Source organism: Schistocerca gregaria, chromosome 5 (genome assembly GCF_023897955.1).
Source record: "Schistocerca gregaria isolate iqSchGreg1 chromosome 5, iqSchGreg1.2, whole genome shotgun sequence".
Classification (NCBI taxonomy): Eukaryota; Metazoa; Arthropoda; class Insecta; order Orthoptera; family Acrididae; genus Schistocerca; species Schistocerca gregaria.
Genome location: NC_064924.1, coordinates 354070273 through 354142361, shown reverse-complemented (window position 1 = coordinate 354142361; position 72089 = coordinate 354070273). Strand labels below are relative to the sequence as shown.

The 72089-nt window shown below is 39.4% G+C and overlaps 1 protein-coding gene across 1 annotated transcript; it reads left to right on the top strand.

The window, feature by feature from the left end:
- The first annotated feature begins 22497 nt into the window (after nt 1-22497).
- Nucleotides 22498-61334, top strand: LOC126272142 (ufm1-specific protease 1-like). The gene is made up of 4 exons (XM_049974756.1): nt 22498-23326; nt 23999-24178; nt 33551-33766; nt 60993-61334. Exons 1-4 carry the CDS (start codon nt 23162-23164, stop codon nt 61140-61142), a joined length of 711 nt encoding a protein of 236 aa, XP_049830713.1. The 5' UTR covers nt 22498-23161; the 3' UTR covers nt 61143-61334.
- The last annotated feature ends 10755 nt before the right edge of the window (nt 61335-72089 follow it).

The window sequence follows — 72089 nt, the reverse complement described above, 5'->3', positions numbered from 1 at the left end:
TATTGCACAAAGATGGCCGATTTCAGCAGTCTTACACTGCCATAATCTGACCTTATGGAACTTGCTATAAACCTGCCATGTTACATTACATAAAGTCAAGCAAAGCTTATGAGAATCATTTTCGCTACCAGCAAGCATTGACGAATATGACGCTGCGTGTATTTTATCAACTGGATTTTAATCAAACCATGTGTATGTGGGGAGTGACTTTTATGCTTTGACTTCATGTAACTTAACATGGTAATTTTATAGCAAGTTCCTTAATATCAGATGATGGCAGCATAAGACTGTTGAAACTGCAAGCAACAAAAGTGTCTTTACTGCGATTGTGGTGTATGGTGTGTGTTCATTTTGAGCCATACCGATCGTCCCACATTACAGCATGTGTACCTTAATAGCGTATGATCAAAAGCTGTACTACTTTTGTTTAATATTACTAGTGTTTCCCGCCTTAATAATGTCTTTAAATGTGTTTTCAAGACTGTAAGGGAGAGTGCGAAATGAAGTTGGGTGTTATTAATATGGTGATGCTATTGACCGGTCACCATTTTTTCAGCCTCAAATGCGCATTAAACGGTCAATAAAAGAACCTGTGTTTATTCAAAATTCGTTTGTACACAGTCCAGTCTTTATAAAATATTGACATTGAAATACTCGCGTTTCTTTCCAGGTCCAGGCATCACTCTGTTAGTAACGGACCAACAATCGTTATCATGCCGATTTCTAACACTACTCCCATCATTAAGATAATTCCACCTTCACTTCTTGCTAATCACATAAAACAAATAATATTTAATTATTCACTAAAGAGAAGGGAAAACTATAATGGTGAGACAACATGACGACTTGTAAAAATATTAAATTGTTTGTTTTATGTTTCATGTTTCATATCCGGAGTTGTGAAAAATGTTATGATAGAAATGGAAGGAAATCTAGACGGGGTGGAAATTAAATAAAACTAGAAGGATTTGCACGAAAAATATTTAACGGGATATGTTATTGAGATTTGCAAGACGTCACTTCTTAAGGTAAATTCAACAGAGTTATTTTGTTTATCTTTAAAGCGTGTACAGCTTTTGACACTAAGATCTTTGTCAGTCACAAGTAAAAATTTTTAACTATGTTAGGATAAATATTATCTTCCATTTAGTCTTTTGGTCACAATATGGTCTCTATGGTGACATACTGCATGCAATACCGAAGTCATGCCATATTGCTATATTCATAATGCTTCATTACTAATTTTGATAAAGTGAAGGTTAACATGTTAACCGGCAGACAATTTTGCAAATAGTAGGTCATTCAAAATTCTGTCAAACATTTTTGTTTGAATTTTTTTTGGTAAAAATAGAAAAGAACACTAAAATTGCTACTTGAGAAAACTGCATCATGTTACTAGATGGTCTAGGCGTAGCGTCCTTGGTCCCAGGTTCAACCCCAGCCTCTTCAGCGCTGTGGTGACATGTTGGTGTTTCCCTCCATTTTTACTGGTGTGTCGGCCGGGGTGACCGAGCGGCTCTAGGCGCTACAGTCTGGAACCGTGCGACCGCTAAGGTCGCAGGTTCGAACCCTGCCTCGGGCATGGATATGTGTAATGTCCTTAGGTTAGTTAGGTTTAAGTAGTTCTTAGTTTTAGGGGATTGATGACCTCAAAAGTTAAGTCCCAGAGCCATTTTACTGGTGTCCTTGCAGGTCCTCATGATCGTACTCAAACAACTTTTTAAAGCTGTCCTGAATATATTTTCACACATAACCTAATACGCAATACGTTCACAAGGTTAATATATATCAGTGTGCATACATTTTTATACAAGTCATCACATGCATCTGGTCTCTTTAGATCTCATTACAGACAGAGAGCTACTAATTAATTAGTGTATGCTTCACTGCCTATTAATAATCATTTCTGGCCTCGCTATTTTTATTGTTGTCACAGGTGTTATTACTAATTAGTAGCCACAAAGCTTGTGCCTTAATTAGCTTAAAAATTACTGCCATGTCTGCCCCCTAATGTGTGATGTATAGAAAGATATTTTGCACACAGAACTTACAGATAGTTTATTATTGCCTTTACATAAAGATTTTGCTTATCACAGAAATTTTATGTACACAAATATAAAAGTGGGGGCATTGTGTCATTATTAGTAAGGCCATATTGGCAGAGCCCTAATTTTTCAGTCTTTTGCAATCTTACTCTTTTCTCTGGGAACATACAGTGACGTTCAATTAATTATCTACATCTACATGGATGCTCTGCAAATCACATTCAAGTGCCTGACAGAGGGATCATCGAACCACCTTCGCAATTCTCTATTATTAAATCTCATATATCGCGCAGAAAGAATGAACACCTATATCTTTCCGTACGAGCTATGATTTCCCTTATTTTATTGCGGCGATCGTTCCTCCATACGTAGGTCGGTGTCAACAAAATATTTTCGCATTTGGAGGAGAAAGTTGGTGAATGGAATTTCGTGAGAAGATTCCATCACAACAAAAAACGCCTTTCGTTTAATGATTTCCAGCCCAAAGCCTGTATCATTTCTGTGACACTCTCTCCCATATTTCGCGATAATACAAAATGTGCTGCCTCTCTTTGAACATTTTCGATGTACTCCGTTAGTCCTATCTGGTAAGAATCCCACACCACGCAGCAATATTCTAAAAGAGAACGGACAAGCGTAGTGTACGCAGTTTCCTTAGTAGATCTGTTACATTTTCTAAGTGTCCTGGCAATAAAACACAGTCTTTGGCTAGCCTTCTCCACAACATTTTCTGTGTGTTCCTTCCAATTTAAGTTGTCTGTAATTGTAATACCTAGGTATTTAGCTGAATTTGCTGCTTTTAGATTAGACTGATTTATCGAGTAACCGAAGTTTAACGACTTCCTTTTATCACTCATTTGGATGACCTCACACTTTTCGTTATTTAGGGTCAACTGCCACTTTTCGTACCATTCAGATATCTTTTCTAAATCGTTTCGCAGTTTGTTTTGATCTTCTGATGACCTTATTAGTCGATAAACGACAGCGTCATCTCCAAACAACCGAAGACAGCTGCTCAGATTGTCTCCCAAATCGTTTATATAGATAAGGAACAGCAAAGAGCCTTGGGGAACACCAGAAATCACTTCTGTTGTACTCGATGACTTTCCGTCAATTACTATGAACTGTGACCCCTCTGACAGGAAAGCACAAATCCAGTCACGTAACTGAGACGATATTCCATAAGCATGCAATTTCAGTACGAGCCTCTTGTGTGATACAGTGTCAAAAACTATGATGGGAACCTCTTTCACCATTACTTAACTTTAAATACTGTTTTGTATTATTATGACAAAAATAAACAAAAGAGAAACAGGTATTAATTACATAAATAGGTTATCCTAATCTTGTGTAAGTGTGATACTTCTTTACAGTTTTTCACTCCAGCTTTCACAAATATGAAAAAATATCCTAATATTACAGTACATAGAAATATGTATACATGCAAAATTTTCACTTCCCCTTTCTTGGCCCAATACATAAGTAAAAGCGGCGAAGTCATTTTTTTTGTTTTTCGTTCTTCCTTAATACGTTTTGCAAACTTTGCAGTTAATATTGTGGGCTTACACGAGGTCCTTATTGAATGCAGGGAAAGGAAAAATTTGTTTTTGTTGGCGCCGCTGGTTGGGTACATTTCTGGATTTCACAGCCACTGGCAGTATTACTGGCAATGGCCAGCTATTGTTCATTGTTTGAGTAGTCATGGCGTTGCCTTTACTCGTACATGGTACCTTGCGATCTCACACACGAACTACTCTTGTAACCCTGTCGAGTCACAGACCAGTTCTTCTTAAGTTTGTCTGCATGATACACAGACTCCAACAACACGAATGTGCATCGCCTTAAGAACCCACTGGAACATCAACAAATGACGAAATAATCTCAGTACACGAGGTGACCTTGGCTTCGTTATAAAACGGTTTCCTTCTCCTGGTTTGCAGGTAAAGTTTGTGCACTTAAAGGCCGTACTTTTACCGATGTGCAGCACATTAATTTTTCACTGGATGGATTGGTTTGAGGTATGTATCACTTTCATTACATTGTAATTTAACAGTTTTTCATAACATCTTTGGGACACTTAATTCACTACATCATGTTTTTATCTGATTCACACGTTTTTCATCAGACATGTTTGCACTTCCATGTATAAAATTTGCATGCAAGCAGTAGGGCAAAGAGAACACCATCCCACTCTGCATCATTGCCAAATTTATTCAAGATGGCGGATCCAAGATGGCGGACATAGATATTCCAATGTAGCATTGACATCATGGCTGGAAATTCAAATTTTGGCGGGAAAATAGGTCAGATGGACTACCTCCACTAAACAAATTCCACACCCAACCCTGCAACCTCCTCACACCTTCCCCTTCCCTCCTCCATCTGGAACGTAGCAGGAAAAGTCAGTACTGGGTTACCAGGTAGGATCGATGTAAGTCTTCGTTATGTATGCATTGCAGTACAATGTTTACTTAAACAACTTGATTTGTCATTGATTGAGCACTAGACGGTAGCTCCATACAGTGTGTTCACCTAGAGGTCTGCACCCCAACTGACCTATTTCACAACACCCACCAAGGGCACTGTTGGCACTGCCCCCCCTCCCCCAGCCTCCTGTGACGTAATCGAAGATGGTGGGCAAAGAAAAATTGGCGGGAAATATGCTCAGTCTGATTCCAGATGCTGGGTTAGAATTACCTCACAGGAGTAGACTAATACAGCATGTGCAGGGCACTGTTCAAACAATTTGTTTAGGAATATTGAGTATTAATTTCTGAAATCACAATACACCTCAAAACTGACACTTGGTTTAAACAATTTAGGTGATGTTAAACAATAGCTGTACATTGTTTTTATTCCGATAGTGAAAAGATCAATGTAGTTACGTATCGTCACAGATCAGACTGAATATACCTGGAAAACTTCCTCCACCAGCTTTTAACATCCCAGCTTCCTCAACCAAATTATAACGTCCCAGGACTTTCTGCACCAAATTATAACATTTCAGCTCCTCAACACCAAATTAAAACGTTGCGTTAGGAGGTGTCTGCTTCGTGCAAAAGGTCTTGAGTTCATATTGACGACAACAAGTAATTCTTCATTACAGACGTTTATTTACAAACAGAACTGACGGACTTCACAGACTCAACAACTGACTCTCCGAGCTAACCGCACTGCATATCCAAACTGGCCACTGACAACTCCTAGGTGTATTAATATCTTTCCAAACAATGAGAGTCTTTGACAATGTTTTGTTTACAATACGATAGCAATTCACAACTTAAAACTAAATTAGACATTACATAATTTTAGTACAGATTAAAGTAAGTAAAAGGATCAGTACATATAAATTCTTACAAGCATAATTTCCAAATAGATTTTAAAACATTTTTCTACCAGCTTCTGGATAACCTTCACCAGATTTGTACCGATGTTTCCAGAAATATCTTGACATTTGATTCTGGATATTTCTTGAGTGATTTAGAACAACTATTAATATGTAAAATGATTTAAATCGTGTTTCAAAACGTAAATAAATCTTTTTAGCAATATTTCTTGATACAAATCGTCTTTCGAAATTAGGTTATGAAACAGTTTTCACAAGTTTTCGCATTTTTGTGATCATAATATAGAATTTCTCCACAGAAAGTTCCAGAAGTGTGCATTAAAAGTTCATTTACAGATTTTCTCCTTAGCTGGTGAGTTTTTAAAAGTATCTTGTCCATATTATACGAAATAATTTAGCTCAAAACTGATAATTTATACAATTAATCAGAGCTACAGCAAACAGTGAGTCTTTCTTTTACAAAATGAAATATAATTAGAAAATTGAATGAAAATAGGTTACTAACACTAATATATATTTACATTAATTCTATTTTTGTTCTTTCTGTGCAAAATGTCCTAATATTGACACAGTACAATATTTAAACATCACCAAAGTTTCCCTTTAAATTTTGCATATCTGTATCGACATCCCCTAAAAGTCTACAGTATCAAATACTTCAATATGTCCCAATATGTCCTGTAATGTTACACAACCCCCCCCATCAGCACTTCTACGTAAAACACGGAAGGGTTGATGTCCTTACATTACAAAACAGAAAAGTTTTACACATATCTTTGGTGTCTTCTTTCTTGAAGACCGGTGATCTTCTTTCTTGAAGGTCAGTGATCTTCTTCCTTGAAGGTCGGTATACTTCAATGCCACACACTGTATTTCAGTCTCATCTTCACAGACCGTATGGTTTCCATATACACTGCAGGCTATCACAGGCTGCTATAGCACAGTCCACTATGAATATACAGCATACAGTGGTCAAACCCAGTTAAAAATTAGCAAAAGCATTTAATAGTCGGTGGACCGGTTTTTAAGGACACAGAAATTTGAATTCTCTAAAGTCTAATTACTGAAGAAAATTTACTCTAAATAATTTCTTAAAGCTAAGAGAGGATAGACTGACAGATGGAGAAAATTGATTATACAGGATCACAGAATAAGTGTAAGATGCAATGCCAGAATACGAAAATGAAATATGACAATTGCATAGCTAGGGGACCTAGTGCTCGCCAAACACTTAGCACACAAAGAATGTATGCTGCCCTGAGGAATCAGATAAATACAACATAACAAAGTATACAAAAATATCCTGGTAAGATTACATATAAAAGTCTATAAACATCTATTATCTAAAATACTTTTTTACATTTTTTTATACAATTTCAGTTCGGTCACTTTTCGTAGGCCAAACAGTCTGCCAGAATTTGGGTAGATTAGACGGTAAGCATTCGGATGAGGATTGTCCTGAATCTTGAAAGGTCCAATGTATATGTCAAAACTTTTTTAATTCACCACTGATGGCTTTAGACTTCTCTTGTGTTTTAACAAGGACCAAGTCCTCAATTTTAAATTGAGTAGGCTTCAGTCTTTTGTCATGTCTACATTTCCTCTTATCACCTTGAGGTTTCATGGTCTTTCTCACTATTTCCTCTCTCTCTTGAGTACTTAATGGTTTGCAGACTGGAAAATCAATGAAATCACTAATTGGATGTGGTGGTTTGCTATTATACTGTATTTCATAAGGCGAAAACCCTGTTGAGGAATGCTGTAGGCTGTTCACAACATCTTCGAATTTCTCAACATAGTCAATCCAGCTAGCATGATCAGTATTGCAGTAGGTTCTAAAGAATCGCCCAATTCCCCTCATGTATATCTCCAAAGGGTTTCCTGACGGATGATAAGCTGAAATAAGAATGTGACTTATATTTTCATCTTCAACAAAAGCTTTCCATACTCCAGAAGTAAATTGAGTCCCATTGTCTGATAAGATTTTCTGAGGTTTTCCAACCCTGCCGAAATAGTCTCCTCTGATTTTTGAAATAATGCTCTTACTGTTTGCCTTGCGAAGAGGGTATAACTTAATGAATTTTGAAAAAACATCAACCATAACAAAAATGTAGCAATAGCCTCCTCTGGTCTTCGGTAATGGTCCATATAAGTCGACAGCGACTAACTCGTGTTGTTCTTTTGGTAAGATGTTTTGCATCAATCCTCGACAAGTTTGGTTGGATACTTTTACTCTTTGGCACCTGTCACAACCCGTCAAACTTTTTCTAACCCTCCTGGCTATGTTGTTAAAGTACACATTTTCTTGGATTTTCTGGATACGCTTTTGAATCCCACAATGACCAAAACTTTCATGAATGTACTTGATGAGTACATTGATGTACTGTTCAGGCCAACATAATTTCCATACATCGCTATCTACACTGTTTCTTCCTTTCTTCCTGTTCTTCATACAAAAGATCTTCTGCTATCTCATCATACCTCTGTTCCATATTTAGGTTTTCTTTATTAGGCAATACTTTCTTCAAACTTCTAGGTCTACTGGAATTTACTGGAATGTCTGGATTATTATTTACCTCACACACATCCTGACTAGTGCCCCGTTTGATGATTTCATTAGGCTTAAAAGCAGAAACTGGTTCACAAATTTCCCTTAATTTGATCTTAACATCATTGTCATCACTGTAATCTTTAAATTTGTCCCAAGCTGATTTCAAAATAATCTCAGATGCATCAGCACAATCAACCCCCCTGTCTCCTGATGTATTACTAAGCTGAACTGGCACAATCTGATTCTCATGTGGAATGTAGTTAGAGTTCCTGGCACAACTATTCTCAACACTATTGCTTATAACATCCTCCTTAACTTCAACATAAACTATTCCATCCAATTCACCATCAAAATCTTCTAGTACATAATCACCATTAGCCTTAACATCAACATTATCATCATCATTGCCTGAGCTTACACTACAAACACTACTAGTATCACCAACATTACTCACAACACCATCTTCACCAACCACATCCACATGAATATCAGACTTTCCAGAAACTTCAGTACAAACATCATTATGACAACTTACATCTAAAACATCACCACACATAAGTTTTTACAATGCAAAATTATCAAAGTTATCCTTACCTTTCATTTCAGCATTAGTTGCTTCTTCTTGATTATATAAATTTGCAATTATATCATCTTCTAAGCCTACTTCATCAAAGGTAGCCTGGTTCCTATTACAGTTGTTTCTAGTATTTTCTCTGATGACATTCCAAAATTTCCTGTCAAATTTAAGTTTTTCATTACCTCTATCTACAGATCGATCATAAGCATACTGTCTATACTGGTTAGGTCTCTGATTATAGTGCTGTCTGTTCCGGGTGAAATTAGCCTGATTTTGAAAATTCCTTGCCCCAAACTGACAGACTCCCAGTGGAGCATTTAGTCGTTTAAAGGCCTATGTCTGTCGTTTCCCTGCCTCGGGTTACCTTCTCTCATGTCATTACCCCAGGACCTGTTTCGATTTTCCCATTCTCTGTTTGAATTAAAGTGCTGATCATTCCTACCAAAATTTCTTCTGTCATTGCTATTATAATTATCCCTGTTGTTGTTAAAGTTTCTTCGTTCACTATTATTGTTATTATTTCCACGGTTTGGTTCCCACCCTCTGTGTGATGAACCTACAAAGTCGTTAAATCTGTTGTTTTGTTCAAAGGCTCTATCAAGTTTGTCCACATATTTCAAGAATTGTTCTATGGACTCGTCTGGACCATATACTAAACCCCATTGTACTCTTTTCGGAAGTCTCCATTTTAGTGCATCAATTTGAGTTAGCTCATCCAATGGCTTATCCAGATGCACTAATTTTTGCAACTGTTTCTCACAATAGGCTTTCATTGACCCATCAGATTCTCTGTAACTAGGACCATTCAAGAATTCACTTTTGATTCGAGCTTGCTCAGTTTCAGACCAAAATTTGGTTAGAAAACATTTTTCGAAATCTTCAAAGGACATTTCCGCGGAACAATTCTGATTGGCCCACGAAAGTGCCTCACCATAAAGTAATTTCTTTACAAATTTTATCTTAACACTATCTGTCATTATGGACGTGAACTGCTCCTTGCAGAATTGCATGAAGTCCTTTGGGTGTATATTCTTGTCACCGGGATAAGTTTTAATGGGAAAGTTTCCCCATACCCCATTACAACTATTACTAAAACCTTTTTGCAACATAGTTTCTTGTATTTCTACAAATTTTCTGTCTACAGTTTTTTCGACATTACCTACTCTACTACAAATTTCTGTGACCTTTTTGTCAGAATCAGATTTGAAAGATTCAATTTCGCTTTCAAAAAATCGTTTTGTCTGGTCAAATTCATTTCTCAATTGAGAATTTTCCTCATTTACAAAATCAACAACTTTTTTAAGTTTTGACTGGTTATTTGAAATTTCGTTACTTAAATCAGTTTCAAGGACTAATTTTGCTCTCAACCGTGTCCACACGACAACTAAGTTCTTTTTGGTTTGACTCAAAAGTAATTCGCCATTCTTCGAGAACCTGATTAGTGTGAGCAATCTGTTCTGTATTTGAATTTATTTCTGATTTTAAATCACACACAGCCTTCGAAATCGACCTGTCCATCTGTTGTTGTGTCTGTTCAATTTGCTGACGTAATTCGGCACGAGAATCGTCCATCTTCGAGTTTAACTCTGAAAACATTTGTTTTAACATTTCCAACATTCCTACACTGTCAGAAGCACTTTCCCTAATAGGTGTACTTGCTACACCGCTGTCAATACTGAAATCTGCGTCTTTTTCCATTATTTTAGAAAGCAGGTACTTATCTTAGTGTCCGTCGGCGGTCGTTGGTGTCCATGTTTTGCGAAATTTCTTCAATTCCAGGATGGTTTCGCTCGGTTGATTCACTCCTCTTCTTGTGACCCCAGAATCGACGTATTTACTTCTGAAGAATGACTGGTCCGTCGTATATCCTCTTCTTGTGGTCCCAAAACAGACGTATTTTCTTCTTGTGATCCCAGAAGAGACGTATTTTATTTTGAAGAATCACTGGGTGGTCGTCAAATCCTCTGCTTCCTCCACCAAATTACAACATCCCAGCTTCCTCAACCAAATTATAACGTCCCAGGACTTTCTGCACCAAATTATAACATTTCAGCTCCTCAACATCAAATTAAAACGTTGCATTAGGAGGTGTCTGCTTCATGCAAAAGGTCTTGGGTTCATATTGACGACAACAAGTAATTCTTCATTACAGACGTTTATTTACAAACAGAACTGACGGACTTCACAGACTCAACAACTGACTCTCCGAGCTAACCGCACTGCATATCCAAACTGGCCACTGACAACTCCTAGGTGTATTAATATCTTTCCAAACAATGAGAGTCTTTGACAATGTTTTGTTTACAATACGATAGCAATTCACAACTTAAAACTAAATTAGACATTACATAATTTTAGTACAGATTAAAGTAAGTAAAAGGATCAGTATATATAAATTCTTACAAGCATAATTTCCAAATAGATTTTAAAACATTTTTCTACCAGCTTCTGGATAACCTTCACCAGATTTGTACCGATGTTTCCAGAAATATCTTGACATTTGATTCTGGATATTTCTTGAGTGATTTAGAACAACTATTAATATGTAAAATGATTTAAATCGTGTTTCAAAACGTAAATAAATCTTTTTAGCAATATTTCTTGATACAAATCGTCTTTCGAAATTAGGTTATGAAACAGTTTTCACAAGTTTTCGCATTTTTGTGATCATAATATAGAATTTCTCCATAGAAAGTTCCAGAAGTGTGCATTAAAATGTCATTTACAGATTTTCTCCTTAGCTGGTGAGTTTTTAAAAGTATCTTGTCCATATTATACGAAATAATTTAGCTCAAAACTGATAATTTATACAATTAATCATAGCTACAGCAAACAGTGAGTCTTTCTTTTACAAAATGAAATATAATTAGAAAATTGAATGAAAATAGGTTACTAACATTAATATATATTTACATTAATTCTATTTTTGTTCTTTCTGTGCAAAATGTCCTAATATTGACACAGTACAATATTTAAACATCACCAAAGTTTCCCTTTACATTTTGCATATCTGTATCGACATCCCCTAAAAGTCTACAGTATCGAATACTTCAATATGTCCCAATATGTCCTGTAATGTTACAAGCTCCTTGCACCAAAGTCGCGTCCCCTGGAAGTAGTCATGTGCCGGGATGCAGCACCGGCCACTAGCCACTAGCAACCACAGGGCAGCGCACTAAGCACTTCCTGTTGCGCTGGGAATACCCGCAGCCTTCCTTCTATTCATCCCTGGCGCATTTTCATTATTCATGGAAAAGGGATACCTCTTGTTGAATACGAACTGCTTCAGAATTCTTAAATCTTGTGTTTAATCAATGTGTACAATATTGTGACATACATATTCTGGAGATATCACAGGAACTAATATACCATTGCACAAAAAGAGACAGGGAGAAGGAGAGAGTGAGAGAGCTGGACAGATGACACAAGAATATTTAAACAATTTGCGAAGTACTTACACGTTTTATTCCGAGGAATACCGCTACAGTTGACCATGTACTCTAAAAAGATCGCAGTGGGTTCTGCCACACATTTGTGAAACCTCCCAGGCCTTATCCAGCCTTCCTCTCTGAGATATTTCGCTCGATTTTGTGGGAAATAGATCCCGAAACCTATATCAGCTGCAACGTCCTATTATACGCGCCAAGACGACGTTATCTGGAAGTCGAAATACACTTCTCTGTAACTCTGAACAAGACGCCCACCAGTTTTCGAGTTTTAACTGCTTGTTTGAAGGCACTGCCAGAGAGAGAAAGAAATTACTGATTCATACAGCTGCTGTGGTGTTTATCACTTTCCTGAAACGCTGAGTCGTATTAGTTTATACTTGATGCTGGAGCCAGGGACGTTTACGCTCTTATTTTCTATTTTCCTCATTTTTCGAAGCACAAATGTTCAATTGTGTGTGAAATCTTATGAGACTTAACTGCTAAGGTCAACAGTCCCTAAGCTTACACATTACTTAACCTAAATTATCCTAAGGACAAACACACCAACCCATGCCTGAGGGAGGACTCAAACCCCCGCCGGGACCAGCAGCACAGTCCACGACTGCAGCGCCTTAGACGACCCGGCTAATTCCGCGTGGCTATGAAGCACATTAGTGTCTAAGCACAGATGGGAAAATCAGAACAATTACATTTCTAAAAGTTCATGACATATTTCCAAACCCACAGCACATCATGAAAAAAAAAGCACAAAGACAATTTGAAGCACTGCTGGAATTTTCGGCTAATTTTCGATTTCCTGCATCTGCTGGTCTGTAGATGCTCTAAAGCCACATAGGCAGTTGGGGACAGCGTCCCCCCTGTCCAAGCCAGAGGCGGATGGTCTGTTTGGCCTTTTCTCTGAACACTCGAACAAAGATGACATCACATGAGTCAGATGTCACGGAACTTCCCATACATACCTTACCCTTGTCTCGTTAGAACTGGTCTGTAGACGCTCCTATGCCCTGGGCAAAGGATGTCTTGTGATTCTCTGATGTCGTGGAACTTCTGGTGAATGGAGCATTCTGTTTGGTTCTTACTGAATTTACCTGATATATTGCGCTGAGGACTCTATATCTGGTTTGTATGTGGCTCATAGACCCAGCAGGACTACGGGTAGTGCAGACATCCAAGATGTTCCATGGCGCATTAGCGCAGCCTTCAGTGTTCGATGCCAACGTCCAAGCATGCCTTTGCTGGCCGGGTGATAACTGGTATTTTTGTGATGGATGTAGCCACAGAACTTCTCCAACTGTGTGAACAAATCTGGCTAGAACTGTCAGCCTCTGTTGGTGGCGATATGGAGCAGACAGCCGAATCTCGCCAGCCAGGTTGATGTGAAAGCGGTGGCTAGTGTTTCTGTGGAGATGTTGTCCGTAGGTAGTGATTCAGGCTATCGCTTATATCTGTCAGTCATTGTGAATATGTACCGCTGACCATCTGATGGAGGAAGTGGTCCTACAACATCAAGATGAACATGGGCGAAGCATGAAGAAGTGTCTGGGGACTCTTCTATTGGGGAATGATGTGGAGAGTGATTTTGCAAAGTTGGCAATGCTGGCATGTTCTCGTACATTCACAGCAGTCTTTTTCTATCCCTGGTCACAAGAGCCACTAAGACACTAGCTTGAATGTTGACCGCACTCCTGGATCGAAAAGATTATGTAAGGACTTCAACACTGGCCTGCGAAATGCAGTGGGAGCAAAAGGGCGTGATCTCTCGTGTGACACTTCACAGTAGAATTTCATGTTCTCGCGACGAATGTCGACTTGCTGTAACTTAAGTGCTGCAGGTCCTCATGCAATATGGTGTGTAGCTCGTAATCTTCTTGTTGCGCCATGGCAAGAGCCATCATGTCCACAGGCTGTGAGACACTGGCCACTCTAGAGAGGCAGTCCACAACAACATTAGTGATGCCTGATATATGACGGATGCCTGTACTAAACTGGCTAATAAATTCCAATTGGCTGTACTGCCATGGAGAGTAAGTGTTGCTGTTTTTCTTGAAGGCATATGTTAAAGGCTTGTGGTCGGTGTATATCATAAACTCTCATGCCTCAACCTGTGGTCAAAAGTACTTGATTGCTTTATATATGACTAAGAGTTCCTAATCATATGTGCTCAATCTTTGTTATGCAGATGACAGCTTGTGCGAGAAATAAGCCAGTGGCTGTCAGGCATCGTCCACCCATTGCTGGAGGGCTGCACCAATCGCTAACTGACTGGCATCCACCACTAATGCCAGTGGAGCTTCGAGCTTGGGGTGTGCCAGCAGGGCCACTTGTGCTAGGCTCTTTTTGGTTACTTTGAAAGCCCCATTCATGTCCTTGGTCCACTGCACAGGAGAACTGCTCTTAACCTTGGGACCAGCCAGTACTGCATTCAACGGCGCCTGTTGTTCGACAGTGCGCGGTAAATGACAGCGGTGAAAACTGAGCATTCCTAAGTATCTGCGTAGCTCTTTTATTGTAGATGACTTGGGTAATTTCAATATGGATTCAACCTTCCCAATGAGTGGCAATGAGGCTGATGAAGATATTGTATGACCCAGGAAATCGAATTGATGTTGGCCAAACACACATTTAGCTGTGTTTAACACAAACCGTACTTCTCGAAACGCTCAAAAAATTCTCTGTGGCAATATTGTTCCTTGGACGATGAGTACACTAACACATCGTCCAGATAGCCAAAACAAAAATTCAACACACGCAAAACAGAATCGATGAACCTCTGCCAGGTTTGAGGGGCGTTACGCAGGCCGTAGGACGTAAACTTGCTTTCATACAACCCAAATGGCGTAATAACAGCGGTCTTTGGAATGTCCTCTGTTGCCACGGGAATCTGTGTATACGCTTTTGCGCAGTCTGTAATACTGAATACAGTGGCTCCATGCAGTGCGTGGCTATAGTCTTTTAGTAGTGGCACTGGGTAGCGATCAGGCATAGTCCGTGAGTTGAACGCTCTGTAATCGCCACACGGGCGCCAGGCTCCTCCCTTTTTGGGTACTAAATGCAGTACAGATGACCATGGACTACTTATGGGTTGGATGATACCTTCTCGTAACATCGTGTCGAATTCTGTTTTAGCAATGGCGAGGCGTCCTAGAGCCAATCGTCTCGGCCGGCAAGACACAGCCAGCCCGTCCGTAGTTTTTATGTGGTGGACCGTATCGTGCAAAACTTGCTGTGACAAACCAGAAGGCCTCGTTAACGTCGAGAACTCATGCAGCAGCGAGCGATACTCCTGGTCTGCAACATGTATAACCTTGATGTTGTATGTTCTGGCATCACAATGGTACCCAGTGGTTTAAGTCCGGTAACATTGTCTATTAGGCGGGAATTCGCTACATCCGGTAGGAGCTGATAGTGAGCTAATAAATCGGCACCAAATATTGCTTCGCCCACGTCTGCTGCAGTAAAGTCCCAGGTGAAATGACGGCGGATCCTCAAATTCAATTCTTCACACCACGTGCCATACGTTGCAATCGCTGAATTATTAGCGGCAGACAAGCTAAATGCAGTGGGTGGCCTGCAACAGCGCAGTGACGCTCTGGGCAGGATACTAAGGTCGGACCCTGTGTCTGTTAAATACTTCCGGCCTGATACCCTGTCAGTAATGAATAGGCGCCGGGATGTAGTTGAGTGGTTGGTGGCGAGTACGTCCAACCGCCGTCTGCATTTGGGTAGGCGCAGGGGCTAGTGCACTTTTTAACCTGCTCACCAAATCTTCTGTAATACCAAGAAGTGATCGACCAGCATGTGATACAGACTGAGTGCAGGAACGGCTCCTAGATCGTTTGCGGCTACGTCCTCTGTAGCGACTAGGACTTCCTTGTGACAACAGTGTGCCAATCTGTGTGCTCAGTGCATCGACTTCGGGAGACAGAGCATCGTAATCTGAGCGTGAAACGGAAAGAGCCACGGACGCGACGATACCAGACATTGTTACAGCACCAACCTGTTGGTCCGGAGCGATGGCATCTTGGATGCGGTCGGCCAATTCCGCAACAGTGTCCAGGGATATCTCTGTCTGCAATGCGACGCTCGCCTTTACTTGCGGCGGCAGACGGCTGCTCCATAGCGTATGGAGAAGATTGTCGGGCACTGTTCTGATGTCCACCTTGCTGCAGAGGTGACGCAGGTACTGAGACGGTTTTCTGTCGCCTATATCTTCCTGAGTCAGCACTTGTCTGATACGGTCTTCCTGCGATGCTACAACTCTACGAATAAGTTCAGTCTTTAATGTTTCGTATGCATTCTCGGTCGGTGGTGCCATGATTATATCTTGAACTTCGAAATTGCATTGCTCGATCTGACTCACTATTAATGCAAACTTAGTTGCATCCGCTGTAATTCCGGCATAGCAAAAGCTGGCCTCAACCTGAGCGAACCATAGAACTGGATTATGTGGCCAAAACAGTGGGAGGCGAACAGCCGGTCTCGATACCGAACGCGATTCCATTCTGTAATCAATTTTGTCACGAGACGGGTTTTCTCATCCCGAATCACGTCAGGGTCACCACTGGCAGATATATTTTCGTCGCGTAGAGCTACCCATACTTAATAAGTATTCAAATATGCACTGATAATACACTTGAACGGTTTATTACTTGATATTACAGAAAAACAAGCACAAATGCTATAGGTAACTTGTGAACAACAAAAACAGTAACCAAGGAACAGAATAAATATAAAAGCAGAAGTTATAACTCCAAAGATCAGGCAACAACATTATTCAGCGCTCCAAGTGGTGGATTCAAAATCGGCGGTTTGCGCCATTCATTTGTTGTCGTTCAGTCACTGAAATCGCGACAGCACTGTATCTATGGATGGCACGAACGGAACTAACGTGTGCCGACACAGCAGTTGATGTGAGTAGCGGTCGCTACACGTTCAAGCTGCCAGTAAGAGCTGCACATACTTCAGGAACAATGTTTGATATCACTTTCTTGGAGACTTTAAATAAAAAGCTGAGGCTGGTGTAGGGATGGCCAGTTGCGAGGTATCTGGGCGTAAGTGCCAAAAGCTCACTAACTGGTATGGCTTTCCTAAATTTGCTGTCAGCCTTCGATATTTTCGGTCCAGCCAAATATATCAGATATTCAAAATCTGATGCGGATGTACGGCAAAATATCTTGAAATATATACTCCTGGAAATTGAAATAAGAACACCGTGAATTCATTGTCCCAGGAAGGGGAAACTTTATTGACACATTCCTGGGGTCAGATACATCACATGATCACACTGACAGAACCACAGGCACATAGACACAGGCAACAGAGCATGCACAATGTCGGCACTAGTACAGTGTATATCCACCTTTCGCAGCAATGCAGGCTGCTATTCTCCCATGGAGACGATCGTAGAGATGCTGGATGTAGTCCTGTGGAACGGCTTGCCATGCCATTTCCACCTGGCGCCTCAGTTGGACCAGCGTTCGTGCTGGACGTGCAGAGCGCGTGAGACGACGCTTCATCCAGTCCCAAACATGCTCAATGGGGGACAGATCCGGAGATCTTGCTGGCCAGGGTAGTTGACTTACACCTTCTAGAGCACGTTGGGTGGCACGGGATACATGCGGACGTGCATTGTCCTGTCGGAACAGCAAGTTCCCTTGCCGGTCTAGGAATGGTAGAACGATGGGTTCGATGACGGTTTGGATGTACCGTACACTATTCAGTGTCCCCTCGACGATCACCAGAGGTGTACGGCCAGTGTAGGAGATCGCTCCCCACACCATGATGCCGGGTGTTGGCTCTGTGTGCCTCGGTCATATGCAGTCCTGATTGTGGCGCTCACCTGCACGGCGCCAAACACGCATACGACCATCATTGGCACCAAGGCAGAAGCGACTCTCATCGCTGAAGACGACACGTCTCCGTTCGTCCCTCCATTCACGCCTGTCGCGACACCACTGGAGGCGGGCTGCACGATGTTGGGGCGTGAGCGGAAGACGGTCTAACTGTGTGCGGGACCGTAGCCCAGCTTCAAGGAGACGGTTGCGAATGGTCCTCGCCGATACCCCAGGAGCAACAGTGTCCCTAATTTGCTGGGAAGTGGCGGTGCGGTCCCCTACGGCACTGTGTAGGATCCTACGGTCTTGGCGTGCATCCGTGCGTCGCTGCGGTCCGGTCCCAGGTCGACGGGAACGTGCATCTTCCGCCGACCACTGGCGACAACATCGATGTACTGTGGAGACCTCACGCCCCACGTGTTGAGCTATTCGGCGGTACGTCCACCCAGCCTCCCGCATGCCCACTATACGCCCTCGCGCAAAGTCCGTCAGCTGCACATACGGTTCACGTCCACGCTGTCGCGGCATGCTACCAGTGTTAAAGACTGCGATGGAGCTCCGTATGCCACGGCAAACTGGCTGACACTGACGGCGGCGGTGCACAAATGCTGCGCAGCTAGCGCCATTCGACGGCCAACACCGCGGTGCCTGGTGTGTCCGCTGTGCCGTGCTTGTGATCATTGCTTGTACAGCCCTCTCGCAGTGTCCGGAGCAATTATGGTGGGTCTGACACACCGGTGTCAATGCGTTCTTTTTTCCATTTCCAGGAGTGTATGTTTTCAACATTCAAGTCATCCATCAAAACACTCACACTATATCTTTTTCTGCTTCTGAAAACTGTGGTCGCCCACCACCTGTATTTTCTTGGGTCTTTGTAGCGTCCTCTTCTACGTTCTTCCTCAGCTGAAAATGTGCATCACAAGGAAGCTGGCACTTGCTATAACCACTTCGTCTATTTTTAAATTAGGAAACTGGCACTGGTCACGACTGTGAGTACGGTGCGGCTCCTCATGAGCTAAAGCCTGGCAAGCAACTGGATTAGTGTGGACGAAGACAGAAGCTACACGAGCGCAAGTCAGACAAGTTTGACAAGTCAGACAAGCTTGACAAGTCTCCTGACAGACGAGCATGTCGAGCACAAGTCTGGCGACCATGAGTAGCGTGGACGCGCCTTAAAAGTGGCCCTTATCGTAAGCATGTCGTGTTTGTGATAAATCTTCAACGCCCCTTCACCTTGAAAAGGTATGCTGCAAATCGTAACACAGAACATCGAAATATGTGTAAGTAAATATGGTGCTGCATCTAGTCACTACCGTTTGGAACAAATACATGTTTTAGTTTTAACGTCTTCGGTATCCACTGCCTACTAAAAAGCATAATTCCGCTTAAATTGCACATTTGTAAGTCTGGATTCACACTGAGGTACCTGGTATTAAGCTTTTCGTTGTGGTTTTCAGGCTGTTAATTTGCTTGAGAGTATTCTCACATACTTGGTTCTTTATCATGCCTTAATATGTGATCTATTAATGCTATAAGAACGAAGATATGAAAATGTGCCGATGAAACTGAGCGAACAGTTAAAACTTGACAACAGTATGAAATGAAATACAGTGTGTGTCAAATCAATTGACTGCCTCAGTGCAAAAGAATAGTTCATTCTAGTAAACCGACAAAAATAATTTCATTGTTCTGCAAGACGATTAATGCTGCTAATAACGTGGAAATAAATCAGAAAACTGAAACTAATAACATATTACTTTAGTCTTCCGCTATTACCTTAATGTATTTTAATTCATTTGATAGCTTTCAGCCATGGAAATCCGTTTTGCTTCAATTTAACGTGAGAGCTGCACTAAAACACCAAATTAATGAAAAGTAAACACAAGTCATGTGGAATGGAATCTACCCCCACTCCAAGCCAGATAGCTCTACATATGCGTGAAACTGGCATCTTGGGAGCGCCAATTTTTTTTTTCCTTATGGCATCTGTTTACTTGTTGCTCACTACTCAAACAGTAAACAGCGATACTTGGAGTAGTCAGCAGTGGGAGAAAACACTGCTCAAACGCGGCTGCCGCATGCACTTAAGCCCATTGGCATCTGCTCATCGTGACTTGATGTGATGGTTCGTTGATGGCCAGTGTTAATGCCACATATAAAATGAGAAGTGGAATGTTTTGACGTGACTTGATGGACAGTTTGAGTTGGCTCTGTCCTTCATAAAAATTATATATTAATTTTAAAACGAATCACTAAATTTTTAGGTAAATGCAGATGTACTCTGTAAAATTCCAAAACACTAAGAGACGCCTGTTGGAATACAGAGTAAAAGTCGCCTTAAATAGACAACAATAATACCACAGTATAACATAACAGTCGCGACACTTCGCCTCGATTTTGTTGCCTACCACGCCAGCAGCGCCCCAAGCGGCCAGTGGATTAAACTGTGAGTTCGGCGCGATAGTGAAAGCGCATAGTGTTTGTTTATTTTGATTTCTACAATGGTTTTTACAAGCGGGAAGAACGGGAAGAAGACACCACAACCGTGTTTTTTTAGGTTTCCTAAGGATCCTGAAAGGTACATACCATAGTTTTAACAAACTGTATCGTCACGATTTGCTTACAAACTACATGTGTATTAATGATTAACGTTTCGTTGTAGGAGCAGAAAATGGCTAGTTAATAGCAGCGAGAAGACCTTATGAAAAAGGACCCAGCTTACTTGCACAGTAATATTAGGTTTTGTTCGCTACATTTCGAACAAAACCAATTCATGAACGCAGACAATAATAGACTCATGTGGAATGCAGTACCCACACTATTTGACATCCCAAGTAAGCCACCTTAACTGTCGATGAAAAGGAAACTGCCACAAAGATTCGACAATCCATCAAAAGTTGTAAAACAATCCTATGACACGGAAGCAGTCAGCTCAACTCTCCGTGTGTCGGTGCCAGATTTGTGTGAATTGTCAACACAGCCCTGCTTTGACGATGAAATGATTAGATTAAGTGCAGTTATTCGTGCCTTACAAAAGCGTGTGAGCTGTCAGAATGTGCAGATCCCTAGATTGTATCAGAAGGATCAAGTGAACAAGGACAAACGAATGCTGAATACTATAGGATCCCGATATTTATTGGTATCACGTCATAGTTTCTAACAACAAGAAAACAAATAAGAAACTGAAGAAGTTGGCTCATTTGGGCTGCTCATTTCTCTGGTATGTATTTCATTCACTTCTGTTGTTAAGCACAGGCAACAAAAGTATCGCCACTGCTAATGGCGAACTGCAGTTGCTTTGTAGTTGCTTGTGTGAACTCCTAGTTTCCGGTGGCGCCATTTAAGAAGCTCTACTTTTCTCAAGCCACAAAAAGTTGAACTTGGTTCTAATTTGTTGCGCCATTTTGCCTTCTCCACAATCGAATAACGTCATTCGATTGCTACCTCGCGGCTGGATTCAAACCTTTCTAGTGCGTATTCGTTTGCAGATAGTGCTTTTGCTATTAATATGTCGAAAAAGTGGTCAACAGCGACAATTATGAGATTCTTGGAGGTGTATCAAGAACGAGAATGACTTTGGAACCACAATAGCTAATCATACAAAGACAGAAATTTGAGAGATGCTGCATTAATTGAAATAGTAAACAGTATGCGTGAATATGTACATGGAATTGATGTAGCTACAACAAAATTAAAAATTCGAAGCATTCGAAATGCTTACATGAATGAACATAAAAAAGTACTGAAATCGCTTAAGAGTGTGTGTCTACAGACGGTATTTACAAACCCAGCCTTGCTTGGTCTGAAGCTGCAGACCGGTTCTTAAAACATATAGTCGAGACAAGAGACGAGAAACACTTTGGTAAGTAATATTTTACATTTATTATGTTTCCAAAACATCTTATTCAGTAATATGTACAGCCATTTAATCACCTGAGATAGGTGACGCCGTTTTGCAAACTGCGCAATGACGAAGAATTTGTGGCGTCCTGTGTGAACGGTAGCTTACACCGCCACTCCAGAATGACTTGACTTGTGGCGATACTTTCGTTGCGTGTGTGAACCCGGCTTTAGTCATTTAATTTTCCTTGCTTCCTTCCTGCGATGACATTTTTTTAGCACCTCATCACTGACAGATTGTTTGAAAATTATTCAAATATTTGGTTTTGCGGGAAATGTAATGTAATCAGCTCAATGTTTTCAACATATTTCTCCCCTATTTGGCAATTGCTTATCCCACTTAGAGTAACATAAAGCAACAGGCGACAATGACAAACACAGTAGGCCTACAGATCGGTAAATGAGCTGCCGATCGCTTTTGTATGTAGAGGTACAGGTCTGTGCTTCTTACGTGTGAATCTGTGTATTTATATTCTTTTTATATCAACGTGGTAAGCTGCAATTCTATCCAACGCCACAAGTGTTTCTTCACGAATGTGTTGTAGCTTGCCACTCGATCCATGGTTTTTGTCCATACTTGCGCTTATTTTAGAATCATTTTTATACACGTATATGCCTCCTGATACTACACAAACCCTTGGAGCAAGAAAATAACTCCAATATTTCGTAAATTACGTAGGAAATGGATGCAAAACAAACATTATGCTTACGACGCGTCTGACGTTCACCTTCCTTGCCGCTTGGACCGCTAGTGTTGTGTGAGTATCGCGACTGTTATGATATGGAATCTACTCCAACTCAAAGCCAGACAGCTCTACGCATGCGTGAAACTGATATCTTGGACGCGCCAGAAAAATTGTTCCGGATGGCATCTGTTTGCTTGTTGCTCACTGCTCAAACAGTAAACAGCGATACTTGGAGTAGTCAGCAGTGGGAGAAGACGCTGCTCGACGCGGCTGCCGCATGCACTTAAGCCCGTTGGCGCCTGCTCATCGTGACTTGACGTGATACTGCGCTGACGGCCAGTGTTAATTTCACTTATGAAATGCGTTGTGGAATGTTTTGGCGTGATTTGACGGCCAGTTTGAGTTGGCTCTGCCCTTCATAAAAATTATATATTAATTTTAAAACTAATCACTAAATTTTTAGGTAAATGCAGCTGTACTCTGTGAAATTCCAAAACACTGAGAGCCGCCTGATGGAATACAGAGTAAAAGTGCCTCAAATAAACAACAATAATACTCTATGGCCAAATACATAGGAAAAAACCTCCTTGGGAAGAACAAATGAAGGCCTGTGATCTGACTGTGTAGAGGTCACTGATAAAGACACTCTTAGAATATCTTTGATATACGAAACATAGCAAGTAAACAAAGTACCACCGCTTACGATTTGATGTTCTGTGAACCCGAACATGAATCAATTTGAAGGACAGAATATAGTTAACGCCCATTAATGGATGTCAAGCGTCTTATCTAGGAAGATGCCTCCAAAAGACTATCGCGACAGTCTGCTTAGTGATGTACACGTGGGTTTGAAAGACGTTACAGATTGTGGGACCGTCAATTATGTTAAAGGAACATACGACTATTACCATTACGGATGTGATGGATTTTCAGATAAGGTACAATATTTATACGTGGTGGTAGATACGGCCTGTAATAGACAAACTAAACACAGTAAAAAAACACACAGCCCTGAAAACGGTTAGGTATGTGAAGTTTGAACATTTTAAGGGAAAAAAAGTATTGTTTACTAACAATAACTGGTTCCTGCGCTTTCGTTGTAATGTGTATTCTGGAAATCACATAAGCTGTAAATAGTGGGTCGAGTGTGGTAAAGAGCAGTCCCCCGTCCATGAAAATATATGTACTGTATATTCTCCATGAAAAACATTAGAAGCCCCTTCGTACATAACTCTTGCTAAAACAGATATGCATCTTTAGTTTATTAAGGAATTGTTACACCACCTTAAATGTTCAAAGCATTGTTCCTAGATGGTTTTTGTGATGGACTGCTTAAAATTGTTAAACAAAGAATTTCATGTGCCATGAACCAAGCAGTAGGCCTATGTACTGAGACGCACTTTTGGTTGCAAAATACAGAGGCGAAACGTCATGTTTATGGTCTTGGTAACTAAGTAGCTGACCAATATTTATCGAAGAATGAATTACATTTGTTGACAGGTTCAACGGATGTTGAAAATCAGTTCTCACTGTAAACTTTCAAATCATGCTATAATGTATCTCTGCAAACTTATTGAGTGTTTATTATATGTGTTTAATGATTTTTGTAGGGTTGGGGCTGTGGATACAGAACTCTCCAGACATTATGCTCCTGGGTGAAGGAAAGTCTGAAAGGAAAGGGCTCACCACCACCAGTACCACATATTCGAGAAATACAGAGAGTCCTTGTTAGTATAGAGGACAAACCTACACATTTCATAGGATCGAGGGACTGGATTGGGTGCTTTGAAGTAAGTTGTTATTTGTGACTGTAGGTAAGAAGTTAATGTTACACACATTTATATGAAGCCACAGATGCAAGTGAAAGAAAGCAAGCTACCTTGTAGGCAGTAGTGTGGTTGTAGTGAAACTGTTTTTAAAGCAAATCAGAGATTTTCAACCTTTTTTTACTGCCACCCTCATTTGTATCTCTGTTAGTAATAAAATTTTATACCCTACCACTGGTTCCACAGTAATGATTTAGGCAGTTAGGAAAGTGACTTTACTTTATAAACTGTAAAAAGCAGAGTTCCAGAAAGTTAAAGCATGTAACAAAAGATACCCGCCAAATGCTATACCAAAATTTTAAGAAAACCTAATGAAAAATTTATTAAAACCCACTACTGCTTACCGCCCACCAAGGAAACTGGAAGGCCAATAGTGGGTAGTAGGGACCAGATTGACTACCTATATTGCAAATTACACTACTTGTGGTGTAGCCCGGAATCTAGGTTAGATTGAGAGGCTTTAATCTGATTGAGAATTGCTGAAGCCAATGTGTTTGTCCTGACACTAATCAGTTTTTGTTATACAGTGTCCATTCCATAATTATATTTGTCGTCATTGGAGACATATTTTCAGACTGTAGTCTGATGTTTTCAAATATTTGGTATGTTTAGTTGCATTAATATTAGAATCAAAATCCCACCCCATTCCCGTGGATTTTGAGATACTTTTGATTATTTAATGTTGTTGTCAGCCTAGTAGTTACGTAATGTTGACTAATAGTTGCCACCTAGATTGCATCACTGATAAAAGCATTAGATTTATTCATTGCATTGTGCATATTTGTTCACTGCTTTACAAAATACAAACACCTAGTTATCAGTTTTCTTTGTGCCCCTAAAATATGGCTTTAAATTGGATTTACATGTGTTGTGAAGCTTGCACAAGTTCAGGAATGGTAGGAGTTTTGCCATGCCCCATATTAGGAATGCCAAGAGAGAGGAGAGGTGAAATGAAGGCAATGCTGATTCCTTGCCACAGTGCCCTTGTGTTGTGCTTATACGAAATCAGTCGTGACACATGCAGAAATATTGCAGCACTTGGATATGAATGAGTTTATTCCATCTAGTGGCAGTTTTCTCCGCTACTGGCAGCACCACTGAAATTTACCAATTTGATGTGACCAAACAGTGTGTGACTATTCTACATCTAAATCTACACTCTACAAACCACTGTGAAGTGCATGGTAGCTGGTACATCGTGTTGTACTAGTTATTTAAGGATGTTTCCTGTTCCATTAATATATGGAGCGTGGAAAGAGTGGTTGCTTAAATGCCTCAGTACAAGCTGTAATTGGTCTAATCTTGTCTTAGCGGTCGCTTCAGGTGAATAATTAGGGGGTTGTAATATATTCTAAGAGTCATCACTTAAAGTTGGTGCCATATAGTTTCTAAGTAGCCCTTCATGGAATGGTTTGTGTCCGTCTCCCAAGTGCCTGGGTCCAGTTTCTTCAGTATCCTTTTGAAACTCTCCTATGGCTGAAACGTCACCACTCATGCTCTTTCGTGCCAACTTTTCACTATCCCCTGTTACTCCTGTTTGGTACAGGTTCCACACTTCATCAGTATCCTAGAATGCAGTCTCCTTTGTAGACAATGCATTTGTGTAGTATTCTACCAGTGAATCACTGCCTGCCATCTGCTTTACATATTACTGTCGATATGATTGTTCCATTTCATATCACTATATAAATTGTTACGTCCAGGTTACTGGAATGAGTTGACTGATTCCAACTGTGTAGGGGTTTGTTAGTTATTGGGAGCTCCAATGTTGGGCAGGTCATGGAGCCCCTCAGGAACATAGCGGCAAGGTGGGGAAGAAGTCCAACGTTAACTCGGTATGCTTGTCAGGGAGCCTTGTTCGGGATGTGGAAGAGGCTCTCCTGGTGGCTATCGAGCGTGCAGGGTGCAGCCAGCTGCAGATTGTAGCACATGTTGGCACCAACAATGTCTGTCATCGGGGTTCCAAGGAAATCCTTGGGTTCTTTCGACGGCTGGCTAAATTGGCCTCCATCTCTCGAGGAGAGATAATAAAAACAAGATGAGATAAATAGGTAAGGCAGCAGGTCAGTGTTCCCGGGGCTCTGCAGGTGATGGGAGCCAACCCAAGGCCATAAAGAGCACCCACTGTTCAATAGAGTGTAACACCTAGAATAAAAAATAGGGTGTAGCAGAAAGAGAAGCAAGCTGCATCTAAAAGAGTGGTAAAGGAGGCATCTGGAAGAGAAGATAGGGTCAAGGGTCCCCCACATCCAACATCCAATCGGCGATGCCCCAACCCACCAACCACTGCACCTTATGCATGCGAATACAAACCACTCCCACCCAGGGTCCTCTGGTTTGGAGTCGAGTGGAGAATCTAAACCAGAAGCAGCATCGGCTGTCACAAAAGTGGTTGTAGATACCTCGACCTACGCTATGGGGTGGAAGGTTGTAGGATGCCCCTCGATAGATCAGGAGTGCACTATATACAGGAAGCTACTACATGGGTAGCACAGTACTTGTGGCATGCGCATGAGGGTTTCTTAGATTAGGTTCCTCTCCACGGGAAACAAACCGTTGGCCTGAAAAATTACCAGTTCATGACACTGATGTGGGTATGCTAACTGCAAAAATTGTTAATTCACATAAATAGGTCATTCCAAAGGATTTAAATATGCTAAACCTCATGTTAGTAAATTTTCGAAGTGCCTTAGCAAGATCCCCGAGTTACTCTCCGAAATAAACAGTAGCAATGCCAAAATCCTATTAGGTAGCGAAAGCTGGTTGAAACCAGACATAAATAGCAATGAAATTTTGAACTTGGATTGAACAATGTTTAGGAAGGATAGGACTGCTAGTATGGGAGGTGGTGTGTTCATTGCAGTTAAAAGCTGTTTAAACGCAGTTGAGATCGATACTGGGTCGGACTGTGAAATAGTCTGGATCAAGCTGTCAATCAGACAAAGATTGACCATTGTATTAGGATGTTTTTATAGACCACCAGCATCTGCAACAAACATCACAGAACGTTTCAGGGAAAGTCTTGAGTACATTGGAAATAAATATGCAAATTATCTGTTAGTTATAGGTGGAGACTTTAATCTGGCATCCATTGACTAGGAAAATTACATGTTTATTACAGGGGGCAGAAGGAAAGACTCTTGTGAAGTTATTCTAGAAGTGTTCTCAACATACAACCTTGAACAATTGGTTAGAAAACCAACTCCAGATGGGAACATATTAGATATCTTGGCGACAAACAAACCTGATCTTTTTGAGGAAGTTACTCTAGAAGAAAGTATTAGCAACCACAACATTGTTGTAGCTTCTATGTCAGTGGAAGTTGCAAAAAAACCAAAGAAACAGCATAGAGTTTTCTTGTTTGGTAAATCAAATAAAAGTGTCATAAATGAATATCTTCATAGTCAGATCCAAGCATTCACTGCGGAATACAAAGATATTAAGTATCTTTGGTTGGACTTTGAAGGTATTGTCCACCACGTGCTAGAGAAGTATGTGCCTAGCAAAAATATAGTGGAGGGAAAGGATCCATTGTGGTACAACAAACATTAGGAAGTTGCTGAGAAAGCAGAGAATTTTGCAGTCTTTTTAAAGGCAGTCACTGCCCTGCTGACAAACAGAAATTATGCAGAATGAAAGCAGCTGTCAAAAGGTCAGTGACAAATTCTTTTAATGAATTTGAAAGCAATATTTTATCTGTAGATTCTAAAAATAACCCCAAAAAATTTTTGTCATACATAAAATCTGTGACCACAAAAAATAATTCAATACCTTCTCTTGCCAGTACAGGTAATGTAACGGATGATGATAAACATAGTGCCGAAATTCTAAGGCTAGTTTTCAAATACTTGTTTACGGTAGAAGACTGCAGCACCATTCCCCCTTTCAATTATCGAACAAACACAAGGATGGCTGTCATAGTGTTTAGTGTATCTGGGATTGTAAAACAGTTAAGATCCTTAGACACCAGGAAGGCATGTGGCCCAGATATTATCCCCGTAAGATTATATGTTGACTATGCTACAAATATAGCACCATTCTTATCCATCATCTATCAGAGATCTTTGGAACAGTGGAAAGTTCCACGGGACTAGAAGAAGGCACAGGTCATAGCAATCAATAAAAAGGGCAGAAAATTGGATGCACATAATTACCGGCCAATTTTACTGACATCAATTTGTTGTAGAATCATGGAACATATTTTGTGTTAAGACATAATGATCTTTCTAGACTCTGAGAAGCTCATCTGCAGAAACCAGCATGGTTTTAGGAAACAGCAGTCATGCGAGACACAGCTGGCCCTCTTTGTGCATGATATCCAACAGGCTGTAGATACCGGCTCCCAGGCTGATGCCATATTTCTCGACTTCCGAAAGGTGTTCAACTCAGTTCCACACTACTGCTTGCTCCAAAAAGTGCGCACTTATGGTCTATCCGATGATGTATGTGGTTGGATAGAAAGTTTTTTGACAGACAGAGAGCAGTATGTCATCCTGAATGGGGTGACTTCAACAGAAACAAGCATAACTTCAGGTGTGCCCCAAGGCAGCATAATAGGTCCACTGCTTTTTACGATTTACATAAACGGTCTGGTTGATGGTGTTGACAGCGGCATTAGACTGTTTGCCGATGATGCTGTAGTCTACAGGAATGGAGTATCACACGAAAGTTGTGAAGAAATCAATGAAGATTTGCAGAAAATGAATGCATGGTGTAATAACTGGCAGTTATCTCTCAATAATATTAAGTGTAACCTACTGTGTATAACAAGGCGAAAATCCCCATTAATGTATTAGTACAAAATAAATGCCCAGTCTTTGGAAGCAGTAACATCCGTCAAGTATCTGGGTGGGACTATTTGAAATGACCTCAAATGGAATGATCAGATTACACAAGTAACGGGCAAAGTGAACTCTAGATTGCGGTTTATTGATAAAATCCTGAAGCGATGCAGTTCTTCAACAAAGGAAATTGCTTACAGTATGTTAGTTCATCCAGTATTAGAGTACTGTTCATCTGTATGGGACCCTTACTATTTGGGTCTGATTCAAGAGATTGAGAAGGTCCAAAGAACAGTGGCAAGATTTGTGACTGGTATATTTAGCCATCATGAGAGTGTTACAAACCTCATAGAAAGTTTGAAGTGGAACACACTTGCAGATAGGTGATGCGCTAAACGGAAGGGGCTGCTCACTAAATTCTGAAATCTGATCTTCACCGAGGATGTAGAGCATATATTAGTACCACCAACTTTCAAATAGCGCAATGATCACCATTCAAAGATAAGGGAATTAGAGCTCGTACTGAGGCGTTCAGACAATTGTTTTTTCCCTTGCGCAATCTGCAAGTGAAACAGTGGGGGGGGATATGACTTTGGCGCAAATTCTGCCCTCCGCCACACACCGCTTGATGGCTGGCGGAGTATATATATATGTAGATGTAGACTCAGTGACAATATAATCATAGAATACAACTTTTTTTTATGAAATGTACAACTGTATGCTTATGAACATTTAAAGCAAGTTGCCATTCTTTGCATTTCTGTTAAATCTTATTGATACCTGACTGCAGTTTCTTTCGACAGTACTTCATTATAGATAACTAAATCCTTTGCAAAAAGCTTAAGATTACTGTGTCTGCAGAATCATTAATATACACCACGGATAGCAAGGGGCCAAACACACTTCCCTGAGGCACACCTGAAGTTGGTTCTACACTGTTGATGGCTCTCCAACAGAGATAACTTGCTGTGTTCTAACTACCAAAAAATCCTCAAAGTGGCCACAAATTTGATTTGATATCTCATACAGTCATGCTTAGTTTTACACCTTTCGTGCATTAGTCTATGTTTCTGTAGAATTTTTTTATAGTAACTGTACACCTTTTAGGGTTCCTCCCATCATACTTGATATGTATGTGTGCAATGCTTGAGCTGCAGTTCCTCTACAATGTCTATTTGCTGAGCTAAAAATTTAAAGTTTGTTGGCGAGACGTGACACTACTGCTTCTTCATGTAGTTTACTGAATAAATAAATCTTTCTGTATGTTTTATATGTCATTTGTTCTTTGATAATCATTGTCTCCGCAGCTGCCTCATGTTCACTGATGATGATTTTGATGTGGATGTCATGAAAGCTAGGTCAGACATACTTGTTGCCATTGGAAGTAATACATTTCCATTGTGAGTGGGGTTCCGATCTATCTGTTATAGCTAGTTTTCAGAGAAGACATGTACTAATATATCAGAGGATGTCTTTGTCACAGTTATCACTAACATAACTGTAATTACAACAATTGATTGTTGAATGATTAAAAGTCTCATATTATATAAACTGAACTCCGCAATGTCCACAGACAAACATAACGTCAGTGCCCGTGACAGACAGTTTTCGATTCAAGTCTCAGCCTGGCAAATAGTGTTACTTTGCCAAGAAGTTTTATGAAGAAAGGAAAAAAGAAAAGCTCACACAACACACACAGAGAGGGAGATCTGAACATACAGATAGTATACTCTTAACTTCAATTAACCTACATTCATCACAAAATCTCAAAGGCTGTCAATTAAGCCCACATCTTTCATAAACACTAACATTGGAAGAAGCCAAGACTTGCACAAAATAAAAACAAATAACATACTGTCATAGAATATGCAAACCAAACAACACAATTCGTGAATACAATAAAATTAAATAATAAAATTAAATACATACTCTAAAGACACCTCATGACAGAATAAAAACTATTCTACAACCACTTTCTCACTAATTTGTCTCGTGTGGACAGACCCAAACAGGACGATGATAGGTCAACTGAACAACATTGTGTATGACAGCTCACATACTCTCCAAACTGACCCAAATAAATGGTCTTCCTAATAATGCCACATAAATCTTTTGCTGCTACAGGTTGTAGAACTTTTTACCATTTTTATAGTTTCCCCACATATGACATATTTAACATAATTGTCCAAGGCATCAAACTTTGGCAGAAATGACAAGGTGCATAACATTTCTCACACTCTCTCATTCAACATCCAGCTCTATTTCATTTTGTAGTAGAATCCATGGCAGTTACACACCAGACACACACAATAACTCCTAGGTACAATTTATAAATAGCACACCAAACAGTTTTTCAGACACAAAATTTACGACAATAGAATGTCGCATAAAACTATGCTCTCTACTCACATCCCAACTCTCAAATGTACCACCATATAGGACATCGCACATCACTTCACCGTAAATCATGAGTCCAAGCCATGCCTGATAACAAACACTTTTATTGATCCAAACAGTGCATCACTGCCACAGAGTGACTTCAGATGAGAATAAACTAATAAAGCAATTTCAAATTTTGGGTCTTTCTTTAAAAAGCTTTGTGTTGTTTGAATAATGTAATGTTGTTACCTGTCTTACTGTGACATTCGCCTGCTTTATTTCTTCATTGATAGTACTCGGTGTCAACATATTGTGATGTTGTACTGACTTAAAAATGGGGGGGGGGGGAGTGGAAGTTGAACACTGACTACTGAAATTGATGTAGTTGACAGTTGCACAGTTAATTTTCAGTTATTTACTTTCACAGTATTACACAGTTATATGGCTAGTTCACTATGGGTTAACTTTTGATAAGCCTCATTAATAGTTTGCAGGCAAACGTCAGCATACTGCTACAATAGTTTGCTGTTGAATATCTATGAGCAGTAAATACCTAATCACAGAGTATGTCCTATATCTCAAACAGATTGAACAGACACTGTCATTGTTCTAACAGATGGCCTATTTGTGTTACACTTATTACATGGTTAAGTTGATGCATTGTCGTTGATCTAACCAATATAGATTTCTCGTCTGAAAATTTATCGTGGAATGACTGTCTCAGGATCAAAAATTGGGCCTTTATATATCCTCACAATAGTAGGTACTGATACTATACATTGTTCGGTGTTTAAGTTACAGAAATTACAATTAAAACATGTTATTCAATTAACTGAATATATTGAAAAATTCCTCCTTTTCAACAGTTCCTTCTACCACAAAGGTTAGGCTGAATTACTTGTTTAAATAATGAAATTAACAGATATAGTTATGCAAACAATGCTTTTGATGAACCTGGTAATTATTTTGGGGTTAATTAAGGGCTGGCTTTGCTAATATGTCTTCGATTAGAGCCAAATAAATACTTTAAGGATCCTAGTACTACTGCTCCCAAATGTTTATAATTAGTACAGAATTTATATTTGTTTATAAGTCAACAATAAAATCTAAGTCACAAAACAATTACTGATTTTACTCTACAACAAAATAAATTAACTAGAAATAGTCAAAATAAATTAGGAAATAGTACAATCACAAAACTAAGCACATAATTGGATCTGGTGCTATATTCTTTTAAGACTGAGGGCCAACCGTTCCTTTTGAATAATGCAGATTATACTCGTGTATGTTAATAGTAATTAGTCAAAAATGAATATGAGGAGGCAGATGGCAAAACAAGAGAGGAAGTAAAGAGACCCCAACTTATTTTGTCACAATATGTCGTTTCCGGGTCTTTTGACTTAAGTCATGACATCAGATCAGTGTAATGACAAACATTTGTTCCAACACAGTGAAACATGTTGTTTGTGTAGGCAAGAGAATTAAAACTTGCATATGCCAATTTCTTATGCTCACATGTTAAAAGCCATGCTGTTTCTTTACAAATATGCAGTTACTTTCTTTTCATTATTTACTTTTAATAAATGATAAGTGTTAGAAGTGGGAAAATTTTGAAGATTTATATAAAATAAGTAATATTCTAACCCTAGTTCATTCTAACTTCTCTGATGTGGCAGTCTGTCCACATTAATCTTCTTTGTGTGTAATGTTTTCTTCCGTTAAAGGTCAAACACCAACTCAGATGAAGCAATGGTTAAAGCACTAAACTTGCATTTGGAAAAATGGAACTGAAATCCCTATCTGGCCATCCAGAATTAGGTCATGTGGTCTCCCTAAATGGCTAATTTTCTACCCCATCCTTGTATAATCCAAGCTTGTATTCCATCTATAACCTTGTTTTTGATGGAATTATATTCTTACTTCCTTCCCTTTAAGGGCGAAAACTAATAAGTGTAATTTAACAAAGGGCAAGCCAGTGTATGTCAGCGGAAGCGTGAAACCCTACAAATAGAACTTCTGTGTCCTGACGTTCTGGATTTTCCATTACTGTAATAAAATTGTGATTACATTAGATTGTACCAGTGGTTAAGATCTCTATTTTTACATGTTTGCTATGTGTGCGAATCTGTTTATAATATCATGTGATTGTTAAGGATTTTGAATGATATTCATACAGGCCTGCCTTGTCCTAGATGTACTCTACAGAGTATCCTGCAAAGTGATACACATCCCAAGTGGTAAACAACTGTGCAAGCATATTCCTGAGCTAGTGGAACACTTCTCTCAACTAGGGTCACCAGTGATGATGGGTGGTGACAAAGATTGCTCCGCAAAGTGTATTGTTGGAGTACATACAGATGTTGAAAGAAATGAAGCGTCGCTTCTAGTAGTGGTAAGATGAGTTTATTTTACAACAGTGAATGATTTCAAAAGAGGTTTCTTGATATAACTTCACACTTCACAGTCGTGACAATGTTCTTTGCTGTCAGTAGATTATTAAAATTTAGAAACTTTGGCAATGGAGACAAGTGTTTGTTAGTGTGTCTGCTAGATATTAAACTGCTTTTAACAGTGGAAGGATAGAGGGGCAGTAGAAGTGGTTATACCATATATTAAAGTGTTTCAGACACAAGCTGGGCAAATACATCGTTGACTTATTGTTGTTACACATTATATCAACTTTTAATCTTCATTTGTACATCTGCCTATATGCTGTAACCATCTGCATTTCAGTTTTCACTGTTTCTATGATATTTATTACTTAACCATGTACTTGTCATTCTCTCTTTTCTTATTAAGCTGCATGTGTAATGCACAGGGAATGTGTGCTTCCACAACATGTTTGCACTTTGTTTTGTCTTACATTCAGCCGACATTTGTTCGATGATTTTTCTGACATTTTGCCAACATGAGTGGCTGGCATTGTCAAAGTTTCATGCTCCATTTGACAATGCAAGCCACTTGTGCTGGCGAAACATCAGAAAAATCATCAAACAAACATTGGCCAAAGAACCTGTGGTCTTACAATATGTCAGTCTTCTGCAACAGATCCCATGGAGAGTGGTCTCTAAGATGTGGAAAGAAGCCAGTGCTGTACATTTAATTTAAGTGTAGTACAGTGAAATGACTTGAGACGACAAATCACGGTAGTATTATAATTGTTATTGTAGTTATAAAATAACCTAAAATGTTGAACTTAAGTTATTGTCAGTGTACACTTCAGTGGAGTAGCAGAAGTTGCTGAACAGCAAATTCTTTAATCTTGTCTTAAAACACCATCACATTATTTACCTGACATTTAATGTGCTCTGGCAGTGTGTTTAATAGATGAGTACCCATGTGTATTATATTCATGTCTCTAGTACTTTCTAGAATTCTAATTTGGGAGTGATAAAAGATATATATCCTTCCTGGTGGTGTTTGTGTATGTGTGTAGCAACATCAGAAAGGATAACAAAATTTTACGTGTTGACCATAAAGAGTGTAGTAGGAACAATAATGTTTAAATGTGTAGGTGACTTGTTACAATACATGATATGAAATTTAGTAGAGATAGCTGCCACCTCTGACAGCATACTGTCTCTGTTGCAGCTTGCCATAGTCAACTGAGTTAGCTCGACAGAAATGGGTGCATCATTTGTGGTGCTTTAACTGCTGTCTTAGTCACTAGCAACTGAGGCATGCCAGTGTCTTGGCAACCCATGACTGAGATGTTTTCAGTGGGTGAGGGATCTAGAGAATGTGCTGACCAGAACAATAGTCAAACTCGCTCTGTATCAAGTTAGATTGGGACAGTACAGGTAACATGTGGTCTTGTAGTACTATTAGCATGATAGTAGTGGAATCTTCACCAGTGTGAGGAGCAGTACCCCAGAACCATAAACTGCAGCCTCAGTAGGCCACAATCATGCTGTATTCATAGTTGGCATGTGCTGATGAACATTGTTCCTAATGGTATGAGGTGAAACATGCTCTTTTCACAAGCAACTGACATTCAGTTCAATTTCAGAGTGAGAATCTTTTATCGACATCATTTCCTTACCACTTCCACTCTCAAATGGAGTGACAGAAAAAACGACTGTCTGTATGCCTTAGTTGTTGTTGTTGTTGTTATTGTTGTTGTTGTGGTGGTCTTCAGTCCTGAGACTGGTTTGATGAGCTCTCTATGCTACTCTATCCTGCGCAAGCTTCTTCATCTCCCAGTACTTGCTGCAACCTACATCCTTCTGAATCTGCTTAGTGTATTCATCTCTTGGTCTCCCTCTACAACTTTTAGCCCCCACACTGCCCTCCAGTGCTAAATTTGTGATCCCTTGATGCCTCAGAACGTCCTACTAACCAGTCCCTTCTTCTTGTCAAGTTGTGCCACAAACTCCTCTTCTCCCCAATTCTATTCAGTACCTCCTCATTAATTATGTGATCTACCCATCTAATCTTCAGCATTCTTCTGTAGCACCACATTTTGAAAGCTTCTATTCTCTTCTTGTCCAAACTATTTATCATCTATGTTTCACTTCCATACATGGCTACACTCCAAACAAATACTTTCAGAAACGACTTCCTGACACTTAAATATATATTCGATGTTAACAAATGTCTCTTCTTCAGAAACGCTTTCCTTGCCATTGCCAGTCTACGTTTTGTATCCTCTCTACTTTGATCATCATCAGTTACTTTGCTCCCCCCCAAATAGCAAAACTCCTTTACTAATTTAAGTGTATTTTTTGCTAATCTAATTCCCTCAGCTTCACTCGACTTAATTCAACTACAGTCCATTATCGTAGTTTTCCTTTTGTTGATGTTCATCTGGTATCCTCCTTTCAAGACACTGTCCATTCCGTTCAACTGCTCTTCCAAGTCCTTTGCTGTCTCTGAAAGAATTACAATGTCATTTACTTCTTGCTCAGTATACAGATTGAATAACATCGGGGAGAGTCTACAACCCTGTCTCACTCCATTCCCAACCACTGCTTCCCTTTCATGCCCCTTGACTCTTATAACTGCCATCTGGTTTCTGTAAAAATTGTAAATAGCCTTCAGTCTGTCTAGACCCTAATTTCCCCTATCCCACCTTCATGGTCCTCCATGAAATGTGTTTTGGCAGTAATAAAATCATTCTGCAGTCAGCTTCAAATGCCTATACCCTGAATAGTGTTTCATGCAAAGAATGTCATTTTCCCATTGGGGAATCTCTTCTGTGTTCATGTAGCATCTTCTTAACTTTCTATTGTTGATTAACCTACTGGTAACAAGTCTAGCAGCATGTACCTGAATTATGTGTCAGTGTCTTCCTTCATTCTGAGCAGGTAGTGATCCCAAACACATGACCATTAGTGATCTCAAACACTCGAGCAGTACTCAGGAATGCGGTCACACAATTGTTCTATACATGGTCTCCTTGCGGATGAGCTACAGTTCACTATAACTCTCCCAATAAACCATGTACTTGTTCCATTTTATATTGCTTTGCAATGTTATGTTGAGATATTTAATTGATGTCATTACATTAAGTGGCATGTCGCTAATACCGTATTAGAACGTCAGAATTTTTTTCCCTACTCATCTGTACTAAATAATGCTTTTCTACACATAGACAAGCTGTCATTCACCAGTAGACTTTCTAAGTCGTTCTGTGTCATTTTACACTCACTCAACAATAATACTACACTATACTACAGCATCATCAGCAAACAGTTGCAGGTTGTTGCTCACTGTATTTATCAGATCATTTATTTACATAGAGAATAATCACATTTCCCAGGGAGACTCCTGATGATACCCTTGTCTCTGATGAATACTTGCTGTCAGGGACAGCCTGCTACGTCCTAATACATAAGAAGTCTGTGAGCCACTTGCATATCTGGGAACCTGTTTTTATATGCTTGAGCATTTGTTTAAGTATGCAGTGGGGCTTACAGAAATCTACAGGGTGTATATGACCCGGGACAACCGGGAATCCGGAAATTTTTTCATTCAGGAGAAAACCGGGAAAAACCCGGAATGTTTTTAGAATTACGGGAATTTTTCATTGTTTTTGTTTTCAGTTAAATTTTTGTAATTTTGACTGGTAAGAACCAATACTCTAACAAAGGATGTTACTGTATCCCGCTTCTGCAGAATAATACTTCAACAATAAAACATAAACGAGAGGAAAAAAAAAAACAAAAATAACTTAAATTGCAAAGAAAACAACGACACACAGTTCTCATACAAGTGTCTGCCAATTGATAATGTGTCAAAGACTTTAGGAAGACTATGCAGTGCTTCATAACAACAAATTGCCTCCATTGAATGATAAGTCGCAACTGTTTACAGTTGATTTGTTTTAGCAGTTATGCGCGGGCTTATGTGCATGCGCAGTTGAGTCATGTTTGAGTAGTAGATTCTCCCGCTTCTGGCAACAGGAATGTGGCTGTTGGGTGTGCAGGCAGCTAGATGCTACCAGGAAAAGGGGGCGCCAAATTCATATTCTTGAGGAAAAAAACTTGTTTCACAAAGCACCTAGCATCCAGCGCACGTTTGCCTATCGATTATTCATATGATTTTGAAATGGTTCCCTGTTGGTTTTTGAACACATTTTAAGTTGATTTCTGAATGAATCATGAGTTGACTTTTGAATGCATGCATTCAGGAGAATTCTCGTTGCATCTAGAAATAAACTTTCCGCAGACAAAAGGGGACGGCGTTATACGAGCTTAGGGAGTAAAGCTGAACGGATGAATGCCAATCACTGCCCGATTATGTGGTTGATTGGGTTTGCGAATGATCAGCATTGTTATAATTACTAGCGAAATCCATAGCTTCAGACCACCAGAATGGAAATAAACAACTGACAGGAATAACAGGTGAGAAAGATTACATATTATCCTCTCGGTGTATCCAACAAAACGAAATTTTGGCAGAAAATTTTTGGCCAGATCGCTACACTAGTAAGGACTAGTAGTACAGTCCCTGGCTAGCAGCCGCATAAGTTCTATTCTGGAAGTAATGTGGAAAATGTGTTTTTCGAACACGTAATAACACCTAACCGGAAAATAATTGCGGGACAAATAAACCTGTGATTTTGGCAGGCTTAGTGAAGTTAATCGGTGAACTAATTTTGACAGTGGCAGCAATAGCTACAGAATTGGTGATGACAAGATTGTTTGTTAGAACGAGGAAGAAGAAGAAGAAGAAGAAATGGGGACATCACACAAATTATGGAAGAATAAGACGATCCCAAATTTATATAAAAATTTCGTAATACTACTTTTCGATCTCACGCTTTAGAAGCTGGTGCATATGAATGAAATGTGAAACTATTTCCTAACATAAAGCCTTTTGCTTGTAGTAGGCCTAATAGCCATTTGATATTGGTACTTATTAGATTATATTCTGTCGTGTTATTAAAATGGCAATTTGTGCCAAAATAGTCTCGTTTATTTGGTGTGTTACAAAATTGCTATTTTGTTTTATCTAACAGACAGTGACAAAATAGACATAATTAGATCGAGAAACCACACCAGTCTTGGGTATTATTTGTATTAACAGCTTTTTCAGTATTAGATAACGACATTTTGATTTTTCATTTAGCAAAACATTTGACGAACTTTGGTGAGATAATAGATCCTTTCGCAGAAAGGAGAGAACGCCATGTAAAGCTGTAGCAAGAATAGAAAGAAAAAAAATGCTAGGAGCTAACTTTTGAAGAAATGTGTAATTTCTTGCTTATCTCTTGTCAGTATTGGTTTTATATATCCTATATTTAATTTTATGTCACACAAAACAGCAAGTTATTAACTAATAGGCAATAAAGAGTTCAGATTTTCTGAAGAGTTCTTGTTCTCTCACTTACAAATAATCCCATCCACTATTAATTGTGAGATTTTTTTAAAGAGGGGCAGGCTGTCAAGCCGGCCAACTGGGAGCAGGAGAGGCATCACAGGACATTTCAATTTCCACTCTCCTGAATATAGTTTGGACATGCGGTAGAAAAATGGTTTATGAAGAGGCGTGGCACTGCACTTTGGCATACTTAAGACTAAATAATGTGTCTTACATTTCCTTGAATAGATGTGTTTTATGTTTCAGACTTTTCAGAATCATGTGTGCTACAAGATGAACATATTTTGAAGATTCGATTCTTTTTTAGTATTGACCCGGTTCGCAAACATTGTAGATTCGGGACTGATGCACAGAGCAGTCTGAGTTTTAGTGGGTATTCTCCACATGACCTGTGTTTGCATTTAATGATTTTGCTGTTTCCCCTTCGTTTACTCTCACGTCAAATGAAAACAAAATGGATATCTGTGGCCAGGAGCTATCAAGTGAACTAAAACAAATCAAATAATTACGGAAGGCTGAAATACGTCGTTAGTTTCAGATTTTATTTTATTTCCACCTTTCTGACAATCAAGCATTAATTGCCTTGTGGAACAATGAAGTTATTTTTGTCTGCTAAAGAAATTTGTCTTTTGTTAACCTTTTCCGCAGAGGCAGTCAATGTATTTGAAACGAAATGTTTAATTCTACAGTACTGGCTAGTTTCAACTGTTTGCTTCTTTTCAAGTGCACGTTTTCATTTTCTAGCATGAATGGCATTGTGCCACAATAAAGAACCAAACATGATATAGTACAGTACTGGTTCTCCAAGAAAATTTACATCCAGAAAACCACACTGAAAAACTTAATACCAGGTCGAGGTCTACTTCATTGAGAATCCGGACATACGAATGTGCCCTTTAAGTATGCACTTTAAATGTGCACATTTTAATATGGTTCACGAAATTCCGATGCTCTTGCAGTATCCTCTGATGTCTTTTTTTCTTTTATGAAATAATTTATGATCTTTCAATGTTTTACACGGACGTACATACGGGCTTCCTACGTTATGAACCAAGCGCAGTGTCGCCTGTTATCTGCGCTCTGTGGGAAACTGCTGAAACAAACCTATATCTAACAGGTTGTGGGAAAATATTGCGAATGGTGGTTTGAAAAGCATTACTTTCAAAGTAAATATCCTTTTACGTATGTAGAGCTATGTGCAAGAATGTACCATGAATTTATTAAATCACAGAGAGTTTGACTCTCATTTAAAAACCAACTCTTTGATGAGGAGCCATTTAGGAGGATTTCAAACCCTGAAGGTCAGACATTTATGACATCATTAAAAAATTTACTGGTACATTTGTGTGATATATCTTGAAGTGTAACATGCGCAAAAAAAGATCAACAGTATATGCCAAAGCTTAGCTTCTCTTGCAGCTTGAGATCAATATTATATGTGAAAGCTTTGCTTTTCTTGTAGCAACACTATGTATATTAATTTAAACTATTAACTTTCCCTGTTTGTGTGTTCGTGTTACTTAACAGTGATGTTGCTGTTGGCTGCCTACATCACGTGTCCTATGCTCTGAACATCCGCTGTCATCGGCTGGCGAGATCACGTGACATGAGCTATGAACGGCTTACAAAAGCGCATCAAAATCTCGATTTCAGTGATTCGGAAATTAACATGTGATGTGTGGTGGAATTCCAATGTATGCTTTTGTAATACGAAAAAAAAAAAAAACGCAGCATACATGTTGCTGCACATCAAAGATCTTTCCAAAACATGTCTTTTTCCCTGAGTTTTGTTTTCTAAAGTGCCAGGAAATTGTACGCCCGTGTTTAAAACCATAACCATTCAAAGGATTAATAAGGGGAAATATATTGTCACCCGGGAGAAAGTGTATTTTTAACTGGGAAATCTGGGAAAAATCCAGGAATTTTTTTTCCTTGTCCACATACACACCCTGATCTAGGAATATTGAATTTGCCTGTTGCCCTTCATCCATGATTTGCAGGATACCATGTCAGTAAATGGTAAGCTGAGTTTCACACAAGACTGAACAGAATGCAGATGGCATTGTTCTTATCCTTCTGGTGCCGTGCTGAATTTCTGATCAGTTGCATACCTATATAGTCCACGCCATGCCAACTTGAAGTTTCTAACATATTGTCTTTATAGTGCTCCAATTTTGTTGCCACCAGTGTATACATTGGGGTCAATCCATTTAAAATCACCCAATATGAATAAAATTTGTTGCTCAACATTTGTGATTTTCACAATTTTTTTAAATCATGACTTCCCTATAGGCAGGCATTCACAAAACACTGTTTTAAATTTATTTTATGAGTCATAGTTTTTTCTGGCAGTAATTTTTACAATGGCAGTTGGGCAAATTTTAGTGGAAATTGACATTTGCAGAAAGTTTAATTGCCATGTTATTTTAAAAGATATAAGAATAATTAAAAAACCAGTGTGCTCAGCATGAAATGAACTTCAGGCATATTTTTTTTTTAAAATTTTTCTATCATGCAAGAGAGTCACTCGAACTCTTTCTGTAAAGACTCTGAAAAAATTTGTCAATCTTCACTTTTTAAGGCCTTCAATTTTCATGAAGGAAGAGAGACTCACTAATAATATGTTATCTCTGTGTTGTGTACTTACATAACTACCTGCAGTAAAAGTTGCAGTCCTGAGAATGCACTCCTGTTTTTTCTAGAGCTTTTCAAAAAGGACCAAAACCCTTCTAATGTCAATTTTCGCAGGTCAATATCTAAAAAGGGACTGAATGAAAACAAGTGAAAATGTTACAGAATGTTCTTTATTCTCATGGGAATATCCCATAAAAAACTTATGACTGAAACTCGACTACATTGAGAGTAATAGAGTAGCAAATTTCAGTAAAAACCCTACCCCTCTACATGCTCATGTAGTGCCAAGTTAGCAAAGCAACGGCTTGAAATTATTACAGTTGACATTGGTCAAATGATATTTAAATCATTACATACAATAAATGATCAAATATTTCTACTTTTAAATAACAATGGGCAGAGATAACAATTGGTAAGAGTTCTAATTCTTAAAATTAACAGTACATTTGTTGTACTACACTTGCGTACAGTATACACATAATAATGTTTCTCCATATATACAGATTTAAAACTTAAGTTGTAACTACTTGCCAGCTGCAATTTTCATTAGGGAGTTAAACAAACATGATATTTCATTGCATAGTTTATCAGTTATGTTGTGTGTTCTACCAGACACTGTTGTGAGTTCCAGTGGACTCAGCTTTTGTACCATTTTATTTGCAGGCACCCATTTTTCGAAAGTTGAAAGGCATTTCTTGGCCCAGAAGAGTGAAAGAAATGCACTAAAACATCATTATTATCTTCACTTTTCTCTTCAATTTTTCCAAGCCAGCACTTCTCATCATACATACAAACAACAAAATCGTTGTTTGTAAATGATGATGCATTTGTAAAAAGTATTGAAGTTTGATGATCATCAAAGTTTAAGCCTTTGGAAGTAACAAAACATTTATTTGATTGTCACTTATGGGAACATATCTGTGATAGCTTCTTGTTCCTTTCAATGTTAAACAACAATCAAACCTCTCAGTCAGCTTTGTTTTGATTTGTTCAAATTCAGTTGAAGAAACAAATATACAGGGTACGTTCCGAAAGTAATGCAATTGAATGTCCCGCGCCGCTCCTAGTAGTCGGAGTGGGAGCGGGCCACATGGAGTAGGTGGGGGGGACGCTAAGCTTTGCCACGAAACCGGTTTCAGTGCTCTTTGAGCTGTGGAAGCGGCAGGACGTCTGTTATTGTAAACCTCTGCGCGCCGACCGTGTCACGGAAAAAATGGAATCGACGATCGAGCAACGTTACGCGATTAAGTTTTGTGCTAAACTGAACAAATCTTTTGAGGAGACTAACAAAATGATTCGTGAGGCTTACGGGGACTCTGCTCTGTCCTACTCACAAGTTTCGAGGTGGTTAAAGGCCATTAAGGGAGGCCGGGAAGAGGTTCACGACGAACAACGCTCTGGGCAGCCGTCAACCAGCAAAACCGACAACAATGTGGCTCGTGTGCGACAACTGTTGGACTCTGACCGTCGATTGAGTATCAGGATGGTTGCCAATGAACTGAACTTGTCGTCTATTGTTGTTTTTCGCATTGTTACTGAAGATTTAGCAATGAGGAAAGTGTGCGCCAAGCTCGTGCCCAAGGTGTTGTCAGACGACGAAAACACCAACCGAGCGGAAATTTCAAGTGAACTTTTGCAACGTGTTGAAATTGAACCTGATTATTTGGACAACATCATCACTGCTGATGAAACCTGGGTTTTTGAATACGACCCAGAAACAAAACGCCAAAGCTCTGAGTGGCACACTGATCAGTCCCCCAAGCCCATAAAGGCAAGAATGAGCAAATCAAAAGTGAAAACAATGCTCATTGTCTTTTTTGACAGCAAAGGAGTGGTCCATAAGGAGTTTGTTCCTCAAGGACAGACAGTTAACGCTGCCTACTACGTGGATGTGCTGGAAAGACTCCGCAAAAGGGTCGTCAGGACGAGAAAGGACATCTCCGCTACCTGGCAACTCCATCACGACAACGCGCCTTGCCACAACGCGCTACGAGTCCACGAGTTCCTGGCCAAACACCAGGTGCCAACGCTGCCCCACCCCCCCTATAGTCCTGACCTCACCCCAGCTGACTTCTTTTTGTTTCCTAGGATTAAGTCAGCCCTGAAAGGAACCCGTTTTTCGTCCATAGACGAGATCCAATCCACCGTGACGAAGACCTTGCGAGAGGTCCCAGAAGACGCCTTCCAGGGCGCGTACCGGTCATGGCAGAGTCGCTGGAAAAAATGTGTAGAGGCCCAAGGACAGTACTTTGAAAAATTTTAAGTGTTTGTGCAAATCTGTTCAATAAATTACTTAAAAAAAAATAATTGCATTACTTCGGAACGCACCCTGTATATCTAATTCCAGTAATATTCTGTTGACAGTATTTGAACAAATCGTGCGGAGTCAGGATCTGTTCTGTGTAAGGTCTTTGGAGGGAACCTTGTGTAACTTCTCTTTTTGTTGTTCCACTTATCCCATCACAAGAATTCTTTCCGTGTGATGAGGCAAAGAAACTGCTGGTAAACCAAAATCATTTTTGTGTTGGCAGATATTAATGAAGTTTTTCTTATGTTTGTACTGGCTGCTTGCGCCATTACTAATGTAGATTATCTTTTCAACATTACATATGATATTCTTAATTTCTCTAATGAGGTGATGTTGAAATGCGTACATAGTCGTGGTATTATGTTCTAGGTGGTCACTAATTACACAAAATAGATTTGCAACACATGTTGTCTTCTTTTTTAAAGTAGATGACAAATGGATCCAGTGTCGCTTGTGCATTAGTCCAGTGAAAACTTTGAATTTCATCCTGTACTGTAAATGTATAGTTTTCTGCAAAATCACCAATCACTAAACAGTGGGTTTCTTTCAGGTTTTCTTTCGTTTCCTTAAAATATTGAGCTTGAGCGCTTGAGATAAAGTGATGCGATTTTAAAAGCATCAGCTTATCGACAAGAGACTGTAAAAATTCCTCACTGGGCATTACTTGTGTAATAAGCTCAACTCTTATCAGTGTGTACCCATTGTTTGAAAACTACTTCATCAGGCAAGATGTCAGGTTCATTTTTTAAGATATCAAGTAGGGTATCTGGTCTAGGACATCCTGCACATATGTCAAGCGTACATTTTTCATTATCGATATCACATACCATGAAAGCTATCAGGTCTTTATAATTTGCATTAAGCTTTGCTCCTTCCATCATAGGCATTGTGTTTTGATGATGCTTGCAAACGCATACCATATGAGTTCCTGATGAACCCGGAAGAACACACCACTTTGTTTGTAAAACACAAAACATAAAGCGGCCAATTTTGTTATCTCGGTATTTTTGTGTATAGAGGCTGTAGAGCTCATTCAGTGAGAGAAGAATTAACCTTTTCTGCTTCTGCACCTTAACATTGTCAATCACAGTTGAAACACATTCCTTTTTACCAGGACACATGCGACTATTGTCATCATCCTCGTAAAATTCTTTAACACTATTAATAACAACTTCACTTATTTTGTTGACACCTTATCTTTTCGAAAGATGTGGTAAGATGCCTTGATCCATAACTAGCTGCCTAGTTAACTTCACCGTGTATTCAGATGCACCAAATTAGTCGACTATTTTTTTCTTTGACCGTGATCTTGGCAAGAGGCTAATTATCTTAATTTTGTCATCTTTACTGGAAACTTTGAACTTTTCTTTCATTTTGGTAATAAGTATATTATACTCACTTTGTACATTTTCTGTACTATTTCCATTCTGAGCATCTAAGTCATTATGAGAAGATTCTTCCAATGTTCATTTCACAGCACTTGTAATTTTATCAGTTTTTCTTTGTAAAACTGATAGTCGCTGGTCTTTGTTGAGCTTCGTTAGTTTACATAAAGGAGATGATTCCAAAGCTACACAGATTGATTCTACTTGATGCAAAGGATCATCCTCAACCACTACAAAAGGCCCAGGAAGAAATGATCATTCTCAACACTAATTGCCACTTTTTCAGCTGGTTTATTTACAGATATTCTTAATGCGCAAGTTGGGCATAGAGCTTGCCCAGGAATTAAGTTAATGTCCACATTTTTTTTGTTTAGGTGTTCGACTAGTATTTTGCGCAAACCATTTTTAACTGGCTTTTTCTGAGTACCAAATGGGTCACAGCACTTTTTACCAAAAATGTGGTTGTATTTGTCTAAATATTTATCTTTGTGGTAATAACAAAAATTAGAAATTTCTTTCGAAATTCTTAATTTTAACAAAGATTGTTCTTCAGCTGGCAAGTCACTCACTCGTATTAATTCTTGATGCACTTTCTTCTTGTAGTGTTGTTTGTGGCACTGTTCACTTATTAGTTCACCCACAAAGCAACTCATTTCAATACTTGAAAAATCTACTATTCTTGAAAACAGTTGAAGATGGGAGACTTCAGATCTACACTTACAAAACTCTTATTCTGTTTTAAATTCAGTTTTAAATCTGTATACATGGAGAAACATTATTATGTGTATACTGTACGCAAGTGTAGTACAACAAATGTACCGTTAATTTTAAGAATTAGAACTCTTACAAATTGTTATCTCTGCCCATTGTTATTTATTGTATGCAATGATTTAAACATCATTTGACCAATGTCAACTGTAATAATTTCAAGCCGTTGCTTTGCTAACTTGGCACTGCATGAGCATGTAGAGGGGTAGGGTTTTTACTGAAATTTGCTGCTCTATTACTCTCAATGTAGTTGAGTCTGTCATAATTTTTTATGAGATATTCCCATGAGAATAAAGAACCTTCTGTAACATTTTCACTTGTTTTCATTCAGTCCCTTTTTAGATATTAACCTGCGAAAATTGTCGTTAGAAGGGTTTTGGCCCTTTTTGAAAAGCTCTAGAAAAAACAGGAGTGCATTCTCAGAACTGCAACTTTTACTGCAGGTAGTTATGTAAGTACACAACACAGAGATAACATATTATTAGTGAGTTTCTCTTCCTTCATGAAAATTGAAGGCCTTAAAAAGTGAAGATTGACAAATTTTTTCAGAGTCTTTACAGAAAGAATTTGAATGACTCTCTTGCATGATAGAAAAATTTAAAAAAAATTATGCCTTGAGTTCATTTCATGCTGAGCACACTGGTTTTTTAATTATTCTGATGTCTTTTAAAATGACATGGCAATTAAACTTTCCGCAAACATTGATTTCCACTAAAATTTGCCCAACTGCCATTGTAAAAATTACTGCCAGAAAAAACTATGACTTATAAAAATTTTAAAACAGTGTTTTGTGAATGTGTGTCTATAGGGAAGTGATGATAAAAAAAATCAAGAAAATAAAAAATGTTGTGCAACATCGCCTGGGTGATTGAAATGGATTGACCCATTGTGTAGTATTTCTCAAAATACCAAGTTTGTGAGGTCTCTGCAGGCTGTTCCAGAATAAAGACCAGATAAGTTTTTCTAATAAACTTCTGTATTCTGAAAATACTCTCAATGTAAATTCAGTTTCCCTAAAATTTCATAAGGCATTAGTTAAAGGAAATGTGCAGAACATATTAGTACATTCATTTTCAAGTAAACAATGTCAGTAATCATGCATACTGCAATGTAGCTGAACCAAGTCATTTCAAGAATTCTTGGCAGGGGGTTATCAGGTTAAGTTGTGACTTTTCTGTAGTTCCAGAAAACGTACTTTCTGCTTCTTGTATTTCATTGTTTCGCAAACCTATTTTATAGTTTTGAGACCAGTGTGAACCACTGAACCATTTGTACTGAGCAATGTCAAAATTTAGTGATAATAGTTTTGCCTTGAACCATCTAGTGATACTTTCAGATATTTTGTTAGTTGCCTTTTTAAAAGAGTACTGTTCACATTTTCTGTCCATACTTATGTCATCTGTGGAAAGAACAAAATTTGCACCTTCTGAAACTGCAAGTTGAAGATCTTACATGTATATCAGAGACAACAGAAGAGCTGAATTAGAACTTTGTGGTGTACCATTTCTGATTATGAGTGCTTATTTTTTATGTGACAGATGTGTGATCAATACATTTCATTTTCTGTCAGTTAGATAACCTACAGTTCATGAACCTGCTCTGTTCATTGTTTCTTAATATTTTGACATTTAACTCAAGTCTAAAATATTCCTATTGTTGTAACCAACCAGTTACTATAGCTACTGACCACAGCAGATTTAAGTCCGCCACTACAACAAGCGTAGTGCACACTGACACTCAAACGGTGCACCTGCAGCTACTGAAGGTGAGAGCCAGGGGCAGTCTTGTCACCAACTGCTGTCACCAGGTCTGCCATGCGTACGCAGCACTACATTAGCAACACCTGACGTCGCTGGTATCTTCATAGGGGCATGCATGGGCCTCCGTGGCCTCAGTTCTTAAATGTGTCCAAGATGTGTAAACTACTTTCATTGCATTCTTGTTGATGTCACTCTGTGACCCAGTAAATTGTTTATCTTTTGTGGTTGTGTGTTCCTTGTTTTCCTAGTTAGAACACAAGTGGTAACATTGAGGGTTGAATTTTTGATGTTTTTTGGATTCTTAGGTTTTTCTGTCATTTGCTTCTTCCATGGAGTCTTTACTCCAGTGACTTGTGTAACAAAAGCAGGCACATACAGCTGTGTTGGGATGGTTGTTCGCTTCTTTCACCTAGGCTCAGCTGCCTGTTGTTAAGCACTGCCCTACTGGCATGCGTACGAGAAGTGGCTTCCACAACGTTTCATAGTGTTCTGGGTGGTTGGCACGGAGATATGAGAGAGACTTTTCTTAGCATGGATAGCCCCTCATATGTATCACCGGCTGTGCCAGTTAGCTCCTATGCAAGAACCATCACTGCTTTTTTAAAATTTTTTTATATTTTTATTTTATTTTATTTTATTTTATTTTATTTTTTTATTTTTTTTTATTTTATTTTTTTTTTTTTTTTTTTTTTTTTGACAGTATTTGTAGTTTGCTGTCCTGCTATCACAAGCATACACATGTAGTCGCTGTAGATGTTGAATTCTACCAATAATGCAAACAGTCACAGCACTCATATAGAGCTTGGGCGACTGAGCTTTACAGCCACAGGGGATGTCAGTTCTTTCCAAAAATCAACTTGGCCAAAGCCTCCCTTCAGATTCTGATTGACAAGGCACCAAAAAAACAGTTGGTTGTGGTTAATATGCATTTCAGCCTCTGTCAACATCAACAGCTAATTGTTGGTGGTCACTGGAACATCTGCCATTTTCCAAAGCTTTGTAGAACAGGTTACGATGGTTGTCTCTCATTGCATAAACTATCTTGATGATATTGTCGTGTTGGATGCTACCCTGGAGGATCACCAACATAACCTACAATCTTTGTTTGCTCTTTTAAGGCTGTGGGCATCAAACATAATTTCACTTTTTCCAGCCTTCCATTGCTTATTTGGGTCATGAAATTTCCTGGCAGGGTGTGTTCCCCATGGAACAATATGTCGCTGTCATTGTGGCTGTGCCCTGCCTATCTAATCAACAAGAACTTCAGGCATTGTTCAGCGAAGTGGTGTACTATCTCAAGCTTATTCCCAGAGCACCTACTATTGCTCACCCTCTTGTATCTGTTGCTTCGAAAAGTACTGCTTTTGTTTTTGTCTGCAACCTGTGAGTGTGTTTTTGTGTAGTTTAAGGATAGACTTCACTCTGCACCATGTATTGTAATATTTCAATCCAGCAAGAATTTGATCCTTACCATGGACACATCCTAGTTTGGGGCGAGAGCGATTGTGGTCCATCACCGTTCAGGTTGCTATTAACAGCTCAACTTGACTCAGCAAGATTATTCTCAGGTGAAAAAAAAAAGCTCTTGCTGTTGTTTATTACTTTAAAAAATTTCATGTGTCCATCTGTGGTGCAAAATTTCATTTCATTAAGTGGCCATAGCCCTCCGTTTCATATCTCTGTTATCTTGTAGGTACCCTTAATGGACAAAGCCATTCATCATCTTCAGAGTTGGGCTCTGTTCTTGTTCCGGTACAATTAGAAGATCCACTTGTATCCCATGTCGCAAGATAAAAATGTGGATGCCCTGCCTCCTTTGACCAGAAGAAACTGCTTTGTTTTCAGTGGGATACAGAGGTGAGGCACATGATAGATGACTTACCCATCACCAGTTTCCATATTGCCTCTGCCATGGTGGCGGATCTGGTGACTCCCTTAGTAGATTGCAAGCACTCGACCAGTGTTTTTCTCGGGACGCTTTGATGCGTGATATTCAAAATGCTGGTTTTTGCTCTCGCTGAGTGTGGTCATTCAGCGAGTTTTGTGTGGACCCTGGGCCACATCGGCATTCCAGGAAACGAACATGTCGATCGGTTGGCCAAGCAGGCCACCACTTCACCACCCCTGGAGCTTGGTCTCGTGGAAAGAAACCTCCGGTCAGCCCTACATTGCAAGGTCCACGATGTCTGGAGCTCTAAATGGTCTGTCTTGAACACGCCAAATAAGCTCTGCAAGGTAAAGTCGTCCATGGCTGTATGGAACTCATTCTTGAGGAGCACGCGTAGTGACTCAGTTGTTCTCCAAATTTAACATACATGGTTGATCCACAGCTATCTCCTTTGCCATGAGAACCTGCCCAAGTGTCCCTGTGACGCAGGGCTGACAGTGGTTCATCTTCTGATGGACTGCCCCTTTTAGCCCCCTTGTGGCAGTCCTTTAATTTACCAGCTGCACTTCCTTTAATTCTATGTGGCGATGCCTCTGTAGTTGACTCAGTTTTACGTTTTATCCGTGCAGCTGGGTTTTATCACTCACTCTAGTGTGGGTGCTCTCGCATGATTTCTCAGGCTACACCCACTCCAGCGACTTTTAATTGTGACATGGGTACCAAAATAGTGTCTTTTTATGGTAACAAGTTGTGTTGGTACCTCTATCAACGCTTTCCAGCTGGAGGTTCTTTGTTTGCCGTTGAGTGGTTGACCTTTTACCTGATCCATCAACCATTGTAGTCTGTTTTACTCTAGTCAACTATTTGCTCTGCGTCTTTTAAGTGTCCTATATTTTGTGTTACTGCGGTGTTCATTGTAGCTCTGTACCCCTAGGCTTCTTTCACAATAACTTCTAACTCTCTATTCCCAACTTACAAACTAAAATGAACTAACTATTCTTAATACAACCCCCTTTTGCGTTCAGCTTCCTTCCCGTCCAGTGGGATATGAATGATGGCTGGATCCTAGCTCAGTCTTGTGATTAGTCTTGTGTGTACAAAGAAAAGGGACTACGCTCAGCAGAACAAGTGTCGCTGCAGAGGTTGGTATTACAATAGTCAATGTAGTCTCTTTCTCGCACTGACTTTCCTGATATGGTTTACATGCTGCAATAAGGCTTGCGGGGAGACTTGTCCCTTCTGCTAGTCCAGAAGTGTGTTTATAGACTGCATTAATTCTGGCTTGATGACTTCTTTATTGCATTATCTTACCTCCTTTTGTCCCATTAGCTCTGCAGGAATTATGCCCCTCTTGTTACCATATTCGGACAGTCTGTGATTTCCCCTCACTAGCATTTTTCTAACTTTGCTTCCTCTATTCCTATATATATATATATATATTCCTCTCTCTTTTGCAGCTAATAGCAGTATCTGCATTTTTACTCTTACGAATTTCTTCAGTACACCCCACTTGACAGGATATGCGTGAACTATAAAGAATTCTTAATGTGCTTGTTTCCGTGATAGGAAATTTCTGCTCCATCAGTTCTCACTGATACTGTGGTTACCTTGCAATAAAAGAGTTTTTTTGTGCTCAAGTTCTAAAACCAACCCCAACTCTGGCAGTACTTCCTTCTGTCCTTTCCTTAGACCCTCCAAATACTGTTCTGGCGACAAGTTTACCCCTAGCTGATCCCTTACAGCCTGCTGCATAGTCTCCTGCAATTCTGTTACTTTCCCTTATGCTTCCAAACACTATCTTATACAGATTGCAACCATTTTGTCATTAGTACTTCCTTAAGATTTCTACTTTGGTTTGTAGTTTCCGGGTTTCTGATTAACTGACTCTTCTGCTGCTCTGGCATATTGCATTACTTCTCCAGTTAGTTGCCGTAGTAGTTATGTGATATTGAATATGTCTTTCTCTAAACTTGCAATCTGCTTAGTGTGCCAGTCACTCATGACTTCGTTTCCTTCTGCCCACTGCTTAACCTCTTCCACAGTATCGTTCACCCTTTGGATGTCTTCCTCATCAGCAGTGCGAAATATTGTTTTCATAAGCAGACCTCAAGTATTGATCCAACCCTTCTTCCTATGCGTATGTAAAATAACCTCCAGCATCTAGGTCATCTCACTCCTTAATTTCTCGTATGCTCCAAGTATTCTCTCTCGTACCTGGGGCACTTCCTTTGAGTACCCCATGCCTTCCGTTCCCTTGTGGAATTTGTCAAATACTTTTTCCAACCTTCGTACGTTGTTACTTATCTCCCATGCCTTGAATACCACCTGTAGCACCCAGCGATGACTGATGATCACTGCCGGCTGTAGTGGCCAAGCGGTTCTAGGCACTACAGTCTGGTACCATGCAACTCGGGCATGGATGTGTGTGATGTCCTTAGGTTAGTTAGGTTTAAGTAGTTCTAAGTTCTAGGGGACTGATGACCTCAGCAGTTAAGTCCCATAGTGCTCAGAGCCATTTGAACCCGGTGATCCCTTATTCCTGCTTGGCGAACAGCACTCCCTCTTCCAGGTGCTGGTTCCGCAATGCTTCCACCCCAACAAAGAGCAATAATCTAGCTGTGAACTGTGTTATCTTGCCTTCTCTGCATTCTACCGTCAGGCAAGAATACCTGTTGCTTTCACCCCCTTAAATTCATTACTGCTCTACAGCTGCTTCTACTAATTACACTAAATCTATACCTAACCTAAAACAATACGTATATCACGTATATCACAGGTTCCTCATTACCATTGCATTCCCAACCTCTTGTTTATCTTCCAGTATCTTCCTCCTCACACTCCCTTTCTGGTCGCACCTCCTGCCCTGGAATATCTTCCACACTCACTGGAAAAGGTGTCAACCACCCTACGTGCACAATTTTTGTTCTTGTCAGCAGTTTAATCTTGACATTTACTGTTGACATAGTGTCTGGCAATTGGTATGGCCCCTGACGATTTCTGTGTTCCTTGTGGTAAGTAGCAATGTGTCTTGTCCTACATTGTTGCTTGTCATGTTTGTGTTTTGACACTAGTAGTGAGTTCTAAAGTGTCTAAGTATCTTCATCATACCAAACCTAACATGAAATCAATTCAACGCACCCCAAAGCAAACACTACAGACATATGAGGCACAATGACGGTACTTGCTGCAGCATCACATGGTACACTGCTGCTTGCACACTTTTGCTTCATCATATACAAAGTTGATAATATTACCCAGTGACCACCCTTTACTGTGGGATTCTTCCTGTTTCTCCAGTGCTCATGTGTTTGCCCTCCGTACTCTCTTCCAGATGTCTGTAATCACTCTGGCAAATTCCTTAACAGACTCTCCAGTCTTCCCTTGCTTTGCTTTCAAAACGTCGAACAGTGATGGAATTTTATGACCGTATACTACTGCATATACAAATAATCCTGTATTCGTATGCTGATTTGAGTTGTAGGCAGAGACAGCATACTTCAAATAGACATCCCAGTTGGTGTCATGTGAGTCAGTGTAGTATCCAACCATCTTCCCAATTGACCTATGCATTCTTTCAGTTCTTTCATTGGCTTATGGATGGAGAGGACTTCTTTACATTCAATAACTTTCACAATTCCTTGACTAGATCTGATATGAAGTTTGTTCCTTGATCTGTTGTTATTGTTTCAGCACTCAAAACTTCAATGTCCAATTATTCACAAGTGCTTGTGGCACTGTTGCTGCCTGCTGGTTTGACATTACGACCATTTCTGTGTGTCTTGAAAAATGATCTATGATTGTGAGTACGTGCTTATTACCTGCAAGTGTTTTATCGAATGAACCTAAAACATCAATCCCTCAAAATTCAAATGGTGCTAATGCTTCAGGTAATCTCTGCAATGGTACTCTTCTTTGACACAAAACTGATCTCTGTGCACACTGTATGCAATTCCGCATATACTGATTTATGACCATCTGCCTATTCCTCCACCAGTACCTTTCTGCTAGTATTCTGTTGATAGATCTGCAACCTTCATGACCTGCTAATGTGATCATGAGCACTCAGCTCCTTAGCTTTGTTGGTACCACTATCCGCAGACCTTAATTGGTTTCTCTGCATAGCAATCCATCCTGCATACAAAACTTGGGCTGCTTAAAATACTACATACATTCATCATCCACTTTCTATGCAATTTGCCATTCCTTATGCTCATTACTCCCAATATGTAATAATGTTACTTTTCTACTTAAGTAATCCATATTTCTGTGCTACTCCCAGATTTGTTTGTGAGTTCAAAATCAAATTCACTTAGTCTTATCATCCATTGTTAGAATCTGTACTAGAAGCATCCTTTAAACCCAACCACCATTTTTTTGCTGCATGATCTGTTTTTACATTAAACATTTTACCACGGAAAACATTTGAAATAAGTCATTCCATAAATAAGGAATCTTCACTGTGTAACAATTTCTTATGCAGAATTTAGTTGCCTTGATGCGTAAGCTATTGGATGCTCTATGCCTTCTACCTCTTGTGACAACACACAGCCAAGTGCGTAATTTGATGCATCACATGATAAAACAAATTCTGTATAAAAGTCTGGAAATACCAATATCTGACTCAATGGTAAAGCTTCTTTTAGCTCCTCAAAAGTATGCTGCCACTCTTCTGACCACACAAATTTAGTGCTTTTTTTAACAATTGCATCAACCATCTAGCAATATCAGCAAATCCTTTTACTAACAGGTGGTAAAAATTCATGACTCCTACGAATGAGTGAACCTCCTTTACAGGAGATTCATGTACAACTCTCATTAATCTTGGATCTGTCTTAACCCCATCTTTACTTATGATGTGATATAGGTATGCTATCTCTTTCATCACAGAATTACACTGTTCTGTATTCAGTGTTATCCCTCCTATAGACAATTTTGTCATAGAGATACATTAAGTATTTCCGTGAGCCATCCAACAATCTCTGGAATGTCTCAGGTGCATTGTTTAATCTGAATGGCATTCTTCTGAATTGGTAGTGTCCTCAGGGTGCCGAAAGTGCTGTTTTGTGTCAACCCTGTGGTGCAATCCCTATCTGCTGATAATCACTCTTCAGATCCATTGCTAAAAATACTTGCATTGCTCTAAATGATCGATGTATGGCAAAGGGTAGGTGTCTGTTATGTTTTTGCATTTAGATGTCTGTAATCACAACAAAACCTACATTTTTGAGTTCCATCCATTGATTTTTTTTCTGGCATGACAAGCATTCCTGCCCCCAATGGAGTATTATTTTCTTCAATTATTCCATCTTTCTGCTGTTGATTGATAGATTCCTCCAAAATTTGCTGCAAGTACCTTGGTATTCTGTATGGTTTGCAGTAGACTGGTACTTTAATTCCCGTTGGTATGAGGTGGGGTGTAATGTGTGTAGCTGGTAATGGCCATTTTGGAAAAAATAAATCCTCTCCAGCCACTTTGCGTTTTCTTGCAACACAGTTTCAGTGGTGTCTGGTGATTGTCCATGGCTGGCACCCCTCATGTTCCATTCCTCTTCCTCCAGGATATTCATATTAGTGATTAACAACCCCTTTGTTAATCCTGTGTCCTCTGTGCTAAAATTATCTGTAGAAACAGGTACCTTCTTTTCACCCTTCATTTCTTGTATGTGTACAATACCTCTTTTGACGAAGCAACCTGCCTGATCTAATACTTCACTCTCTTCTAACTGTTCCACCACACACTAAATTTCTGCCGGCAGCCTAAACTCGAAACTGACCTAAATTGATTTCCCCGTACCCTTGGGTACACCATCGTGCAAATTAAGTCTTAGTGGGATTGTTCGCAGTTTAATTGGTTCATCTTTCAGAACAGGCCCCGCTCGTGACATCGCTACATTGGCAATGGTTTCACCTAACGGAAACATTTTACTATCAAGTTCCACCCTATGTTGCTGAAGATTGATTATGGTACAATGATAATACAAGAAATCTAATCCTAGAATCATATCATAGCCCTCACTTATGTGCAAATTAAGCCTTAGTGGGATTGTTCGCAGTTTAATTGGTTCATCTTTCAGAACAGGCCCCGCTCGTGACATCGCTACATTGGCAATGGTTTCACCTAACGGAAACATTTTACTATCAAGTTCCACCCTATGTTGCTGAAGATTGATTATGGTACAATGATAATACAAGAAATCTAATCCTAGAATCATATCATAGCCCTCACTTATGTGTGGCACAGTCTCTAGCCAATGTTTAAATTTAACCATATCCAGACAAAAGTCTATATCCACTGAGCCTAATGGCGTGTCATTTTATCCCCCACTCCACGTGATCTGTACTACGGTGGGGTCCTGATGATTACATTTCACCAGATCACTAGTGCCCACTGACAGGTTGGCTCTGTATCCAATAATATGTGCAACCCGTTTTTCCTACTATTCCTCTTATCACACACTCCATCTCTGCATATGATTTCATAGCATCCAATGTTACTGGGAAAGACTATAGGTGAACCTTGGGTTCCCATTGGTGTTTAACACCTTATTCCTCATTGGTCCTCTAGTACTAAAACTATTACTTCGCTTACTTTATTCACATAATGCTGAGGCTGGCGACGCAGCCTCCTTATATGCCCCATTTGTCCACACTTGAAACATTTTATATTAGCTGCAAACACTATCAGTTTACCCTGCATCTCAGTCAACAAATCGATCTCCTCACACTCTCTAGCTAACCGCACTGCTGTGCGCAAATCTGTTGGACCCCAAGCCTGCACCAGTATTCGTATTTCTGCATGCAACCCTCTTAAGAAAGCAGCCTTGCTCAGCTTCTTGCAAAATAATTTCATAGGCTGCAGCATCCTGTCCTAAATCATAGGTACATCCATTAATTTTCCTTATACAATCTGCAAATTGTTTTACAGTTTCTGTATTTTTCTTAGTTATTATTCCTAATTATTCCCTATAGTTTCTGGCACTATTTTGTTTTGAATATCTCTGAATTATTCCTTCTTTTAGTTTTTCGAATGTTGTGACTCCCTTAAGAGCTTCTGTATATACACAGAAGTTTTCACTTCACCTGTTAGTCTAAATTTTGCAACACTCAATAATTCCTTATCAGACCATGCTTCCATCTGCACCAGATTTCCAAGGTCTCCCACAAAGGTCTTCACATCCTCTGTTGCTTTACCAGAAAAAGTAGCAATTAAACTTGGACTGACAAATCTACACTCTATTATGATGATCACAATTGTACCCACCCAGGCTGTTACCTTTTCGAATGATACACATACTGCTTCCATTTCTGACACACCTTGTGCCTCTGGTTCTGTTAAAGCTTTGTCCATGACAACACTAATTTTGAGAACTAACAAGACAAGAAAGCAAATACATTAACTTAATTCTTACATCTCGACTCCTGACATTGCCTAGCCATATGCTCCCAATGATTATTTGTGTAACATTTTACTGGAACTGATTTCGTACATAGTGATGAGGGCTACATTGAGAGCATCTACCAGGCAGTAGCTTATTGCGACTTCAATTACCTCTAAAACTAGACAAATCCACTGGTTCTCTTCTTGAAGTAAAATCTATTTTACAAAATGCATGACCATCAAAGCTCTTGTCCATGACCAAAATACAATTATTTCTTTCTTTTTGTCCCCCTCTCTCTCCGACAGTAGATTGGTTCAGTTAATTTCTTTATTCCAGCCCTTGGCCATAGTACACCAGGAATAGCTTGGTGGAGGCTACTAGTACCCTCTCATGCGAAACAATAGACATCTGGCATTGCCGACAGTAAAAAGAGTGAGGCCAGCATGGCGCCACTCGAATCCCGCTGTTAGCTGCATCTCCTACTGTGGTCGTGATGACAGTGCAGTGGCACAGCTGTCAATGGCAGTGAACTCCCTTCAGCAAGTGGGCAGCTCCCTTGTGACTCAGGCTGCCCTGTCTCATGATCAAACAGTGGACCCTGTTCTGCATCCTGGAATGTTGCTTGGGTTAACACAGGCTTATAGTGTAAGCTATGATACTGAGACGAGAAGCATTTGGTACACAAATGGCTAAGATACATTCCAGACTGTGTTCATTTAGGGCATAAGGTACATACTCTAAATACTTCCATGGTGGCAAGTGAGGAAAGGCTTCTGTCCTGCCACTGGCATATTGCAGTATTAACTGTTGCTGTACCACACCCAGCTGGCTCCACTTTGCAGTGCCAATAGACCATGTTTTGCTTTGGAATGAGTAACGCTCTCACCTGCCTGCTCTGACACTTTTTTTTTTTTATCGAACACGGTCGATACAGTACAGGGACAAGAGACCCACTGAACTGCTGCATGGCTGACAGCTGCATACATTGCCCAGCCTCTTATTGTTGGTCAGGCATCCTCCGGTGGCTGCTGGGCAGGCATACTGTAGTGGCACTGGTTTTGTCAACTTTCACACCTGGCGCACCACTCTACTCCAGAGCTGGACAACACCCTCACTGGGTTCCGGCCATTGTCCACAGCCAGTGCAGTAATTGCATTTTTGTGGTTCACACCGAAGATCGACTTACAGAATGCCACCTGAATCAGTGGCATCTTAGGATTGGTGGAGGCCCCTCTCTGGGGGCTGATGGCCCAATGCCTCATTGTTCAGTTGAGCAGACATGTCCTGCCCCACATACTCCCGGCTGTTGTGGCTTCATCAGCACCGGTGGAGACTTTGCTTCCTGGGAGCAGTACTGCATCTCACACTGTGTTGAGCAGACACCACTGGAAGCTTGGTCTTTGTTTCCAAAGTTATTCCTCTCCAGTCCACCATTGTTGCTGCTCATACTAGCACCCCTCAACGTGGAATCCCATGCCCAGATGGCTTCCGTCCGATCGCTGGTCCTGTGCAACTGTCACCTAGGGATTTGCAGGTGACAAGGGTGCCCTTGTTCCACTCACTTTCATCTGTAAGTTCCGGTCAGAGTGGATGGGAAACTTCTCATTGTCTTTGGCTGCCACCCCCAGCACTGCTATTGATGCTGTTCAGTCACAGCTCTGTGGACAGCGACGCCTGTTCTTCCTGTCCTGTTGATGTATTGCTACGTGGTGCTGCGCTATTAATACTTACAAACAATGAGAAGGCTGGCAAATGAAAGTATACTATAGAAGTAGCGGTGAGGGCAACCTGCTGTGGGAGTTAAATACAGAAGGTAGTAGAGGTTTTCATAACTTCACTGGGTGCCATTCTACAATTTTGAAGTTGAAGAAAAAAAAAAAAAAAAAACAAATTTCAGCAAAGCAACTCCATCAAATCGAAGACCCCACCCCTCCCCCACCCCACCCCCCCTCTATCCTTTTCTTCCAGTGATAGATTCAGTTCAGTCTAATATGTTTATTTGACATTTTGAAGGAAGCAGTATCTTAGACAGTACCTCAATTCTGTAGAGCTCTTGTGAAAGGCTGGAAGGATAATGTTAGTAACAGTTTCATTACTGACTATGTTTCTCATTGTGGATGTAACGGGAATAACAGCTGGTTTATACTGCTGCCATATCCACACATACTGAAAGACTCCAAATATTTACAAAATTTCATTTCTTCCTCATATAGCACCGTGTTTAATTTATGCTCCGTTATTGTCCTCTACGGTGATGACTGTTGTCACAGTTTGTCTCTTGCATATTTTCTGAATGCACTACATTCATCTTCTTATTTGTTCTGCTGCTATAGCACCTTTCTTGTAAGTTGAGAAACTTCATTGAAGCTGTTTTTCTCCCCAACTGCTTTTTAGTTTGTTTTTAGTGTTATTTTTATACTCTTTACTTCTTACATTCCATGGGTACTCCTCTGGCTTGTATAGTATTGTGAATTCCACCAAAACAGTCACAATATTTCAGACAAAATAAAAAGAAATAAAATACCGACGTGCAGCAGTGATACGCAGGAGCTAGGCAGAGAGCTGTATCTATATTTTTCAAACATGTTTTCGTTATATTTGCCATTTAGTTAATTAATAGAGGGTTCAATGAAAATGCAACACTTGAACTGTATGAAGGGTACAGAAAACTGTGGAAGGAAGTGAATCAAAACATGTACAAGGTCAAAATCAGGAAAGGCCAACCTGAGAGAGTGGGTCGGCAAAGGAAAGACAATGTATGATACCGTTTTTCAAGTGTCTGCAGATGAATTAAATGTCTTTTGCTCAACACGAGTCAGCTCTATAGTTGTGTTGAATTTCCAGTCAAAAGAATGTCCTTCCAAAATAGATGTTTTTCTTCAAAAATGTTTCTACTAGCACAGTATGGAAATCAATCTTGAGAATCTATTCTGAGGCAGTAGGTAATGATGGAATGAGCATAAGTATACTGTCACCAAGAATATAATTCTGGTTTTAAAAGTCTTCAGTTTATCTTCAGGTTATAATACATATTACACTGATTGGGAACAAAGCTTCATTCAACTGATTACCTTAAAAACTTAAAACATTCATGATAAATATTAATTAGGTTTGCAAAAACACCATAGCACTGCAATTTCATTAATCAAATTGACTGACAATGTCAAACATGCCATGAGCAGAAGTGTAGCAACCATTTTAGCATAGCTTGATTTCTGCAAGGCTTTTAATACTGCTGATTTTGATATATTACTTCTGAATCTTGTTTGTTAATTTTATGGAAAGACAAGAATTTTGAAGTATTTTATGAGATGTTAATAAAAATATGAAGAACTGTTAAAATGGCATGATTTTGAACATCCATCCTAAGCCTAGACTTGACTTAGTGACTTCCACCTCTTCATGCCCTAGAAAAAGTGGCAACATGTGGCAGAATTTTATACAAAGGAGATTTTTGAGTTGATTATGAGATTTGATAAATGCTTGAATGTTAATGGTGGTTATGTAAAGAAATAAATGTGTAATTTTAAGTACTTTCTAATAAATTTACTTTAACTACTTCAGTATTACATTTGTAGTGCTTGTCACAATTTTTAAATAGACACATTTTCAACACTTTGCTTAGTGAGATACTTTTGCAATTCATTAAGGCTCTCTGTATAATTCATTCAGGACCCACACTTTTGGGGCGTTGCTGCAGATCGTTACCAACTACAGAGAGAAGGCTGGGTGTGTTGGAAACAGATTTCAGAGTTCCTGGATAGCTCCTTCTACAACCTGTGCCTGCCACAACTTTCTTCAGAATTGGAGCCTTCAGTTTGATCCATAACTGCAGTCAGAACAGCACCTCACATTCAGTAGCCATAATTTTATCATAATCTTTGTTTTCAAATGTGTCATTGCACTTCATGTCTTTGGTATAGTGTAAACATGACATTTTCTTGGAGTAACATTAATAGTATTCGTTTTATGAATGTGTTATGGTATTGATTAAATGTGAACATTACAAAAGTTTGTATTGATTTTTATTTAAAATTTGATAGTATTTCCTTATCTGCTAATCAGGAAGTTATTGTGAATTGCCTTTTCCCCCCTACATATCAGGAGTGGGACCTGACTAGATTCTGTCGAAAATCCCAAATTATGTGCACCTCATTTGGTTAATTTTTAAAAGTCTGGCTATAGCACAAGTATATTCCTTTTTATGTTTTCTCCAATGTTTATCATTAAAAAGCTATAGGAACTTATTTGTTTCATGAGAGGTGTCAACCATATTAGGAAAAGGATCAGTTGCTCATGTAAAGGTGACCTGTTGAGTTGCAGACAGGTACAATGAAAAGACTCAAGCATTATAACTTCTTTACTAAAGAAAACAAACATGCACATTGACACAAGAAAGTACACCTTATGCACACATGATGTGAGATGTGCTTGCTTGCTTGTGAGTAGCAATCTGTCCTTTTCCTAATCTTATTGATATTCCAACCTGGAGATTCTATTGTTTGGTTTCGTTAAATATAATTGCACTAATACCTCATAAGCACTGATCCTATGACAGTAATAGAAAACAGGTGGGTGGTGAGAACAGAGGACATGTAATGCTAGTTCCCAACTGCAGAGTTTTTAGAAACTGTGTCTGGGGGAAGAATCCAGATGGCACATGTGGTGAAGCATGCACGGAGGTCAAAATTGTCATGTTATAGAGCATGCTCTACAACAGGGTACTGCATGTTGCCAGTATACACCCCCTGTGTATGCCCATTCATCCTAACTGATAATTTGGTGTAGTCGTGCCAATGTAAAAGGTCAAGTACTGTTTACATAACAGTTGATATATGATGTCTCATTTAACAGATTGTTGTGGGAAGTTCCTATGGGACCAAACTGAGGTCCCTGCCTCACAGGTTTCCCTTTGATAGTGTGTGTTTTGCCAGTTACAGGACTGGTATAGGTGGTGGTAGGAGAGGGTGCATAGGACAAGTCTTGCAGGGAGTACTGTCACAGGGTAGGAGCCATAAGGTAGGGAGATGGGGATTTCCTTGTCCTCATTGAACGACAGCTACACAATTCTGTCATAAAAAATCTATTAACAAACAACAGTACTTACATTTTGACATTTACCATCCTTTCCATGTCAAACATTCCCTCATTTCCAGCCTTGGCATGCGAGGCAAATGTATTTATTCGGATACAGACTCATAACAGTAGTGCACCACCATTCTCACTTCAGCCTCCACTGGATGTAGTTACCTCACCAGCCTAGTTCAAAAGCAGATTTCCTGGGTCATCACATTAAATCCTGATGCTTCTGATCCCTCCAAACAACAGCTTCAGAGCACACCACTGGTCACTCAGTATTATCCTGCTCTGGAATTCATTAATCAGCTACTTCGATAAGGCCATGACTTTCTAAAATCATGCCCTGAAATGAGATCCATTCTGTCTGAGATTTTGACCTCCACACAGAGTAGCTTTTCATAGCCCTCCCAATCTCAGCAGTATTCTTGTCAGACCCTGTGCTCCTGCACCCATCTCCCTACCCTATGGCTCCTACCCTTGTGACATCCCTGCTGCCAAGTCTTGTCCTATGTACCCTACTACCACCAACTATACCAGGCCTGTAATTGGCAAAACACACTATCAAATCAGAGCCACCTGTGAAACAAGACGCCGTATACCAACTGTTACGTAAACAACTGCTCGGCCTTTTACATTTTCATGAGTACCACCAAATTATCAGTTAGGATGAATGGGCATAGGCAGGGGGTGTACACTGGCATCATGCAATACCCTGTTGCACAGCATGCTCTACAGGATGACAATTGTCACCTCAGTGCATGATTCACCACAGGCAACACATGTGCCATCTGGATTTATGCCCCAGACACAGTTTCTAAGAACTCTGCAGGTGGGAAATAGCATTGCATGTGGTTTTGTTCTCACCACCCACCTGGCCTTAATTTACATTAATTTTTTCCACCTCAACATTTCTGTAAGATAACTACTCCTTTCTTCACTCTGTTTTAGTTTTATACATCTTTCATTATCTTATCTGTCATTTTTCACTGTACCCCTCCCTCCTCTGTTACGTACAATGCACTTAGCTTTCCTCTCTCATTATCTCATGCATGATGTTTAAGCAGTAATCTTTGTCTTGCATATTATGCTTGTTTTCCACCTGTATGCTCTCAGGTTTTCAAATCTCATTTGGTGTAGTTTCCAACAATCAGTCTTTCCTTCTCATCCTGTCTGGTAAGTCTCCCTTGACCTGCAGTTCTGGGTGACTTTACCAAAATCTACCCCTTTTCCTAGATCTCTGCAGTCCATATCCTTCACCCCTATTCCTTCCCCTTCAAGCCACTGGCTTTGAAAGCTTACCTAATTATAATCTTTTATGTGTGTGTTTTGATGCCACTTGGTGAGTAGATTTTTTTTTTTTTTATCTGTCCAGTTACCTTATTTCTTTCTGAAGTGTTTGTTGTCCTTGTTTCACTTCTGACTTGAAGGCAAATACATTTGGAAAAATACTTCCTATCCAAATTTCTGCTCTGTTCCCTTCGCAGCTTGCACAGTGTATAGACTGAAAAACATCAAGACTTATTCCAAGTATAGACTAATTTCAACTTCCATTGTTCCTTTCTTTGCCTCTGAGCTCTTAATATTCATATTGTGCTTCTATTTTGTCCAAAAGTCTTTTTAATTTTTGAATAAGCAGCGTCCATTTTTCCTCTGGTCCTACTTGCTTTTAGAGCCTTGCCCTTGTGCTCTAGCCATACCTGCTTAGCTGTTTTCCACTTTGTCATTCTCAGCTTAAGATGTCTCAATCCCTTTTGCCTGCTTGACTTTTATATTCTCTCCTTTTATCAATTAAATTAAATCTTTCATGTGTTACCTAAGGATTTCTACTGATTGTTGTCTTTGTCTATTTAATCATTGTGCTACCTTCACTATTTCATCTGTCAAAGCTACCCTTTTGCCTTGTATCATATTGGATTGGTGCCATTTTTACAATGACAAGTTTTTATTTTGTTAGTATAAATACGATACACGATAACAAGACGGATACACTATTCAGTGATGTAATCCCCATCTTTGGTGGTGACTGCCTGCCAAAGTTCAGGTAAGAGTTCACGTCTCTCCCGTAGAACTGTTGTGCTTTTGAGTTAAAGAAATCTCTTAGCAAGCTGCTAAGAGAAACTTCATTGTGGAACTCCTGAATTTTGTTAGAGTGAGACCATAAAAGATGACAATCAGAAAGGGTGAAGTCTGATGAATATGGGGAGTGAGGAAATGGTTCCCAATCAAGTTCAGCAATCCCATAGGTGGGTGTGCATTATTGTGAAGTAACAACACAGGTTTACCAGTTGTTTTGTTTTCAATAGCAACAGCTTTTATTGTTTCATTTCCTAGCAGCAGTTCATGCTGATGAATGACCGTTTGGTTCCTTCAAATGCACAGCATGATTTTTTGGGGGTGTGCACCATCCTTCGCATTGGGTCTTTGTTTAGATTAGTTGAACTATTTCTTGTTACCTGTAACAATGTTCCCAAGCGACGCCTTGTGCCTGTGATAGGCCAGACAGTACATAGTTTCTCATTGAGTTTTGTTGATGCTTAGAACTTTTTGCTTCTCACCCTGTGAATGCAAATAGCACACAATAGTTGTGTGGTTGCATTCCATAATTTGTGCCATTTCCCACATGTGGTGAGGATTATTGTAAACCTACTAATTCAGGTAATTTTCGTGAAAAAAGAGGTCTTCCACAATGGGATACATCACAAAAGTTGAATTTTCCTTCTCGGAAATGAGAAAACCATATCTGTGCCATCCTCTCAGCAAATTATTCCCTTCCATGTGCACTACAAATTCTTCTTGTGGCTTCTACAACACTAGATCCTCAATTAAGTTTTAAGGGTAAAATGTGTTGAAAGTGTTCATCTTTCTCTACTTGAAACTCCATTCTGATTAGCCTTGAAAATAACTAAAACAATCTGTTAACAACACGCAAGCTCCTGTTTGTGATAGTCAAACTCTAAATTGGTGAAAAAGATTGAATAATGAAAAACAAAAGCTTCACACTGCAATGATGCCAACCCAATGAGGAACTGCAGAGACCTGTACAACTTCCCCATATTTCTTTCCCCATTTCTGTCAACAATAGCCTAAAGCTCCCTTTGTAACTCCCAACAACCTCTGGTTCAGTTCAATTTAACCTGCAATTTCTTCAAGATTTAATTAGCAATTTGTAACCAGTAAATGTTAATCACAGTCTACTCCTGTGGAAATGTTACGCAGTTTACAATTTCCTTTCAGAATCTTTGTTTTACCACTATATAATGTACCTAAAACTTTCCCATTTCACCAGATCTCTGTAATCTTTAAATGACTCTAATATTTGTTTCTACTTTCACGGATGGACTTTCAGATGTGCACATTGCTGCAATACTTCTTAATAAAATGCAGTAGAGAAATTCTAGAAACAAATTCTTGTATCGGAAATTTTCAGTAACTAGCAGGCTTTCCCAGTAGTAGTGTACATCACATCTTAAGACACAGAAAAACTAGCTCCACAAAATAATAGTACTGGATCTTCAAATGGTTTACCTATACATTTTGAACAGTTCTGTTTCTTTTGACAGCATTTTCGAATAGTTGTATTTCCCAAACTTCATAATTTTGAAAGAAGACGAAATATAGAGATTCTAATTTCATTTTTAGTGAACAACTTGAACTGAAAACAAAATATGTATTGAAAATTTTAGTGAAATATTGTTACAAAGATAATACAGTCATCATGGCAAATCTTTGCATTTTTATTCTATATATTCTTTGTAAGATTACAGTAATCCTGAAAAGTATTTTGACAGCATAAAATTCATTATTATTTCTCTTAGAATAAAACACTATCGGTCAGTATCTTGAGTATAGTGGAGAGCAGTATAACTGCAATTATTTGAAGGTATCAGGTTGCGACTTGTTAGTTTATACTTTGTGCTGATGGATGAATGCAACTTTTAGCGAGTTCAAAAGTATTTTGACACATAGGTTGCTCCATGAATTTGTGGGTGTTACTTGCTTCCTAGTTCTGATTTCTACTGATATTTACTTACATTGATTTTTTCAATACGTCAAAACTTAAGGAATATTCCAATGACTTTAGAAATGCCATTATTATGTACTAAAGTAAGGAGGTCCAAAAAAACATTGACATTCATGTTTCCACTGTCAAATGACACTTGAAACTCTTTGGAGTACATGGACGAAGACACAAAAAAGCCTTTAGTATCTATGAAAACCAGGAAGGCCGATTTGCATTTGCAAAATGGCACAGATCATGATCAAGTTCAGACAGGTCTAAAATCCTGTGGAGTGATGAAAGCAAATTTAATTTAATGGTATGTGATGGTATCAAGTATGTTCCTGTAAATAAAAGATATGAGTTTCAGTACCACATTCCCATGGTCATACGGGGACGTGGCAGTGTGGTAGTTTAGGGATGTTTTTCATGCTCTGGAGCTGGACTGTTAGTTCAAATTAAAGGTAATATGGATTGGTTCATTTATAAAAAGTACTGAAGACTCAAATGCTACCACACACTAAACACCACATGCCAGCTGGCTGGTATTTTCCACAAGATAACAATCCCAAGCACAAGTCCGAGTACATTAGTGATTTTTTTAAAACACAAAAAAGTCAATGTTTTGGAGTGGCCAAATCGAAGTCCAGATTTGAATCCTATAGAATATCTGTGGGAGGAGTTGGATTGCAGAATAAGAATAAAAAATTATTTGAACAAAGACGTTTTTCTTGGATATCTCTAAACTGAGTGGGATAAAATTCTGATGGATTAATTTCCAAAAGTAGGCCAACTCAATGCCAGCATGGTGTGAGGCTGCATAAAAGCCAAGGGATATCCCACCAAATATTTATTTTCTTACTGTGGTAGATGCTAATTATGTGTTTAAATTTTTTTTTATGATGTCAAAATAAGTTTGCTCCACCAATGCCCTCATTAAAAAAAATACACTCTATTATATTGCGAACAAGGGCTGCTTGGTCAATATTCTGTAGAACATTGAATATCCGTTAATGAAATAAATTACTGATTTTCAGGTTTCATATTTGTTTTTAATTAATCCAATTAATATGTTTGTCGCAATACTTTCGAGCACTATTGGATGTGTTTGACATTCCATTCATCTGCCTCACACAACAAAAATATTATTTATAAATGTTTCATAATGTTAAATATGTATGGGAACTGGCCTATCTCTCTCTCTCTCTCTCTCTAGCTCTTCCTCCCCCCCCCCCCTCTCCCCTCTCTTTGTTCATCTCCTCTCCCCCTCGCTTCTCTGTCCATCTCCTGCCCCCCCCCCCCCTCTGGCCATCTCCTGCCTCCTCTTCTCTGTCAATCTCCTGCCCCCCCTCCCCCCCCCCCTCTGGCCATCTCCTGCCTCCTCTTCTCTGTCAATCTCCTGCCCCCCCCCTCCCCCCTGTCAATCTCTTCATCCCTTTTGCTGACCTTGAGCCTTGTTTTTCAGTGTTAAAAATGAAACCTTGATTGAAATGAATGGGCAAATCAACTGGGATAATTGGTATAAGGGGTACGAGAGTCCTCTCCTACTGCTGAATCAGTGGGGATAACAGTTTCAATGACAGTATTTCGCATATTTTTAATCTGTGAAGAGGTAGGATTTCAAAGTTTCACACTTCAGATTGTGCAGTAGTATTCTAATCACAAGCTGTTAAGCCATAAATACAACTGTCTTGTGTTCTGTTAAAACCAACTATGAGGAAGAAAATGAAACAGCACATTTCTGTGATTACAGCTTTTGTTTAAAATGATGTATAAGGAGAAAAATATGTGTAGGATAAAAACTTCTAATGGTTTAAATATGGTTATAGTTAAAACTGACTGAGAGAAAAAGAGCGAAACTGCACATTTTCATAGTACAGCATTTTCTTTCTCACATTCAGTTTTAACAGAAAACCTATACATTATTTTTTTAAAGTATATATAGCTCATGTCTGTCTGAATGTTTATTTGAGCATCATGTAAAAATTTAAAATTGCACAAGAACTTTTTGACCGTTTTGATAACAATATTAAAGAATATCTTGTCTGTCTATAGTAGTATAGACATATGTAACACCTGCTATTAACAAGAATTTTTAGGCATTGCATGTATTTTGCTACAATTTTCAAACATACTTTTCCCATTAAAATATTCCTATATCCATAATTTGTACTAAAGGTACTGGAAAATAGTCTCTAACCAAATCCATTCATCAGTGGTAGGCTACAATCCTGCCTCACTACCTTTTGAACTGCTGCTTCCCTTTTACTCTTATGCACAACTGCACTCTGTTTTCTGTACAAGCTGTATATAATCTTTAATTTCCTGTATTTCCTCCCTGCTAACTTCAGTATTTCAAAGAGAGTAGTACTGTCAACCTTGTCACAAGCTTTCTCGAAATCTTTGGTTTGCATTTTTTCAGTGTGTCTTCAAAGACAAGATGTAGGCTCAGTATTGCCTAACATGTTCCTACATTCCTCTGGAATCCAAACTGATCTTAACCAAGGTCCTCTTCTACCAGTTTTTCCATCTTTTGTAAATCTTTCATGTCAGTGTTTTGCAACCATGGAATTGGAAGTATAATATCCTCCTTGATGTCTGGAAATATATCCCTTGTCTTGTATATGATATATAAAACTAGGTATATCAGTCTTTTTTCGAGCACTTATTTGAAGGGTCAAAATTTTGAGGTCACTTAGTTGTACTGTAAATAACCAAACAATGCAATATTAGTTAGAGGTGACAGTAACCTACCAATATAGACTGATATGCCATTGCCGATGGTGTGGACAGGCAGTCTTATGAAGTATTTTTACGTTTTCCAAAAACTGTTTCAAACAGCTAGTTCAGCAGCCCACTTGCAATGGAAATATTTTAGATCTTGTAGTTACAAACGGGCCAGACCATATTGACAGTGTCAATATAAAAAAAGGGATTAGTGATCGTGATGTCATCATAGCGACAATGGTTACTAAAGTTAATAAATCAATCAAGAAAGTTAGGGGCGAGTTTTTGCTAGTAAGAGCAGTTAAGTAATTGTTAGCATCCAACTTAGAAAATGAGTTGTCATCATTTAGTTCCAGTATGATGGATATAGGGGTGCTATGGGTGACGTTTAAACACACGGAAAATTGTACCCTGGAGAAGTATGCACTGATTAAGCAGATGAAGGGCAGAAACGACAAAATTTTGAAATTGCTGAGAAAGCAGAGATTGTTGCAAACTCTGTTCACAAAAGAACGCACAAATAACACCAGGAAAAAATTAGTAAAATTTGTGTGTCTGTAAAAAGACCGGTGTGCGAAGCATACAGCTACATCTACCATCATACCTTACCAAAAGATCTTGCCGAGAACCCAAGAAGATTCTGCTCCTACGTAAAATTGTCAATTGGGTCAAAGGCTTCTATCTAGTCACTCATTGACCAATCTCATGTGGAAATAGAACACAGCAAAAGGAAGTTTTAAATTTTGTATTTACAGAATCGTTCATGCCAGAGGATCGTGCAAACATATCATTGTTTGACTGTCTCACAGACTCCCTATGGAAGACATAGTAATAGGCATCCTTGGCATAGAGAAACAGCTAGCTGAATGAGTTGAAATGAAAGTTGCCAGGTCAAATGGTATCCGAATTTGGTTTTACAATTAGCACTCTATGGCATTGGCCCTTTATGTAGCTTGCATTTATTACAAATCACTCGCCCAATGCAAAGTGCTAAGCATCAAGAAAAAGTGCTTGTGATTCCTGTATATAAGGAGAGTAAAAGAATGCGCCTGCAAAACTTCAGACCAATACCCTTAACATAAGTTTGATGCAGAATTCAACATATTCTCATTTCAAATACAGTAAACTCCCTAGAGACAGAAGAGCTTCTGTCCACGTATCAACTGGATTTATAAAGCATCGGTCATGTGAAACTCGGCGTGCCCATTTCATGTGATACCTTTGAATCATTGATGAAGGGCAACAAGTAGAGTCCATATTCCAGATTCCCAGAAAGTGTTTGACTCAGTATCACATTGCTGACTGTTACAAAGGTCCAAGCATACAGATTAGAGTCCCAGAGTGAGTGCGTCAAAGACTTCTTATGTAATAGAACCCAGTACATTGTCCTTGACAGGAAGTGTTCGTCAGAGACAAGAGGAGTGTCAGGAGTGCTGCAGGGAAGTGTGATAGTGTCACTCTTGTTCTCTGTACACAAAAATTATATGATGGACAGGTTGAGCAGCAATCAGCAGCTGTTTACTGATGATTGTGGCATCATTGATGATTTAGACAAAATTTGTGGTTGATGTGATGAGCAGCAGTTTTTTCTGTATGTAGTAGTAAAATGAAAATTAATACAGGTAAGTGCAAAAAACAATCCTTTAATGTTTGAATACAGCATTGGTAGTGAGCTTCCTGACAGAGGCACTTCTAACGTTGCAAAGTGATCTGAAATGGAATGAGTTTATATTGATGGTAGTAGGGAAGGCAAATGGTCGACTTTGGTTTATTGGGAGAATTTTGAGGAAATGTGGCTCTTAAGATAAAGAAATTAGAGCTTGTACAGATGCATATAGACAGCCACTTTTCACTCACTCTGTTTGCGAGTGGATCAGTAATGGTGCAAGTAGCCCTCCACTGTGCACCATACACTGGCTTATTAAGTATGTCTGTAGATGTAGATCATGTGGAATGGCTCAGTAGGCAATTGGTCCAGTGATTAAAATTTCTTAAAAGTACTCCCTCACATAATTTCCACCCACTGAGACAAATATTTGATTTATCTTAAACAACTTAAAGTACCTGATTATATATTTTATATTAGAGCTAAATTTTGACATAGAGTTCTAATCTTCATTTTATGTTAATGTATTTATGTAGTTTTGAGGACTGTAGCAGCAACTGTCACATTCATAATCACAAGGGGGTACCTACATCAGTCATCAGGTAAAAAGTTCTGTGTAAATTTATACATATTATTTGGGGGTTACAGTTTTATAAGGAAGGTGCCCAACACCTGAGCTGTTTGCACAATAATTTTCTTTTCATTAGGTGCAAAAGGGCCTGATTGCCTTTTGGTGTTGGGTAGGAAAAATTATTGCAGAACTGAAAAGGTTTGACTTTTTGAAGTGGTGATGAATATTTCAGGATTCTTAGCACTACAGATTCTGTTTTAAGTAGTAAGCTGTAGCAAAAGTGGTTAGCAGTTCCTGACCAATGACTGTTCAGAGGGAAGTGAGAGCAAGGTCTGTGTAGGCTAAGGACCATGGCCCTGTTACGCCATAGACATTCACTGGAGATGCAAAAGGCGATAGCTTCCAATTGATGTGGCCATAAGTACATCTCAGATTATTGATAGTTCCATGAGTAAAAGGTGTGTCAGACCTCTCTGTAAATATTAAACAGCATGATAATGATTAAATGGAACCCATTTGGATAAGCTACTGTAGCCCATGTGTGTAAGAAGCTTAGATTACTAATGTGCACTATTGTAGTTGAGCACTACTGAAGTAGTTAAAACCCACTGGGGTGGAAGAAATTTTCATTGCCAAATTTGGCGGGCAAGGGAAGGAGATACGCTGGTATACTCTTACTGATCCCCGATATTTACGCCAGTTTCCTGGGTTACATTCCAAACCTCTCCACATTATTTCTTGGAGTGAGGATGTGTGACAATGTTGATGGTCATCAGACCACGATATAGG

Excerpts from the sequence above, each read along its gene's own strand:
- LOC126272142 (XM_049974756.1), top strand. The coding sequence starts at position 23,162 with ATGTCAAGCGTCTTATCTAGGAAGATGCCTCCAAAAGACTATCGCGAC. Across the intron at positions 23,327-23,998 it reads GTGATGGATTTTCAGATAAG|GGTTGGGGCTGTGGATACAG; the intron begins GTACAATATTTA and ends TGATTTTTGTAG. Across the intron at positions 24,179-33,550 it reads ACTGGATTGGGTGCTTTGAA|GCCTGCCTTGTCCTAGATGT; the intron begins GTAAGTTGTTAT and ends ATATTCATACAG.